Source organism: Clarias gariepinus, chromosome 1 (genome assembly GCF_024256425.1).
Source record: "Clarias gariepinus isolate MV-2021 ecotype Netherlands chromosome 1, CGAR_prim_01v2, whole genome shotgun sequence".
NCBI classification, from domain to species: domain Eukaryota; kingdom Metazoa; phylum Chordata; class Actinopteri; order Siluriformes; family Clariidae; genus Clarias; species Clarias gariepinus.
In genome coordinates, this window is record NC_071100.1 from 5,155,319 (window position 1) to 5,227,407 (window position 72,089).

At 40.6% G+C, this 72,089-nt stretch overlaps 2 protein-coding genes across 2 annotated transcripts in view; both read left to right on the forward strand.

The window, feature by feature from the left end:
* LOC128520699 (E3 ubiquitin-protein ligase TRIM39-like) overlaps nt 1-6,697 on the forward strand; it is an 8,676-nt gene extending 1,979 nt beyond the window's left edge. Inside the window, exons 4-7 of the mRNA XM_053495092.1 lie at nt 973-1,206; nt 1,302-1,443; nt 5,797-5,823; nt 5,926-6,697. Of these exons, the coding sequence (XP_053351067.1) occupies nt 973-1,206; nt 1,302-1,443; nt 5,797-5,823; nt 5,926-6,479 (957 nt within the window). The 3' untranslated portion in view covers nt 6,480-6,697. The remainder of the gene's footprint in view (nt 1-972; nt 1,207-1,301; nt 1,444-5,796; nt 5,824-5,925) is intronic.
* Nucleotides 6,698-18,361: 11,664 nt separating this feature from the next.
* LOC128507436 (Fc receptor-like protein 5) lies at nt 18,362-28,888 on the forward strand. Its single transcript, XM_053478399.1, has 7 exons — nt 18,362-18,428; nt 20,215-20,514; nt 21,766-22,053; nt 22,858-23,130; nt 27,152-27,430; nt 28,520-28,720; nt 28,875-28,888. Exons 1-7 carry the CDS (start codon nt 18,362-18,364, stop codon nt 28,886-28,888), a joined length of 1,422 nt encoding a protein of 473 aa, XP_053334374.1.
* Nucleotides 28,889-72,089: the final 43,201 nt, after the last annotated feature.

Consider the following 72,089-nt stretch of genomic DNA (forward strand, 5'->3'; position numbering starts at 1 on the left):
AGTAAAGAGATTTAAATACTTCTCCTTAGTGCTCGAATTCTTCATTTCTACAAAGCTTCCAAGAACTTTTTTAACAAAGACGTGTTCTTCATGGAGGCCATTCACATCAGTGTTGGACAAACTGCAGGCTTTCGCTGCTTCACAGAACTGCTTAAAGGAGACTGCATGCTTTAGATTAATTAACCATTTGGCTGAGGGAGCTATGTTCAGAGGAGTCATATCTGTTACTGAGGTACTTGTTTGCCTTTTGTCAGGCAAATGCAAAGTCAGCTGGTCATTCAGATTGCACACAAGTTGTTAAACATTTTCCAAAACATTAACATAACACTTTGGGCCAGTTTTTAACTTTTTTAATTTTTAAAAGTAACTGGTTTGTGGCTCCCAGAACTTATCTACATGTATTCCTCATACTCGTATCAATGTCAAAGTGGCAGAGCTTTTAGAAAGCCTGGTATTCATCTTTATGGCTTTTGCTGGCAAACCAATGTCATGAACATCACATAGGTTTCAAAGAGGTCTCTCTCTCTCTCTCTCTCTCTCTCATATATATATATATATATATATATATATATAAAAATTAATAATAAAAAAAGTTTTTGGATAGTGAGTGCAAGGGGTGAATGGTTAGAAATGAGCAACAATTGGGCAAACAATAAGGACACAAAACAGCAGTCCGAATAGATGGCTGGATACTGGCCATCTGTTTAGACTGGCCATGTATGAAGTAAAATGTCTCAGCATATTTATATATATATATATATATATATATATATATATATTTATATATATATATATATTTACATATATATATATATATATAATTTTTTTCATGCATCGTGTTTTTGTGTGAAATATTAATGAGACTATTTTGCTTCCATACTAATAGTATTTATTTTAGCTTTTTTCAGGTATGCACAATTTAGAACCCTAGTTATTATTATTATTATTATTATTATACTTTGTTTTCTGTAGAAAACCACAGAGATGGAAAAATTGGACAGCATGGAGATTTTTAGTGCTCTGATGCACTGTCTTGAAAGAAGCCAGGTTGAGCTGCCTAAAAAAATGGAGGAGAAGCAGAAAGCAGCAGAGAGGCAGGCTGAAGGGTTCTTTAAAGATCTGGAGCAGGAAATCACTGAGCTAAAGATGAGAAACACTGAGCTGGAGCAGCTCTCACACACTGAGGATCACCTCCACCTCCTACAGGTCAGAGTCCCTCTGTTTCTCAATAGCAATGCAGCACATGACAGGACAGCAGTCCCCATGCTGAGGGTTTTCTCCTCTCTCCTGCTGTCCTGTAGATTTACCCGTCACTGTGCAGCCCTCCACACACCAAGGACTGGACTGATGTCACAATTACCCCTCATCTGAGTGTGGAGGCTCTGAGGAGGGAAATAATACAAGATGTACTTAATAATGGAATTAATAAGTTTGTATTTTTAGGTGAGTAAGTCTTTATTTGACAATTTTAAAAGGTTTGTTGTAGTAAAAAGATATAATTGCAGAAAAACCTTTTTTTTTTATATATTATGATGATTTCACTGGTATGTGGCAAAAACAGTGTTTTTGCACTGTGGGAGGAAACCAGAGTACATAAAAAACCCACCAAGCAAATGAAGAACACACAAATTCCATAAACAGTGACCCCAAGACGGGAATAGAACCCAGACCCTAGATATGTAAGGTGACAGGGCTAACCACTGCAAATATAAAGTATATATACAGCTGTATACAGTTGTGTTCAAAATAATAGCAGTGTGTTGAAAAAAGTGAGTAAAGCTCCATATCCATATAATAACTTTTAATTTAAATCACACGAATGCATTGGACACCCTGCACATTCTATTCTGAATCACAACATAAAGAAAAATGTGCTAAATGTATTATTAGTTTACAGAAAGTGAAGAAAACAAATAGTAGTCTGTTTAAAAAAATTGCAGTGTCAACACTCATCTTTATAAAGTGATGAATTTACCATTTAAACAAAAATGCTTGAAGTTTAATCTTTCTTGTGCATCTCTGAACAAATTTTTATTTGTATAACCGTGGTTTCTAAGAACTGCTTCACATCTGACAATTGTACTACACGCCACAATTCCTCTGCATTTCTTGGTTTTGTCTCAGAAACAGCATTTTTAATGTCAAGCCACAAGTTTTCTAATGGATTAGGGTCTGGGGATTGGGCTGGCCACTCCATAACGTTAATCTTGTTGGTCTGGAACCAAGATGTTGCTTGCTTACTGGTGTGTCTGGGGTCGTTGTCTTGTTGAAACACCCATTTCAAGGGCATTTTCTCTTCTGCATAAGGCAACATGACCTTTTTAAGTATTCTGATGTACTCAAATTGATCCATGATCCCTAAAATGTGATAAATAAGCCCAACACCATAGTACGAGAAGCATCCCTATATCATGATGCTTGTGCCTCCATGCTTCACTGTCTTTACAGTGTGCTGTGGCTTGAATTCAGTGTTTGGGGGCCTGACAAACTGTCTGCGGCCTCTAAATCAATCTTGCTTTTATCGTTCCACAAAATATTGCCCCATTTCTCTTTGGGCCAGTCGATGTGTTCCTCAGCGAACTGTAACCTCTTCAGCACATGTCTTTTTTTCCCACAATGGGACTTTGCAGAGGCTTCTTGCTGATAGCTTGGCTTCACATATCCGTCTTCTAATAGTAACAGTACTCACAGGTAACTTTAGGTGTTCTTTGACCATTCTTCGATCCATTCGAATGGTAGTTTTCTGTTTTTTTCCACGTCTTTGTGGTTTTGATATCCATTTTACAGCATTTGATATCATTTTAGCAGAGCAGCCGATCATTTTTTGCACTTCTTTGTATGTTTTTTTTCCATCTCTAATCAACTTTAGAATTAAAGTACGCTGTTGTTCTAAACAATGTCTGAAACAACCCGTTTTTCAGGGGTAAATGCACAGGACAACCTAAATAAGGGGAACTTGTCGACACCTGTTTTTCACAGAATAATTTACCTCTCTAATTACACTCCACAATGCTATTATTTTAAACAAGCCCCATTTCAATTATTTATTAACTTACACAGAATCAGGTGCATTTAATCATGACTGTTGGGTCTGTTGGTTTTCTATTACTCCACTACACTAACAAGTAAAATATTTCCCATGAAGAAATATGATTTCTCCCAAAAACAATTATTGATCTGGTTACTGATGTTGGGCTGCTATTATTTTGAACACAACTGTATGTAGAATATGGCCAAATCTTTATATACTTCTCTCCGCGTTTTACTGGTACCTGGCGATATAATGCCCCTTGGTGATGCTCGAATGAGGCCTTCTGATCTAGTGTGCTTCTTGGATGGTCTGTAGAGAGCAGCTTTATGATAGTAGGGTCCTTCTGTTGGGCTTGGATTATCTCACACAGGTCGCTGGGTAGGTTGGCGGAACCTTTATTGTTCGTGAGGGCTAGACATGGTTCGTCACCCCCTTTTAGTGACGGGGGCTTTTGGGAAATGGTATCAGGACCCAGATTTAAAAAGTCCTCGCAGTCTTTCTCTACCCTGGAACGTCTCTTCACCAGCTGTTCCACGGTGTTCACAGTTACTCTTAGACATCCGGCCACTTTTGGGTTGATGTTCTGCAGGATTCTCCCCACTAGTTATTCCTCGGAGATATCCGGCTTCCACTTTAGACAGAGGGCCTGTGCACCACATCAATATCCGTCCCATGAGCAACAACATCATCATCATTGTCATTATTATGTCTATCAGATATATATAGAGAACTAATCAATGAAGTTATTTCAACTGTAGGGTTACGGCGTGTTAAAAATGCCTCATCCACATCATCCAGCACATGACTATCAACAGCAAAGTCGGCTTTGCTACCACTAGCATTAGCGTTAGCATTATTAGCGTCCATTTTGTTCAGCCACGCCACACAACACCGAAAAATACCCCAAAAATAAAACTGATTCCCCGTACGGGCCACCACTATGTAACGCTTGGATTTTATTAAACCACTAGTTACTATGCAACGGGGTCGAGAATCAAAATATGGGCTTGTAAACAACACTTCCGGTATTGCGCAACCGAGGCGGGACAACATAAGACGCGACACAAAAACAATTACTAAACCAGTATTATACAAAACAAACCCATAAATAAACAAACAGGGTGCACCACAAACCAATATATACAAAACATTTACAAAAATAAACAAGGTGTGTGTCGTGTGAGTGTGTGTATGATAGTCCAGAGTCAATGATATTGTAGTGTGTAAAATGATGCATGGGAGAGATGGCTCGGCCTCACCGGTAAAGATGTCCAATCCGGGAGCTCGAGGAAATGGAAAGAGGGTGGTGAATTGTAAGTGTCCAATAAGATTAATCCGCCCGGGGAAAAGAAATCATTTTGATTGGCCAAACAACGTCTCTCTCTTCCTCAACATCTCTCCATGCTGGGTCGCTTGCCGATTCCGGCTTTATAATGACCCGACGCTGCTTCCGGGTTCTCTCGAGCTGCGATCGCGCATGCTTGCAAGAGCTTAACCCTGTGACCAACACTTGACTATGGGGACAAGTAAAACCAGATAGGGCATATTTCCGTGCACAGGTGAGCAGCATTAGCTCCTTAATCATTTCCCTGTTATTTAAAATGCCCCTTTATGTGGCTGCGCTACAACTATTTATTATATGGAGTTGCACCCCTTTTGTAAATACATTGGAACCTCTGTATCTACATGTGTGCGCGTGTGCGCACGTGTGTGTGTACCGCACATGTACTGTTTATTATAACACGTGTGCATGTGTAAAGTAAAAAGAAAAAGTCTCATTAAAGAGAGGTTAAAGATCCATTTTCTCTCTCTCTCTGTCTCAGCCTGTACTGATTTAGTTGTGTGTGTGCGTGTGTGTCATTGGACACAGTACCCCTTCACACACACCCCTCCCTTCTTAGCCTTTACACACACATACACACACACACACACACACACTCACTCACTCAAATGAAGACACTGCTCTGTCTTGATTCTTTTCAAAGGTAAAGTGCAGGTTAATTTGTTTTCTTTTTACTTTATAAAAATAGTGTCAGAGATGTTTCATGTTAATTCTCCTGATGAGGCAGTGTTTCTGTTTGTGTGTGTGTGTGTGTGTGTGTGTGAAACTTATCCCTCACAGTAGTTCCTCCCCCTTCTCAAATATGAGAGGAGGAAGGGTTACTGTGTAAAATATGAGATAAGCCTTAGTACTCTTTTCTGTTCAGCAGTGACTGTTGCCTCGAAAATCTCCCATGGTCCCCATTTTGGCAGAGGCTCTTTCTTATTGTTGAATAAGAGCCGTTGTTGTGCTCTTGGATAAATTTAGTAGGCTGGCATCCTGGGAAGGTTAACAACTGTTCCAAGTTTTTTTTTTTTTTTTTTTACATTGTGGATAATGGCCCAGAACAATTACTTTTTTTTTTTCTAGGGCCAGGTATGTTTGGACAGATCTTTTCCTTAATAAATAAAATCATTATTTAAAAACTTCATTTTGTATTCACTCTGGTATTCTTTGTGTAATATATAAAAAAATGTTTGATGGTCTGAATCATTTAATTTGGACAAATATGCAAAAAAAAAAAAGGAAAAAAGACGCAAATACTTTTTCACTGCACCATATTATTATTCTACCCATGACCTTAGCAGTTAATGTTCACTAGATCAGTTTACATTAACAGTGTTATTTACATGCTACCCTTAACTATACAAGTGAAATAGTAGTCAGGCATTTAAGTACTAAGCAAATTCTTATATCAGAAAATATTTTTCTTTTTAACAAACAGAGCTGAAGAAAATTCAGGAACATGCAGGTAAGTGGGATCTGTTTGCCTGCATAACTTCATAATATAATACGTGTAAGAATTGTATACTGGAAAACATGTTTTTTTTTTCTCTTTCTGTTTCTGTCTTAGTGGATGTGACTCTGGATCCTGACACTGCACATCCTCATCTTGCCCTGACTAATGATGGCAAAGAGGTCACATGTGAAAATTCAAAAAAGAATCTCCCTGATAACCCTGAGAGGTTTGATCGTTGTGTCTCTGTGCTGGGGAAGGAGGGATTCTCCTCAGGTCGATTTTACTATGAGGTCTATGCCAACGAGAAGACTGAGTGGAATATAGGCGTGGTCAGAGAGTCTGTAAATAGGAAGGGACAAATTACGGCCTGCCCTGAAAATGGATTTTGGTGTGTGTCTCTGGATAATCAGGCTGGATGTGTAGCTCTGGATTCTCCTGCCATCCCTCTCTCCTTAAAACAGGCTGCTCAGAAGGTGGGGGTGTTTGTGGATTACGAGGAGGGTCTGATCTCCTTCTATGATGTTGATGCAAAGTCTCATATCTACTCTTTCACTGGTCAGACGTTTACTGGGAAACTCTACCCATTCTTCAGTCCTGGCCTGGCTAAAAACTCAGCACCACTGATAATCTATCCATGGGCTAGTCATTTTATGCAAACAAAGTTTTAAAAATAAAGTTTCCAAAATGCATAGAAATGTGATTATTATAGTTTCTTATGTATCCTTCCAGAACTACTACTAGTAGTAGTCATATTCTTCTTGTTGTCTATAACTTTAGTTTTCTAAATTTTCTTCTCATGTTCCACTGCTGTGCATGATCCTGCATAAATGTTCTACCTAAAGAATTTCACTTCCCTAGTGCCATGTTTCAGTTGATAATTTTATGTAAACACTGTAAGATACTTTACCAATGAAGTGCATAAAATAAATAAATCCATGAATTATTAAAAAATTAAACTGTGCATATTTTACTTACTTAAAATATGATATGATAAATATGACTGTGCAAAATACAATGAGGATGGGTGTTAGGTTTGTAAAAGCCCACTTTTATACCCTACACACAGTACATCTCTGTGCCATCCTAAAAAAACAGTTCCTGTTCAACTAAAGACATAAGTTAACATGGCATACCTGCCATTTCCATGGTGTTTTTTGCTGCGTAACATACACTGATTTACAATGTACACAGACCCTGTGATCAGCAGTGACAACATTCCCGTCACCTGAGGTCAATCCATGTACTGGTTGTATGCAGTCACAGGTGCAGACAGATACTTATTCTATGTCCATCTACTTTAAAAATACAAGAGATCTTTCCTGAATCCAGCCCACAGTTATGATCCAGATTCCCATGCAGGCAGGAATCATCAATCTGTAATTGTAGAGACAGTGATGGACTGTCTCTATCTTGCCTGCTTGTTTGCATTTGCTTTCTATCAAACAAGTGGCTAATCATTAACGGTCACAACTGTTTATAAGAAAAGAAGAAAAACACAACATGAGCATAATAACACATGAAATAACTACTGTATATGATAATCATCATCATCATGAATCATTAATGACCATGCATATAACAATTGATGACCATTCTATTAAACAGAACTCCACATAGAACTCAGTCACCGGGAGCTAAAGTATTTTATAGATAGCAGTGTCATAAGCTAACCAAAGACCAAATAGCAACTGTGAGTTAAATCAATTCAAACTGTGTGAAATACATTTGAACATTTGCACCACAGCAAATACTGACAAAGATCTGCAATCTATATAAGGCATTAGCTTAGCCACACGGAGATAACATGTTTGTGCTAAGCTACTGTATATAAGGCAGTATGTTAGCATGATTAGCAGTGTTATTCACATACAAGCGAAATTGAAAGACAATGTTTCATATAAGCTGACCAAAGCTAGCCAAAATAATATCAGTTTTATATTATCAGAATAAAGATTACATATAACTTAATAACTTACCCATGGTAACAGCTTGCTGGATTCTCCTCCTCTGTTTTCTGTGGAGTCTCAGTGTTGTTCTGAGGTAAACTTAAACTCCTCCCACTGTCCAGCACATTCTGTAGAGCTTCAGAAACCTGTAAAGCATGTGACATTTTCCACATGCACAGGAAACTCTAAATCTGAATCGGTGTGTGTGTGTGTGTGTTTGGGGGCGTGGCCTTGTATGTAGATTATCCAAACTGAGAAAAACAGGGGAAGTGGGGGGTCCTAGAAACGACAGCAAGGTTACTGTGAAATGGTAATTATGTTCATACAATGTATGGGTCAAGGATTATATTTGTAATATAATAAATCATATCGGTCAGTTTTGACTAGGAACACAAAAGTTGTTATTTTTGTGCTACAGTTAAAAAAATATATTTCACTTGTTTCATAAAAGTGACTTTGGTAAACATTTTAGTGTAGTAAACTGTGATAAACAAGAAAATATGTTTTACCTGCATATGGTTGGAGATCTTGTTGCATGGATGCCTCGCGTGGTCTGCCTGGGATGAGTGTGGTGACTGGAGACGGTTCCACTTTACCATGAAGACGGTCCTGTCCTCGGCTGATGCAGACAGCTGTTTCTCTGAAGAATTGTGACTTCAGTTACTCGATAGTTCAGGACTGGAGTTTCCTATAGTCTACCCGAGCCTCCAAAAACTGCATATTAACTTAAACACATCTCCTGTTATACTGAACTTCCAGTCTCATGATGCAGACCAATGTCTGCTATCCTTTATTACCCAAATGAGAATGGGTTCCCTGTTGATTCTGGTTCCTCTCAAGGTTTCTTCCTATTACCATCTCAGAGAGTTTTTCCTTGCCACCGTTGCCGTCGTCCTGGGCTTGCTCATCATTTTGATTTATACACATTTCATACAAACTTAAATAATTCTTTTGATTTTGTAAAGCGTTGCTTTGCGACAATGTCACTTGTTAAAAGCACTATACAAATAAAATTTAATTGAGTTGTACACAACATGAGCGTTAAGAATAGAGGGGGAAAGAAGGGTAGGTGAGAAGTGAGGATGTGCATGTGCAGGTCTAGAAGCAGTGCCTAGATAGCTTATAAACACTCATCCTACCCCTTCATCCCATCCCAAAGTACAGAGGAGTCTAACAGATATTATTAAATTGTCCATAATGTACGTGTGTGTATGTAGGCTGCAAGAGGTTGCAGCCTCAGTAAAGTAACTTCCCCTAACTGCCATGACTGTTTGTTTAAACTCTACAGGCATAAAATGTTTACTGGGTAAGTGCTGCATTAGATGTTGATGATGCAGTTCTTCACCATAAACAAAACTAAACCACATTTTCACACCTTCTGAAATACTGATGACCATGTGACATTAACATTATTATTAATGTGTGAATCATTCAGCACTGAGAGACGGGTACAAAAGTATAAAGCAAAAATGAATGGACTTCCCAGTCTAAAATTATATAATAATTTACTAATGATAAAGCACATACAGATCTCATTTAAGCTCATATACGGTAAGAGAAGATAATCACTGTACCACCCCTCCCCTACTATCACCCTGTTATTTTATTCATTCTTTATCTTTATGTCTATTTAACTAATATTAAATGTTAATGTTTAACTAATTAAGCCTCAGTTCCAATACCTTCATAAAGTGTATCTTGTTTTAGAACAAGACACATTAACCACTATAAAGTCAAATATAATTCTGTCTGTCTCTCTCTCTCTCTCTCTCTCTCTCTCTCTTACATACATACATACATAGTGTAGTGACTATATTCTATTTCTGTAAGAACACAGGAAGTGTTGGGGCTTTAGATCTCACACCACTGCTCTGTCAGTCAGTCATTATAGAGACAAGATGGAGCTCAGTCCTCTCCCTGTGATGCTCTGTGAGTAAATGTTCTCTTTGTGTCTTCATTAGAGTGAGTGTTGGGTATAAAGTTGTTCATCTGCAGTCTGAATGTCCTGAGTGATGAGCTTATTGTGTGATTAGGACATTGTGTGTACTTCAGCATGACTGCTCAGGTGGATCAGTGGATCCATATCTGTTATGAGAAGGGTTTAGTTTGATGTGTAACTACTCTCAGTAACTATGATAGTTCAACAGGTAAGAGTACAAGTAGAGCGAGTTTAAAACACAGGGTTTAAATAATCTAATGAGTGCAAACTAAAAGAAAAGATAGATAAAAAGACTTTACTGTCATTTTAGTGATACAACAGAAGTTGTTTTTCGTGATTGATAGATAGATAGATAGATAGATAGACAGACAGACAGACAGACAGACACACACACACACACACACACATGCACACATGCACACATACATACATTATTGATCCTAAAGGAAATTCCAGATATCCAGCAGCAAAAAAGAAAGTAACACCAAGACAGGTTGTATATTTACACACTGTACATCTTACATGTGGTCAGTATACACAGGGTAAAGTGAGAACTGACCAGAAGTTACAGTGCAATGTTAAAAAACAAAAACTACAAGATATACATGGAGTATATAAATAAAGATTATAAATCACAAGTTTTAAATAAAAAATGTTACAAATGTGAAAAAGTGACAATGCAATAGTATTAATTGTTTGATTATTTATTGATTAACAAAACATCAGCAGGAGCTTTTTACAGAAGTTGAAGGACACCAGTCTGGTGACTGTTGTTTGTACTTTCACCAGTGGAAATCATAGTTGTGACTAACTGAAATGTCTTAAGCTGCTGTGGTGGAACCTCTAGTGGTGTTTCCTGTGAGCAGACAAGTTTAAACAAAACCATTTTAGCATTAACTAGACTAGGTTATACTGAGAAAAATGCATTAAAATATACATAAAACATTGTTACTATTATGGTCACAAAACATATTGTAGTGTTTTACCGCCGGAAAGGATGTTGAAGATACGAGTGAACTTGCTTACTGCCCAATGCAGATGGCTGGGAGTACTTTATTAAGCACACAGTCACACAACAGCATGAGCAACACATACACCTTGAGGACCTACATCCAATTCAGCCTAAGCATGAACCGGAGCACATTCAACAGGTCACACACACACCTAACTCACACAACATGGCCGAAGCCACTAACCCAAACAACCTTTCCCAACAGGGTGGACACATTAAAAACCCCCCGCAATGCATTATGGTCGTCAGCCACCACCCCGCCCACGCCACACTGCCCCCACCCGAGCTGTGACCGTCCCCGGTCACCATGACTCTCTCAGTCGTAGAGGCGTGAAGTCAGTCGGCGCTGGAGCTGTGAACGCCGGGTCCTTTTGTGGAGGAGGGAGGAGCGCAAACATTGTCCTGCGGTGGTTCGGCTTCCGCAGAGTTTGACGTTTCCCCAGCGTGTGTTCACGCCCATACACTCCATAGGTGCCCCCACCTGAAAGTCCTGCAGTGGTGCTCGTGTGCGCTGGGTGGGGCCCTTCTTTGCCATGCAGAGGTCGCATTGGTATGACAGCCCGGCCAGTAGAAATGAGTGCGCAACCGCCTCAAAGTTTTATTCACCCCGAAGTACACATGCCCGCAAAGCCCTTGGTACCAGCAGCTGAAAGCATTCGTCCACGCCGCGCGACCGTTCCCAGCGGCGGTAGAGTAACCCTTTGTGCAACGTTAGGTGAGTAAACTGGGAGCAAATAGGCCCGCTTTAACCCAACCTAGCACCCTGTGCAGAACCGGATCCTTCTCCTGTTCAGCAATAATCTGATTACGTTCCAGCTGTGGCACAGGCGAAACGACTACGGTTGGCGCTCTAGGCGACGCAGTAACTCGGCTGCCCGCCGGCTCAGACAGCTGATCACCACCGGAGAGCCGAGAGGACTGCACGGGGAGAATGTTCGGAGTCGAGGGTTCTACGTCGCCGTTGTAGGAGGGAAGGGCGCAGCGGCAGCTGGCTGTAGCTTGCTCCGGTGCTGGGACTCTCGATGGGTCCGTTCCGAGATCCAGTGCCGGAATCTTCATTTCGCCACTCTGATTTGGTCGCTCTGATTTGGTCGCTCTGCTTCGCTCGCGCTGGCTCCATCAAGATATAAACATATAAACAATATTAATACCAAACTAATGTACAACATTATTTAAATTATTATAGAAAAAATAATAAGTATGTCATTAATTATCTCAACATTACCAAAAGCAGCTGTGCAGTAACAAACACATCTTTATAGTCCTGTTAACACACACAGGCCTGCTGTACTTCAACTTCTTTTTTTTTTTTTATCTGGCGCTGTAAGAAAAAGGGAAGAAGGCGTTAAACTGAATGCAAGAGAGGAAACCTGATGTCTTACTAATGGTTCTAAATGTGTGTGTGTGAGTGTGCCACTCTATGTGTGTGAATTTGCTCCCTCCTGTGTGTGAGCACACCACTCCAGTGTGTTAGAGCTGTCTTTCTAGAATAGGTTGCAAACTAAATGCTAATGCTAACATTCAGGAGACCATTGAGGCTGACAAAGGGGAAGTGTAACATAAAACATAAAACCCATTATAGAGACTACAGTGAATTATACCATGATTACATTATAATTTTCACTTTATACTTTAAAGCAATCAGGTGTTACTGTTCCATTCACTAATGCTACATTTAGAGAAAGGCTAATGCTAAGGGACTTACTGGGGGAAATGGAGAGCCGGGTGTAAATGGCTTCCATTAAAAGAAATATCGATCTTGTTTATTCTATTAAACACACTGGTGTAAACAATTAGCTATATGGTATCTCTGTAATATAAACTACTGTTCAAAAGTTTGGGGTCACTTGCAAATTTCTTTGTTTGGTGATTTATTTTCTACATTCTACAACAATACTGGGGATTTCAAAACTATACTATAAAATAACACATATGGAATTAGGTAATTACGTAACAAAAACAACAGTTAGTTGTTATTTTAAGACACAGAGGTCAGCCTTTCTGTAATAGTTCTTGCAAGAACAGTATTGTCAAGTGCATTTGCAAAATCCGTCAAGCACCATAATGAAACTGGCTCTCATGAAGACCAAAACCTACCTCTGCCACAGACGAGAAGTTCATTTAGAGTTATCAGCCTGAAAAATGACCAATTAACAGCACCTGAGATTAGAGGCGTTATGAAGTCTTTACAGAGCAGAAGCAGCAGAAACATCTCACTATTAACTGTTCAAAGGAGATTAATGCATTTTTGGACGCCTTCAGCATTCCTTTACAATGTAGAAAGAAATAAAAATCAGGAACCATCATGGAGTTAGAAAGTGTTCTAAAACTTTTGAATGGCAGAGTTAGCATGACTAATTCTTAGCTACTCCTATTATTGATAACATTATAGATGATAAGTGTAGCAGCATATGAATAGTATATTTAGTGGTATTTATTTTTTTTGTGTTTTTTTTTACAGTGTTGGTGGTTTTTTTACTGTGTTGTAAAAAAGTTAAAAACTTTACATTTTCGCCTATTTCTCAATAATTTCCCATCTTAATCATAAAAACAAAACGTAATGCACATAGAATCCATCAGTGTGTCATCTAACCACAGCTGTGTTTCATGCATCTATTATACCTCTACACCGCTGTCTGCTTACTGTATTGTAAAACTCTCACCATGAACCTGAACCATGTTTGATGACTTTGAACATAGTGAAAATAATTACATAAAAATAATTAAATAATTAAACACCTCTACATGTAAGTGGAATTTTTTTTATATGAATGTACACTGAACTCATCTGACCACATGACCTTTATCTATTGCCCCAAAGTTCTATCTTTATGCTCCCTAGCAATGTGTGCGTGTGTGTGTGTGTGTGTGTGTGTCATTAGTCTTGCAAGAACTTTTTAGTTTTTAGTTGGCCGTTGTCATTTGTGGTTTAAACTTTTTTTTTTTTTTTTTACTGCAACCCTGCAAGCTCAACAGCTCTAAGGGGGGGTTGGTAATGGGGAAGTGAGACAGACTTGAGTGACTTCTTTCAGTGAACTCCACTGATATGTACCCACTAAAACTGGAGCAGAGAACTAGAACTAGTTCTGTCTGATAAAACTTTATTATATTTCCAGACAGATAATATTATAGTCATTAGGACCCAAGCACTATAGGGTGTGCAGGACCCTATTGTTTTCCTAAGGATTTTTTCCCAACCTTTTTGGGTCTCTTAACATGCTCAAAGCCTCATGAAAATTGGCAGACAGGTTAGAATCTGCTGCCATTAGGATGCCTGAAAGTTATATATAATAATATATAATAATATGTGCATTGTGTGAGTTCTACATTTTGGATCGTCACTCCAGTAGTAGTAAAATTTACATTGATTAAAAGTAATGATGAGTTTAATTCTACACGACATATCAGAAAACCCGAATGCACAGTTTACAAGCACTGTCAACTTTATTTGTGTATCTCTGATGTTTAGAGGTGATGAGCTATATTTGAGCCACAATTGAGAAGATTGAGAAAACGGCTAAAATCTCATTCAAGTCTCAAAGACGGCTCATTCCTGCATATGTGAGTTGCACAGAAGACAAATAAACTATCTCCGACATTTAAAGGTAATGTGACACATTTGAGACACCTTTGAGAAGATACGTTTAAGTATCACGGCTCATTCATGTCTAAGAGACAAAGAAGAGATTAACATGAGATCTCATCTTGGAGTTTTCTTAAAGGGGTCATACAGGCCTACATGCACTTTTTTAAGCTGTTTGGACTGAACTGTGTGTTAGGAAAATGCGTACACAACCACTCTACGATGATAAAGAGCCGCCCAGTGGTTTTCTTTTCATTTATTACAATAACATGCCCCTTCTAAAATCAGGCCAATCACAAATGCCTGTCGATGTGACGCCACACCACAAGAGGCCGCTCCTACACTAGTTGATTGACACTGGTGTTTTAGCAAAGACCCGCCCCGAGTGAGAAGAAGCTGTCGGCCATTGTTTTTCGCCGCTGGAGCAAAATGGCGCCTAAGCGGGTGTTGTGTACAGTTGTTGGGTGTAATAGCGAACACAGCAGTTGTCATTCACTACCTAGGGTTAGTGACCTAGGGTACCTACCTAGGGTTAGGTATCTGAGCCACTGAGGACGCAGTGGCTGAATTTAGTTTTTAAAGCTAACGTCCCCGCCGATTTACCTAAATGCGTTCATGTTTGCGATAATCATTTTTCACCAGACTGCTTTATAAACGCGGGTCAATATAAAGCAGGTTTTACTAGGAAGCTGCTCCTAAAAATGGATCTGTACTAACGCTTCGTGTTCCTGCTTCATCTTCACCAGGGTCGGTGAGTGTAATTTATTTTACTATGACTCTTTGCAGATCGCCTTTTCTAATAATCACGATGAATGCGGAGTGTAAGTTAACTTACACTCTCATAGAACATGGTTATGTCATCTTCTCTATGTACATCCGTCTCTATATAATCCCTAATCGCACGTTTATAATAAACAATGCATTGAGGTGATTGTCTAGTTGCAAACTGTGTACGTAGTCGGAAAACTATATTATGCTTACCTTTGTAACGTTAGATGGTTTATAACGATGTCTGTCGAAGATTAAGAAGTCATGTAAACACATCAGTAAACACCTCGCGTCCGGATCTCTCTCAGTAAGCTTCTCCGGTTTTTGTTGTTGTTGCTCGCGGCAGCGCAACAGCCCGTTAATTCATGCCCATGCAGTGATGAGAGACAAATCGAGTCGATGCATGTCCATTCTTTTAATTTCTGCGTTGTCAGGCGATATTACAAACTTCCGCGTAGGTTCCATACTTAAATCAAACCAAAAACGACTGAAGAAAACAGGCTCAGACTCTATAATCCAGCGTTTTCCAGTTTGGACTGCATTACCCACAAAGCACTGCGTTGTGGCAATGCTTTGTGGGTAATGCAGTCCAAAGCATTGCCCGCACTGGACTACACTTCCATGGCTATACTCCACGTGTGTTGTGAAGACACACCCCACAGAACTGGGGGGGGGGGGGGCGGGCTCAGCAGAGGTCATGAGCATTTAAATTAGCATGTACTGAAACAGGTTGCTGAGAACAGAGCTAGTTTTTACCAGGTAAAATTAGTGTTTTTTTTACACAATAATTTTGAATTTTTAATTAACGTATAATACAAACTTTTCATTAGGACCCTAAAGATCATATTAACATTTAATGAAAAATATGATGTGTAGGACCTTTAATCAAAGCACAAAGTACACAAAGTGTGTGTATAATTCTTAAACGTGCATTAAGTTTCAATTTTGTTTCAATAAAACAGTTATTAGTACAGTGAAATCTCGAATTGCGAGTAACGTGGTTTGCGAGTGTTACGCAAGACTAGCAAAGATTTTTAATAAATTTTGACTCGGAAAACGAACAAGTCTTGGTTTACGAGTACCGAGTATCATGTGTCACGCATGGGCTTCTTGTTTTGAAGGCTGGGTCTTAGTGCGCGTCTCTTACTGGTATAATCAACATCTGTGCACGCGTGTACTGTTTACTATAACAATGTGACCACGTGTGTGCGCGTAAAACATATTTTATTTTGTGTCTGTATGCGTGTGTGTAGAGCGTGCGAGTAAAGCAAAACAAGTCACATTAAAGAGCCCTCCTACTTTCACCTTCACAGACACACACACACACACACACACACACACACTCTCTCTCTGCTCTACACAGAAACACTGCTCTGTTGTGATTCTTTTCAAGGTAAATTGCAGGTTAATGTGTTATATTTTTACTTTACAGCATTGATTCCGTTAGTGTGTCGCTCAATCAAATGTCATTACAGAGATTTCTTGTTTACTTTTCCGATAAAACAGCATTTTCGTTGCGTGCGTACGCGCATGCATGCGTGCGTGCACATGTGTGAAAAGAGTGGAGAAAAGGTAAATGTGTACTTTACTTTAGATTCTCACACACACACACACACACACACACACACACACACACACACACACACACAGCACCTGCGCGCACAAACAGAAACACTTATCTGTTATCTTATTTTTAAAGTGCAAGTTAATTTGTTTTTTTTTTACACAATATTTTGTGTTCATTGTTTTTACATATACATTTTTTTGGGCTGTGGAATGAATAATTTGAGTTTCCATTATTTCTAATAGGAAAATTTAATTTGGTTAGGAAGAGTGTTTTGGAATAGGAGCCCGCTTTCGTAATCTATTATGCTTGTAATCCATGGTTCCACTGCATAGATATAATGCCTTTTGTCTGCATTGCAATATCCATCCATGGTCCATTCATATACTTAACTATATTAATAAATCTAAGCACTAGTTTTCTATATATGGAAATGTATAATCTAATATATTGCATTATATTTTATAATATAATGCCATTTTTTTTTCTGCAAGAGCATTTACTTACATACTGAAAACATTGTATATAATTGTAAATATTGTCATCTGGTGAACTGCAGTGTCTATTTTTGTACAAACTCATAAGCTACTTTTGCAATTTGTTCACATCTACAAATGTTAAATGCAAACCGCGGTCCGTTCGTATCTGCAGAAATTTCGTAACTTGAATGTTTATAAGTCGGGGACTACCGGTATTTATAATTGTTTTATTGTTTATTTGTTTGTTTGGTTGCTTGTTTTGTTTCAGTATTTTGGTTCTTTCAGATGGATTAATTTGTTGAATATAATGTTTAATGTCACTAAATGTTTACATGCACTCGATCTTTTCTGTGTTTTTATCAAGTTCTGTTTCTGTTCTCTTTTTAGTGCTGATTTCACTTACACCAGTGTCATATGTTGAAGGTGAGATATATCAATTTAGTCACTACTACCATAAAAGTACCATAATTTAACATTTAAAAAAAAAAAAATGTTTTTCATGTTTCCTTGTAGTTAACTCAATCAATCTAATTAGATGACTGGCTCAGATATGACAGATTTAAATTTTTAAGTTTTAAAACCTAAACTTATCTATCTCTATACAAAAAAAGAGACAAAAATAGACAACATACAACAAAGTGCACGTGCAAATGTGCAAACAAAGAGCTACAGAACAACGTAACACATTACAGTACTTTTTTTTAAGTGATGAGGTACTGTGTAAGTTAAGATAGTGGGAGGAGAAACAGTAAATGTTGACATTTCTGAAGTAGCAGCAATGTGTAGGGTCTTTAACGTAATAATGACAATGAAGGACTGCCAGCATTCTTCACCATTATATGTAGGGTTTACATAATAAAGACAACCAATGACGGTCGCATTGTCCACCTATAAATGTAGACATTTTAACGTGGACACAATGCCAATGCATCCTTCACCATTAAGATGTAATGTTTAGTTCTAGGTCAGAGTTGTATCGAATTTTTAACGATTCAGGTTAATTTGATTAACTGGAACAAAATTTATAATGTACACTTTATCAACTACCCGTCCAGCGTTTAGCACAATTTAGTGTATCTTACCAGTTCTGCTTATCACGTGGCCAACGAAGATAACACAAAATCTAGTATTTGCCCTTCGGTAAGGCGTTGGTTGCCTGGTTACCGATGGCTGCGCTCTGGAACTTCTCCTGAGGGTTTCTTCGTTGCTGGACTTTGGAGTTCTGGCACGAAGTCTCGTTGAGAGTTTTTGAAGCACAGATGACGCCAGCAGCGGTGGCGGCGCAGCACCCGCAAGGGCGGAAGCCCGAGCTGCTTGGAAGATGTTGTACGTTGCAGTTGTGATGTTAACTTCCCGACTCACAAACTCTTACTCCTTAGGGTTTTGTCCCTTTGGGGCCAGTCCGCCCAATGGGTGATTGGTCCAATCGGATGTGGTTGCGGGGTTTAGCCACGCCTCACGTGGTTTCTCCTGTTGTGCATAAATTAGCTCTGTGTTTTGGCTGTTAGTGTGACAGTTTTTAATACTTTATAAAAAGTAATTTTGCATGAGCTCTGTTCATGTTCCCTTTCAAAGGCTACACTCGATGCTGCATGAAAACGCTATGGGAACATCTTGTCATGTTGCCGGTTGTGAAGCATGTGTGTATCAAACACGCCAAATTTTGGCTTATATAACATCGGTCAGGTGACGTCATCTGATCAGACGCACCTGCAGGTTATAAATAGGAGTAAACCGGAAACATTCCTCAGATCTTTTGTCTTCACTTCATAGGCGAGTTAACACTATTCTTTGCTTTTAATATGCTTTGTGCTTTACCTGACAGTGTAAAGATGTGTCAAAAATGTGACCCAATTCAGATTTTTTGCTCATATGTGACACATATCCGATATGTTCTATGTCCGTGTAAACAGGAAAAAAACGCATGCATTCCGATATTTCGAGATCAGTTTCAGGCCTCCTTTATATGTGGAAATAAATCAGATATAAATCAGATATGTGCTAATGTGATTGTCGTGTAAACAGACAGATCGGATTTCCTGAGGCATTGCGTTCTGTACGTCATTAAAACTGAGACTTCTTTGCGGTTTATTGCTGTAATGTTATTCTCTGGTGGAAGCGCGTGTGGAATTATAACATCGCAGGTGACCTGGAAAAAGAAAAGCACCCTTTTTTAATGCTTATTTGCGATAAATAACATTAAGAAATCAGTATTTGGTGAATGAAGCATATGCACAGGCTGCAATTATGCAGTTTTTTTTCCCTCCTCCGTTTTAAAACCATGGTGACATTTCGTGAACTTTGCATATATCGCAGAGCGTCAAGCATACTTCACCTTTGTCTATCTTGGCTAGTGTGTAGCGCAAGAACCTCCCTTTAAGTATGTGTGATGTTACAGAAGGCATGGCAAGTGTAAACACATGTATCGAATATGAGTCATAGTTAAAAGAACGTGTAAAAAGTTGGTCAAAAACATCAGATATAGGCAACAAATCAGAATTGGGCATCGAGACCTGCAGTGTAAACGTAGCCTCAGGGTAAAACGAGGCCAGTCCGTCTAGCTAAATGGCGGCGTCTGGAACTCTGTTGCTGAACCATGTCTCAGTGAAAACAAAGACACAGCAGTCCCTAAACTCACACTGTGTAGTCAGTTGCAGTCAGATGTCGTCCAGTTTATTGTCCAGTTTGTTTTTGGAGCAGACGTTTGATAAGATGATGGACGGAAGAGCCGGCTGGCTAGTGTTTGTTTTTAGCCGAGCACAGACTCCCGCCCACTTGCCGTGCTTCCGCTTCCTTGCGAACTGCTTACGATGTCCCCTTCTCCGGCTTCCGGCATCAGGCAACACCGAGGACTGGAGGCCTGGTTCCCGGAGCAAGCCGAGGTCGCGTGTTTACTTGTAATTAAAATGTATTTTTATAAAAGGCTCTGCTCTGAAATTTCTTTATAGGTCATGTCATTTACATTTAGGAATTTGGGAGATAATTTTATCCAGAGCAACTTACAAAAGTGCTTTGTAGCTTCGAACACTGGAGAGATCCTTACACTGGGTTACTAGGTCACTAACTAAATAAAATTTATTAAAGCAGTTGTTTGATTTGTTGTGTTTTACAGGGAGTCCTAAACCTGTGGTGTCAATACACCCTGAAACGCATGTGTACGGAGGAGAGAGAGTTACTCTCAGATGTGACATACAGGGAGGAGGAGGAGACACTGAGTGGACATACAGCTGGTATAGGAACAGTGACAGACTTGGCCCTCGGAGACCCTATGGAGACTATTCATACAGCACAAATCAGTGGTACAGGATCTGGCATGTTATTGACTCTGACAGTGGTGACTACACCTGCAGAGGATGGAGCAAGAACTCTCAGATCTCAGAGACCAGTGATGCTGTTAAACTGACTGTATCAGGTGAGTCTGTGCCAACAACATTTTTATAGTTTTTATAGTTTTATGCTTACAGTGTATGATGACGTGTGTGATAAATATTTCATGTAATGTAGTACTGATATGTAATGTAATAAATCAGAGATTAACATTTGCAATTTCATTAAGTTTTAGATCATATGTTACACAGCCAGAAATTTTGCACACACCACAGATAACACCTGCTTTTTCGATATCTTTAGTCCTGCTCATTTTTATAGTATATTGCTTTGTGTTGCTGAGCTCAGTGTCATACATTTACAACAACATTCTACATCACTGCACATTATCCAGCTGAGCTTTGATTTACATCCTGCACTAGACATCATCTACATGTAGGGGGCATCTGTCTCTTGTTAACTCAGATTGGTGTAGTTGTTAATGTTAATGGGCTCCAATTAATAGTTTGCCACAGCAGACCACATTTTGACACAACACAGGTTTTGCACTAGATGCCCTTCCTGATGCAGCCTTCCCATGTGTCACTGGTGTAAATGAAGTGTAACTGGTGTAACTTTGGCCCTCTGCATGGCAGGAGAGAATCCTAGTACTGAGCTGTGTTCATCTTGTAAAAATATTCATCACAATAATGGTGTTCAGCCTGATTGTTGGTACAGAGCAATCTCTGCATTGTCTGATATATATCGAGTATATAAATAATATGTAAAAATATCTTATTGAGCCTTTACCCGAAGGTTTAATGAATTTTCTGAATCTCAACTTTAATGTCAAACTTATATATTTAATGGGCCATATTACAAATTGTTCCAGTGTGACGTGCTTACAGCATCAAACCTGTACTTTACTCAGTTGCTTACTTTATGGTCTCGAGATTATTGCGCTATTCTCCACCACATCTATCTATCATTCTGTCTGTATGTCTGTCTTTTAATGTGGAAAAATTGCAATGTGCATTAAAATGAATATTCACTTCTCATAAAAGTAATATATAGTCTACATCACTTACCCCTGTAATGTTTAAACATTTGTAGAGTCTGAAAACTTACTTCATGATAATTAAATAGCTTTACTTTAAAGCTTTACATTAAATTAAAAACCACTGGCTTGTGTTGTGGTGTTTTATTGATCCCCTGAAGGTGGAAAGGTCCCTAAAAAATAAAATGGGAGAACTCAAAATTGGTAAAACTTTTTATTCTGACGTTACATATATTTGACTGTTATTGTATATAAAGTAAATGTACTAATTTATACCTTTGTATATTTCCTGTGTAACAGAGAGACCAGAGGTAGTACTGAGTGTATCTCCACAGAGCTGGCTAACTGAAGGAGACTCAGTCACTTTAAACTGTGGGGTTACAGGCTTCTCTACAGACTGGAGATTGACCTGGTACACAGTTAATCCATACAGAGAAATAAGAGACAGTCATGGTGATTATGTGTCAGGACGCTCCTACACCATCAATCCTGTTGCTCGTAATCACACAGGAGTTTATCAGTGCAGTGCAGCGAGATACAATTTGCATTTCACACTTCCATCTAATCTACAGCCGCTGTGGATCACTGGTAAGTAAAAATAACACTGTTGTTGTGGAGTGTTGGGGCGAAAAACACTTTATATGTGATATAAATTCCAGATATGTAGAATTACCACTGTTTAAATTTTTGGTGTAAACATCTTTATTTTATTGAAGGCAGTTAAATACTTTAAACACTGGTAGAGGATTATTTTCTTTCTAATTAAATGAGGCGTAAATGTGTTCAGTGTAAAATTATGTCAATGATATGATAATGATATGTCAATTGTAGTGACTGTTTATCATACCTTCAACTTTAAAACCCACTTAGCTTGCCAATGTTAGCTATTTTTGTTTTACATGTGTTTCAACCTTTGTGTGAGCGTGTGTGTGTCTTTATAGAAACAGATCCACAGTCTTGTGAAGATTTATTCTTTGTTTCCAAATAAAGCTCGGTCCAGTACCGATTAGCATTCCAAAACAAACATTAAATTCTTTCTGCTCCAAATGATTTCACGTCACGATCCAAGTTCCACGAGCACAGTCAAAAACTTATATCGAGCCACACTTGGCAAGCACTTCTTTCAAACAAAAACAAAAACTCTCCCTTGCGCATGCCTGATAATTCTAATACAGCGCCACATTCTGTCATAAAATAAACACCGCACATTATATTTCAAAATAAAAGAACATGTTATACAATTTGGCTTGCACTATACAAACTAAGAATATAATAACCGCAATAATAAATAAATTTACGCATCAATAACCAAACAACATATCCGCAGTATTCAGTGGATCGTACAGATATGTCAATCATAATAAGACATGTGAATTATAATGTGTGTTTAAGGTGAATCTCCTCCAGTCTCTCTGATCATCAATCCCAACAGAACTCAACACTTTACTGGTGACTCTCTCTCACTGAGCTGTGAGGACCAGAGTAACTCTACTGGATGGACAGTGAGACAATACACAGAGAGTGAGAGAGTGTTAGATTGTTCAAGCTGGGGATCAGTTACAGGATCTACATGTAATATCAGCTCCCTCTCCACATCCTACACTGGAGTTTACTGGTGTGAGTCTGAATCTAAAACCAGTAATCCTGTCAACATCACAGTGCATGGTGAGTCTTCATGTAGTGTGTTTATTGTTTAAAAAAATGTCTTACATTAAAGAATATTTAGAAATTTATAACTGGGGAACTGATGAACCAGAGTCACTGGGTTTAGTGGTTTTAACCTCTGTGTCAGCAAAGTTTTTAAAGTTATGAGTGTTCTCTAATTGTAATATTACCTGAAGCCGGTCTTAGGATCTTCCAAGCTGTCCCCTTATGGCCAGCACTGCTCTCTTAAAGTGCAGGTTCAGTTATTATAGTGCACCCCTAAGTAGAGGGAGTATAGAGCCTTGTTCAATGACCCAACAGTGGCAACCAGGTGGAGCTGGGGTTCTAAACTCAAACCTTCCAATCAGTAACTTAGGGTCTTAACACACTGAGCCACCGCCCCTCAGTTATTCAATTATTTGTCATAAGTACCTTACAGCACACTGAAATTATAAAAAATCTTTCCACATATCCCAGTTAGGAAGCTGGGGTCAGAGCGCAGGGTTAGCCAAGATAGAGTACCTCTGGAGCTGATAGGGTTGAAGGCTCAACTGTGGTGACTTGGCGGTGCTGGGGCTTAAACCCCCAACCTTCCGAGCTGTAACCCAATAACCCACAACCTTAACTATTTTAGCGTGTTATTTGAAAAAATAAAGTTACTGACCAAAGTAAGGCCTCAGTTTGGGTCACCATTTGGTGACTTACATGTGAAACAAGCATCATTAACCACCTGATAAATTTAAAGACTGCTGTTTGCTTTTAACAAGAAACTCTCTTTACAGATACTGAGCAGAAAATACTTACAATTAAAAAAATATAACAAAACATTCCCACAAACGTATAATAGTTCAATTCATTTTGATTTTATTCATATATTGCTTTTAACAATGGTTATTGTCTCAAAGCGGCTTCACAAGATTAAAAAAAGATTATGGAAAAATGTAGGAGAAAGTAAAATGTCTGTAGATCAAAGTGATCTAATTGTCCCTGATGAGCAAGCCAAGGACGATGGTGATGGTGGAAAGAAAAAAACCTTGCTGGGATGGCAACTGGAAGAAACCTTGAAAGGAACCAGACTCAACATGGACCGCTTCCTCATTTGGGTCATAACAGATATAGGCAGGGTTTGATCCTTAGTCATACTATGTGTTAGACAGCTGAAGGTTCAATATAACATATGATGTCTAAGTTAACATGGAGTCCAGTCCAGTTCGGCACCAGCATGGCACCAGGATAAGTCAGACAGGTGCAGAGGGGGTCTTGATTGCTGGAAGCAGCGTGTGTAGCTCCAAACTGTCATTAAACAGAATTTAGCTGGACGTGGTCCTTGTTTGGATGGGTTGGCCTCTGTCTACTGGAACTGGCACAATTTCCAGGTGCCTCGGGATAGGTAGAAAGAGAAAGAAAGGGTGGAAAAGAATTAGAATAGTTGCCATTCATTATATTAGCAGCACTAGATGAAAATGTGCAATTAAATGTACTGGAGTAGGAGGTTATGGGATGAATTATGTGTATTTTAGGCCAAACAGATGTGTGTTGAGTCTGACTTTAAACTGGTAGACTGTGTCTGAGCCCTGAACACTGTCTGGAAGGCTATTCCAAAGCTGAGGAGATGAATATGAAAATGCTCTGCCCCCTTTTGTAGATTTGTAAACTACCAGAAATCCAGAGTTTTATAATCTTAAGGAGCGCTGCGGATTGTAACGTGTGGGAGCTAAACCATTTAGAGCCTAACAGGAGATTCTTAAGTGACTGCAGTTTTGGTGGAAGTTTGTTCTGTCCTAACCCAAGCATTACTTTCTGAAAGAAGTTGAAAGTGTTTTTCATGTTTTTGGGGTAATCCAAATTCAAAGCATATGACAGGCCAAATTGCCTGTGGTATATTCTGCAGATTGTCAATGACCATATCTGTCCATTTCTCCCTCAACAATGATGGCAGTAAAAAACTGGGTCAAGGTACTGCACAATTGATTTGGTACGAGAGGAAAGTGTTCATCAATGAGATGAATATGATTTTAATACTTCCAAACAATTTACAATAATAACGAGTCCTAGTTTAGGTTGACACAGAAATCAGAAAGTACCCTAGACTCACATTGTTTAATGAGTTAATCAGTTTTTTGTTTAACCTATTTTTAATGGAGCACATATGTGAAATTTATGGTAATTGTTATTTTCTGGGTAATATAACCCTTTAAAATCTAACTTAGAACTTATGAAGCAGGTGTTGTAGAAGTTACTGGCATCATCACCAGGAAAGACGTGCAGAACTCTGAGCACCAGTGTGCGCATTGCTGTCACATCTAGTTTCTAAAAGTAGAAAAATGAAAAACTGAATGAAGAATGAAGTTTAAGATCATGTAACATTCTAAAGTTACAGTACCAATCTGTTCATTAAAAGAATAATTTCTTCCAAAAAAAAAAAATTTTGGCATTAGTTGCTCAACCTTGTAAGACCTTTGTTCATTTTAAGAACACAGATGAAGAAATAACAAAAATTAAATCTTTGGTACTACCAGGTTCAAGGCCAGAAAAGTACCAAGGTGAAAGGAAAATGACTTTATTTCATATTTTCCTCTCTTCTGCATCACTTGAATATTCATGAATACCATGACAGAAGTGTGTGGCAGTGCCACACGCATGCATTGAGGTGCTCTTGTGAACACACGTCCACAAGTGACACAGTAAATGAAAATGTAGTATAAGTAATTATTTTAGTTTTCTTTGTGCAAAAAAAGTACTCTTGTAGTTTCATAATTGTTACAGTTGAAGCACTGATGTCACATGGATTACTTTGTCAATAATCCTGGTACTTTTCTGGGTCTTGAGCATGGTAGTACCTTTTCTGGTCTATGGGAGGGTGAGAAAGCTTTTCGATTTTCATCACAAAAATATCTTACATTGTGTTCCAAAGATGACTGAAGGTCTTACAGGTTTGGAACAACATGAGCCTGAGTAATTAATCACTGATATTTCATTTTCGGGTGAACTATCCCTTTAAAGTTTCATTTTAAACAAGGGCAATTATCATAATGCTGGTTGATAGTGCAGCAACTATGCAGGGAAGTGATTCCTAACCCACGGCTAAAGTGTTTCTCAACAACAGAACATATAAAATAAAATAACAATATTACCAACACTACTTTTAAATACTTCGAAATAATAATAGGTAGCAATGTCACGATCAACTTACAACAATAAATAAAATTAAGGCTGCAGTAGACTCACCGCTGTATTAATTTGTTGCATAAGTTCAGTCAATTTATCTTCAACAGTTCCTTTCTTGGACTTGAAGATAGTGACAAACTGGTGTTGTCTTCCCCTCCTTTTTCGGCCAAAAGTAGCCCAATTTCCACCGACACCCTGTTGGTCAACAGCACCGGTGGCGGTTGTTGTTAACCCGGGCCTTGACCGATCCGGTATGGAAATTATATTTGTGATTCGCATCACTGATTTGGCAACGTTTTACGTCGGATGCCTTTCCTGACACAACCCTCTGCATTTATCCAGACTTGGGACTGGCACAAAAAGACACTGGATCCCCCCCTCCCCCCGCCCCCGTGGTTGCATTGTGTGTTAATTTCAACTGGATTGCACAAAATGTGAGCTCCAGCTGTAGTTCACTCGTGTGTGTGAAAGAGTGCACACAGGACGGATGTAGCAATTTAACTTTAAAATAAAAGCTGTTTATTGCTAACCCATCAAAAAGTGTCCGGAGCTCAGTGATGTTGCTTGTGTCTTACACAGACAATTGTTTAGAATATGAAAGTGTGTAACATTGAAAGTGTGGCCTGAGTCTGTGTAAAGGTGTGTGATTGTGTGCTTTGTTCATTCAAAAACAAAGATTTAGAAGGTTGCAACTCTCTTTTCTCCTATTTATAATGTAATTAAACCTATTTCCTAAATTAATTATAAAAAAAATAATAATAGAGTTTAACATTTCTATATATGCACACATTGGAAATCTTTTACAGCCTAATTTATTATTATTATTATTATTATTATTACTATTATTAATAATGTTTTTTTTTTTATTCTACAGTAAGTCCTAAAGCTGTGGTGTCCATAGATCCTGACACACTTGTGTACAGGGGAGAGACAGGTGTCGAGCTCAGATGTAACATACAGAGAAGAGGAGACACTGAGTGGACATACAGCTGGTATAAGAACAATGACAGTCTTGGTCCTCACATAGGCTCTAGAGGCTATATTAGTATCTGGTCTGTTACTGACTCTGACAGTGGTGACTACATCTGCAGAGGACAGAGCAAAGACTCTTGCATCTCAGAGATCAGTGATGCTGTTACACTGACTGTATCAGGTGAGTCTGTTCCAACTACATTTGGATTTTATAGATTTGTGCTTAAAGTATACTTGCTGTGTGTATTACTGCATGAGACATACGAGATAAACATGTAGGATTATGCAGTAATGATATGTACGATATGTATGTATGATATGGCGAGTGTCAAATTATTCACGGTGGTCTATTGGGGCTGTAAAATGAGGGTGTCAGATAAGAACAGACTGGGCACTGCAATTAAAAAGCCAGGATCTGTGCTGGGCACGTAGCTTGACTCTGTGGATGTAATAGCGACGAGGAGAATTGTGTCCAAAGTACAATCTGTCTTAAACTGTCCAAAAAAGGTTCATGGTTGTAGTGATTAAAACAAAAGAGAGGAGAGAAGAGGGAAGGGAGGTGCTACTGTGTAGGACAACTTTCACACACACACACACATACATACAACAGCTTACCGATAGAAACTAAGAGTGCACTTCCACACACCACACACGAGCCAGAAAGTGAAGAGAAGTATGAAGGGGGCTACTGTTGGACAACTTTCACACACACGTGCACAGCCGTGCACACACACATACACACACATACACACACACACACACACACACACACACACACACACACACACACACACACACACAAATGCATTATGCTCATACACATGGTCACAGTGTTACAGTAAACAGCACATATGCACACAGATGTTGACTATATAAGTGATGCATGCGCACTGAGACCGATATTTCAGTTTTTATTTTTTAATCTGCAAAAATGTCAACAATTCTGTGATGGTTGCAATATAACAAAAAGTGAAAATGTTAAATCGGTATGAATACTTTCCGTATGGACTGTTTATGTGTATACGTGTGTATACTGTAATACATATATGTAATAATGTGTGTGTGTGTGTATATATATATATATATATATATATATATATATATATATATATATATATATGTATATATATATATCACCCTTATTTATAATGTGAATAAACTCTCTTACTAAATTGATGAGATTATTAAGTTAGGTTACAAAGTTACTGATGAGATTATTATTATGTATAAAGTAAACATCTAAACACACAATTTTGTATTTTCTTTGTAGCAGAGAGACCAGAGGTAGTACTGAGTGTATCTCCACAGAGCTGGCTGACCGAAGGAGACTCAGTGACTCTAAACTGTGGGGTTACAGACTCCTCTACAGGCTGGAGATTCACCTGGTACACAGTTAATCCCAACAGACGGATAAGAGACAGTCATGGTGATTATGTGTCAGGACGCTCCTACACCATCAGTCCTGTTGCTCGTAATCACACAGGACTTTACTGGTGTAGTGCAGAGAGATACAATTCGCCTTTAACATTTTCATCTAATCTACGGCCACTATGGATCACTGGTGAGGAAAAATAACACTGTTTTATGGACTGATTGATGTAGCATATGTGTAAATTAAATAACAGATCTGGAGAACTAGAGCTGTGCTAATGTTTGGTCTAAAAATCTTCAGATTCACCTGCAGATGAATGTTCAATACTAAGAATAGCACTAAACACTGGTAGAGGATTATTCTCACTTATACACTGTTTAATTAAATGAGGTGTAAATGTGTTCAGTGTAAGTTAGTCACACAATCATAATAAGACATGTGAATTATAATGTTGTGTGTTTAAGGTGAATCTCCTCCAGTCTCTCTGATCATCAATCCCAGCAGAACTCAACACTTTACTGGTGACTCTCTCTCACTGAGCTGTGAGGACCAGAGTAACTCGACTGGATGGACAGTCAGACGATACACACACAGTGAGGGAGTGTTATATTGTTCATGGTGGGGCTCAGTTACAGGATCTACATGTGAAACCAGCTCCCTCTCCACATCCCACACTGGAGTTTACTGGTGTGAGTCTGAATCTGGAGAAAACAGTAATCCTGTCAACATCACAGTGCATGGTGAGTCTTTATGTAGTGTGTTTACTGTTAAAGCCAGAATGAAAATAATTGTAATATTGTAACCTAAAGTCAGCAACACTACATCACAGTCGAGTTGAGCTGAATCAGTTACAGTAGATCAGGTGAAACACTGTAATGAGGCTGTAATCACAACACACAATAACACTAAGGAGTTTCACTGTGTAATCAAGTTGGGCTGTTCAGATTTTTCCTAATTAAGTGGAGATTTTATAGCTGTTATTGCGTATTGGTTTTACATTATAATTGGAAATATATTTGTTGATTTTAAGACTGTAAGCATTCTGTAAAATCTTGATCTTTGTTATTGTTTAAACTTCCATTTAGTTAAGCATGAGTGTAACATTATTATACTTACTGTATTGTATGGTTTTATTCTGCAAGCTCCATTCTCAGTGCTCATGCTGATCAGTAGTGTAGTGACGGCCTCTCCGTATCTGCTGGTCACTATCATTCTGGTGTTCAAATGTTACAGAGCTCGAGGTAAGAACTCTCTCTGCATTTTTACAATTGTACAAAAAAAAAAGCAAAAACAAAACACAAACAAAACAAAAACACTACAGTGGTGTTCAAAATAATAGCAGTGTTTTTTTTTTTTTAAGTGAGTAAAGCTCTATGTCCATATAATAACTTTTAATTTAAATCACACAAATGTAAGTATGCTTCACTTACATTAAACTAATAATCCATTTAGCACATTTTTCTTCATGTTGTGATTCAGAATAGAACGTGCAGGGTGTCTAATGCATTTATGTGATTTAAATTGAAAGGTATATTGATTTGGAGCTTTACTCACTTTTTTTAACACACTGCTATTATTTTAAACACCACTGTGTGTGTGTGTGTGTGTGTGTGTGTGTATATATATTTGACTAATTCCACGATCATTCCTGATGTTTTTTTTTTTTACATTATGAAACAATGCTTAAGGCATCCAAAACTGCTCATTGGAACAGTCGGTATTGAGGTGTTTTTGCTAACCATGCTCTGTGACGCCTTTATAACGGCTCTCATCTGAGGTATTATTAACTGGTGAGAGGTTGTTTATTCTTCACACAGCTGTTTAGTCTCAATATAGTGGGTCCATGTTATGCATATGCACAATATTATTCCAATATTAAGCATAGCTGTGATTTCTGTGATTTATATCACTGTCATTCATAAACATTTACTAATATTTTTTTATTTATTTAGCAGCTCACACTGATGGAGACAGAATCGAGAATGCAGTCATAGAGGAGTGAGCGAAGTTCATCTAAAAAGAGATGATGCATTTATTGTATTAATCATTTCATAAAGCCTTTATTGTTAACAAATTTATGGATTTTAAATAGCAATGTATCATTTTATTCAACCCTCACTGAAAATTATTTTTGGCCAAAATTAATATCTTGCAGCTGTTAATATAACAAGTGGTTTATCCAAAATTAATGAATACGTTGGAGATTGATCTCTGCTTTTGGAAAGGCATAGGCACAAACATCTATAGTGTGTGAAATATGTGTGTCTGCTATTGGCGTGAGTTTAATCCCAACATGGTGACCTGCTCATTAAAACCTCAAAACATTTCATGTTACATTACTGATAAACACGTTGGTGTGTTTTGCTGAGAGAAGCCCTGAGGTGTGCCTTTTTATAATTAGCTTTACTTTTCTTTTCAGCTGTGTGAACTTTAATTGTAGTTGTGTGAGAAGATCTGTGGTTGTAATGTTTTGGTCATTTAAAATGTTAAAATAAATGCAACAGTGCAAATGAAGACTGTGTGCAATATATACTATAAGATTTATATAGAAATGTGTGTTTTAGTTATTTCATCTGGTTTAATCGATGTATAAAGTAACTGGAATATCATGAGAAATCTCTGATCAACAACTCTTATTGCTTTTTTTTATTTATCATGTTTATTATGTTGTATTGGTAAAGTAGAAAATAAGTAAAAATAGTCCTTTATTAACACATTTTTTGTTTTCTGTTGTTAAAAATAGATTTAGATAATTTTTACGGTGGCCCAGAAGGTCCCGTATGTTTTTTTTAACCTTATAAATGTGCTTTTTCCCTTATAAATGTGTGCTTTTTCCTCTATAAATGTGTTTTTTTTCCCTTGTAAATGTGTGCTTTTTCCCGTGTGATAACTGTCTTTTTCCTGTATTTTGCAAGCTAAATGCTAATGCGCAAAAGGACTATGGGAGTGAGGTCAAAAGGTAACTGAAGACCTTACCGGTATTACGCGTTAAAATGCCCCCCGCCCTCGGATTGTCCCCCTACATAATCTCTATCAAATATTATATTAGAACATAAATTCGTAGGTTTATGATTTACAAATCACAAATTACACCAAACGAATTTAATTATAAAATGAGCAATATAAAAATCCGTAGCAGGGGGTGGGGGGGTGGGGGGGCATTTTAGCGCATAACCCTGGCTTCCGAGTGTTTATTTTGTCCACTTTTTCCCGTGTACGTATATTACTTTTCCCTTAAAAATGTGTATTTTTTTCCCATGTATCTACATTAGTTTTCCCGTGTATGTATATTATTTTTCCCTTGAAAATGTGTACTTTTTCATATGTAAGTATATTATTTTTCCCTTGTGAATGTATAATTTTCCCCTTGTGGTCTATGTTTTTTTTTTTTTTTTCTTTTCTTTCTATGTGTATGACGTTTCCCTTGTGAGTGTGTTTTCTGTGTAAGTGGTTTTTAAACACTTGCATGATATTCTAATTTTTTGAGATAAACTGTATTTCAAATGTCACTCATTGTTTATGTGTGTATTTTAATTATTTGCCAATTTATGATACTCTAATTCTTGAACATTCCATTCACAGTACATAGATATAAGTTGCTACTATAGTAAATTGTTGTTGGTAAAGTTGAGGGCTTACACTCCTTCTGAAAGGTGTACTGTAGATGCTCATCTTCTGGACAACTTGTTAGGTCAGCAGTCTTCCCCATGAACGAAGTGAAATATTCTCATATTTTGACATACTAGATTTTTGTTGAGGTGTAAGCAGTAATCATTTAAATAAAAACCAAAAGTTTTACTTTTTGAATAACATAAAAATGTATTTTTGGAAATTCACTATAAGTAAATGTATGCAGAGGTGTTTGTTTTACAGTTGAAGGAGTCCTTTGCTGTAAAATGTTTAAGAACCTCTGTTTTAACTGCTGAACATATGGGATTAATGTATTCATAAATATTATGGAATATGTTGTCCGGACTGAAACAGAGATGTCACTAATATCTCCAAGGCAGCATGCTTTAGTTAGTAGAAAAACATTATTGATGCTAAAATCACATACTGTATATAAGCCTGTACCCTCACACAGAGTGGAGTAACATCTGATTCTATTCAGTGTCATTTGCAGCAATGCTTTACATGCACTTTAACTGTTTTGCTAAATAATAAGCAAACTAGAAATAAATACTCAACTATAAATTACATTAAAGACTTTATTTACAAATGAATAAAATACATGTATGTATTGGTGGTGCAAGAAGGCAGAGCATCAAGGGTCCGTCTTCTCCACGACAATCTACAACAGGGGAGAAATAAAGACATGTTAATATAAGTGTCTAGTAAAAAGACTTCATGGTGTTACTATGCAGCTCCATGGCATCTACATTTACATTTGGGTATTTGGCAGACGCTCTTATCCATTTTTATTCTTATTTTCATTAAATTTATCCAATTTATATTCAGAAGATCTCTAGCTATGATAAAACCACTACATTATACAGCAGTATACATTATAGGGCGCTCAGGAGCTCCAATAAACTACATACAACAATTCGTTAATCATCTGTAACATTTAGCACATAACAGGAGCAGCTCAGGGATAATTAGCAATAGTTGCTGCTATCTTAGCTCTTTTAGTAAGCTAGCGCTTAGCATAATTATATTAGCTTGCTTATAGATTCATATTTGGACAGGCATTTTACAGAAACAATGGAGCTAACTGTTTACATCACGTATATGTGTCCAAATACACTATTAAACTAATATATATTAATGAACAAGCTAGTTTCCCCATGCTAAACGCTAGCGGCTAGCATAGTGATATTAGCTTGCTTATAGATCCATATTTGGACAGGCATTTTACAGAAACAATAGAGCTAACTGTTTACATCACGTATATGTGTCCAAATACACTATTAAACTAATATATATTAATGAACAAGCTAGTTTCCCCATGCTAAACGCTAGCGGCTAGCATAGTGATATTAGCTTGCTTATAAATCCATATGTGGATGTATATTACAGAGATGCCATGGAGCTGATGGTTTACATCAGTGTTTAATGGTCTAAATGAGATAATATTCCTTTTAATCACTGCCATTTACACTCGGTTTGGCATTTCCCCCAAACACTCCAATAGTATTAAAACTGCTACAAAGTTATCATTAGTGCCTTAAACAGTAATGTCTAATTAATTTTATATATTAAACATTACCTGGTAAGTGTGTGCAGTTGAAAATTTAGTGAAAATTATAACGTTATCACGCTATAATTCACTGTATACTCCATGATGTTGAGTCCTGGAGCTGATATCCGGAAAGGTTCCGTGTTCAGTTGCATTTTGACCTCACTCCCATAGTCCTTTGTGCATTAGCTTTAGCTTTTAGCTAGCAAAATACGGGAGAAAGACAGTTCTCACATGGGAAAAAAGTGGTTGCGCACAAACAGGAAAGAGCAGACATTTACACGGGAAAAAGCGCACATTTATAAGGGAAAAAGCACTTTTATAAGGGAAAAAGCATACATTTATAAGGGGGGAAAAAGGACATTTCTAACGGAAAAAGCACACATTTTCAAGGGAAAAAAACACATATACGGGGAAAGATGATTTGCCTTTCTGGGCCACCGTATGAATGAAATGAACAGGTGTGCTGAGCCGGTGAATGAGGCGGCAAAATAAAAGCAGTGGGCTGGAGTGTGGAACGGAGTTACAGGTGATCATGGCTTGACTTGAGGCGTGTGCATGACCTGGCGTACTGTGACATAATCTTCCCAGTGATCTTGTAGTTTTTGTCTTTTTTAAACTTGTATATTGTTAAAATATCTATGAGTCACCTTAATTAACCCATATTTTTTAAGTACCTCAGGTGAGGAAAAGATTTATGTAAACAAAATATATATTTTTCTATTTTCATATCCTAATTTGATGTATACAGAGAAGACTCTTTTAGTAACAGGTCAGACAAAACTGTGGGCTCATGGAACTCATGTAATTTTGAATCTCTTCTATTTGTTCTCTTTAATTATGATACTAATGTCTTTATCATGATTTCTAAAATAAACAAAAAAATATGATTTGTATCAAACAATAAAAAGATACACACAATAAATCTGCATGAAGTGCACAAAAAAAAGAACACACAAAAAAACTAATCCAAAACTAACTTAAACATACAGAAATGAGGCACTGGGAAAAACCTGATATTTTTTCCATAGGTCTACAATATGTGTAAACACAATATATGTTATTAATTGATGTTTATAATTTATTAGTTTTCCAGCTGAACAAATTCTTGTAAACTGGGACAGAATTTAATGATAAGTAAAAAGTGAAAAGAGCTGAAATAAAAAAAAAGAGTGTTAGGGGAAACAGAGGGCATTTATTTATTACAAACAAACAAACAAACAAACAAACAAATAAATAAATAAATGTACAGTGGTTAATCAATCGGAATGTAGGTCCTACCGTCACCGTGCTCGGCGGTACCGTTTGGCTTTGTGCGTTTGCTGGCTTTTACCGTTGAGTGGCGCTATATAACTACAGACTGACGCCTCATGCCTTAGTTCATTCTCTGCTGGATTAATGAGACACAGAGTTTTAGAACTGCACGTAGTAGCGGATAAAATCAAGTAAAACATTGTAGTTAAACAAATTTATAATCACACAACTAAAATGACGATACAAATTTAGAATTTAAATTAAATTAAATCTTATTAGGATCAAATTTAAACAAAATAAATGTTAACACAGTGAGCCTTTAAATTTTATCACGTGTAATTAGAAAAGACACGTGTAGGGTTTTGTGTCATCTTATATCTCGTGTTCTTTAAATTTATAGTAGATTTATTAACTAAAATAAATGACCATAAAAATTATAACATTGTCAGGACGTTCTACTGCGTCAGCTGATGTTGGTCATTCAGCCCCGCTTGTGTTTGTGCGTTATTATAAGAATGAAATGCAGTAGACTGTTATGATCTGTAACGGATTCGACCCATGTTGCACGGGCGGCACCATAAAGCACGGACACGAGGCGAGGTCTTACGGGAAAAGGGTAATTTATTTAGGTAAAATGGGGAAGGAAAGTGTTGAAGGAGGAAGAATGGAAAGAAAGGGATAAAGATTGTGCATGTGCAGTTCCGGGGGCTGTGCCACACTGGCATGCGGGCACACAGCTGACGATAAGTGTTGGTGCGAGTGGCAGAACTGAGCACGCGGAGGCAGCGCTCCTGCACGCTCCCTCGTGACGGCGCTTCTCCCGCTGTCGATGGCCGGCGCGAGTTCTCGCTGACGCAAAAACCTAACCACACTTTTCCTCTTCGGCAGCGGGGCTGCGAGGGCGGGCACGGTGCGGGAGTGTAGATGCCGCGGGAGCTCGCGCAGCTCTTTCTCGCGCTGTCCTCAGCGCAGAGATCAAAGGGCGGAATTCTAGTGCCCTTGTTTAAAGCGCCTGGGCCGCGTCACATCTTCCCACTGACATGGTTCTTTTATATTCTCCATTACATCACGTACTTCCCAGACCTCAGACAAACCTCCGCGCCTTGCTTTTATAATGCGGAGCAAGCCCGAGATCATATTAACGTTAATTATCGCCAGCCGGCACAAATAGGCGGCTCCCGTCCCTTTGCCGCCTATTCAGGGAGCCTACGGAGTGAGGGAGTAGTTATAGTAGATTTGGGCGTACACCCATCACACGCGCACGCCGTGGCAGATCATCATAATTGTCCTAAACTTGTATTTCATAAGGTTTTCCGAGCGGTGGTACAGCGCAACGGGGGTCATTATTTACTATTAAACATTAAACGAATTTACAAAACTTAATGCGTGCGATTAAGCGCTGATTCTACGTAGGAAAGTAAAGAAGAGGATCCTGATGCTCAACATTCCGGAGACCAAACCCCATTTAAATTAAATTAACAAATATTGCATGTAAATAACAATAGCCCACGTTTAAAAAACCATTTTTATTTAGATTATAAAAAAATAATCCTGCATCTGTTTTAGGTGTTCCAGCTGCCACTGTTCTAAAATTTAAATTAAATCAAATCTTATTAGGATCAAATTTAAGCACAATAAATGTTAACACAGTGAGCCTTTAGATTTTATCACTTGTAATTAGAAAAAAAAGCGTGTATGGATTTGTGTCATCTTATTTTTTTGTGTTCTTTAAATTTATAGTAGATTTATTAACTGAAATAAATGACCATAAAATTAAAACAGTGTTAGGACGTTCTACTGCGTCAGCAGATGTCGGTCTTTCAGCCCCGCTTGTGTTTTTGCGTTATTATAAGAATGAAATGCTGTAGACTGTTATGATTTGTAACGGGTTCGACCCATGTTACTCAAACAACTCAGTTCAGGTGTAAGTAAATGGATATAAAGTAAATGTCTGTGCTGTTTGGGGGAGGGACGTGTAATATAACAGATGCGCACTGAATACTAAACCTAAACCAGGCACGGAGATTAATGAACCAAGATAGCCCCCATACCTGTTTTAAAAAAAAATACCAAAGAATATTATTGTGTATAGACTGATTAAAAACAATGCAATTTATGCTATCATAAGGAAAATAACAAGTTCTTCCATTCCAATGATTGAAAAAGGTAACAATGTCAACTTTAGAATCTAGAATCCAGGAGATTAAAATTACACAAATTGAAATCACTGAAAGTCAGCCTCAGATTCAAGAGGTTTTTAAAGTGGGGAGAAGTGCATTTCAGTTCCTCTGAATGTATAGGTGAGAACAGCCAATTCACACCTGGGGAGGGTGAATCATTTGTATTTGAATGTTGTCTGGCATTGTAAAGCACTATAGTGACACTAAAAGAACAACCCAGGATTAATAGGAATTCTTATACTGCATAACCATTATTTAGCACAAAAAAATTCCTCGCGCTCGGGAAAACTATGCGTGCGGTTGAGCGCTTTTTAGACTATAGGAAATTCAATCGGAGCGTTTTTATTTAGACTATTAAAAAAATAACCTGCGTCTATTTTTAGGCATGCCAGCTGCCACTTTTTAGTTAGAAGTTTTCAATACAAAGCTTATAATGGCCACATGACATGACGGAATAAGCCACGGCTGGTGATGATTGGGGTTTGTTGGGTTACAGTGGATTTTACTACGCGGTGTGAGTGCAATGGCCATCCGTCTGCTCGCGCTGACTCTGCTCTCCGCGGATGGCCCCCTCCCTCCTCTCGCTCCTTTGAAGTCCGTGGGGCGCGTTCCATTTGCCCTGCTTGCATGCCGCACTTCCGCGTTGTTGCACGCGCGCTGCATACACAGCGCATAGTAAAATCCACTTTAACCCAACAAACCCCGAGTATTTTATAGCGCGGGGTGCAAGCCCAGGCAACGATAGCAACGATAGCTCACCAGTCATGTGTAATTCTGCGGTCCCGCTGCTTCGCATGTCTGAAGGGGAGGCCGCTTAACTAGTGAGCGAGGAGCGATATTGATTTGGGCGCACGCCGTGACAGGCTGAAAAAACTATGTCAGATTAATGTGCAAAAACTATATAATAAAACTATATAAGACTACATGCCTTTATAAGACTCAACTTTTATTTAAGCGCACTCACAATAACGAAAAAACGTTGTGATTTTGTAAGTGTTGTGATTTTGTAAGTGTTGTAAGCTGCGCTGCTCTGTATTGTTTTTGGTGAACTTGAGCGCGTCAGAAAATGAACGCAAACGTTTTTTTAAATGGTCAGAGTCAGTCTGCCTGCTGTTTTTCCGACGCGTTCATAATCATTAGTCTACTTCTGCCGGTGCGCTCTGGAAAACTTCATGCATGCGGCTGAGCGCTGATTAAAACTATGGAGTAAATTAAATGAGCAGAGCGCCGGGAGATTTCCTGAAGCTCCGAAATCACTGGGCATGTTTTCTAAATAGCCGCTATCTTTAATAACTGATGGAGGTTTTGAGCTGTATACACACGCATTCCTGCCTAAACAACTCTAAAAACTACACCTGTAACACAATAAACAGTAATATTTCAAACATTCTGCAGGCTGATATTTGGAGAAAGGAAAGAATAATGAATAAACCAGTTGTTGGGTCAAAATAACCCAACCAGGTGTTCATTTGTAAACTACATCTCATATGATCCAACATGAGCAACCCAACAATGTGTTTAATTACCTGAAATAATCCAGAACTTAAATAACAATAAACCGATACAGAGATACGCTGTATAACGGTCAATGTTGTATTTACGGCAACGAGCGAAAATGTCACTTTGCGCCACCTGGCGGCCATTTTACGAATTACTTTGAAATGCAACTGATTTATTTTGGCCGCTGACGTTTTTACGCGGCGGTGAGCGCGACGGTAATAACCATTCCAATTGATCAACTACTGTATAAATAGAACGAAAGGATTAAACAAAACCTGCATATGCATACCTTTTCATATAATGTAGACTTTTTTTTCAGATTTTTGTGTTGCAAAATCAGAATAAATTTATGCAAATTATTTATGCAAATTATTCCTTTTCATTTGCTTATTGGAAAACAAATCTATAATTAGTGACAATTTCTGGAGAAACTATAAAAGTATGGGTGCAATGGTGCAGTGCTTTTCCTGGGCAAAACAGTAAGGACCACTTATTGTAACCAAGCTTTACCTGGCAATAATTCCAGAGAGTACAGTATGTGAGTGGAGGGGGCGTGGCCTGGCCCTGCTGCAGTACCCCTCTACACAACACGGCGAACACACAGACACAGAGAATGTAAGCTGAGACCTTTTGCATTCACCTGTGACAAAGCCACACTCCTAATTCTGAAATGAAAATTTAAGAAATACAGAGCATCAATATTTGTGGGCAAATGTGCAAAACTGAGTGTGAACTTTTGTTCTATAGTCTCAGAAAACCCAGTCAAATGTTTTAATACAAAATTAACAGAAATACAGCTTTCTAATCCAAACTGAAAAAAAAAAACACTTTCAGTAGGGCAGCGGGGTATTCCATGAAAGTAGCTAAATAAAGCCAGACTTATTTCTCAAAAGTGAGACTCAAATTAGCGGCATCTCTAAATTAAGCCGTCGTTCCACAAACATAGTTCAGCTGTAACTAATCGAGGGAGGCAGGCTTGCATAGTCTCACTTTGTGATATTTAAAAAGCCCAAATGAGTGGATGAACGAAACATAGATCCGAAATGAGCCAGACAGGTAAAACGTGGGAAGTTTTGGGCTGAGCAAACGCTGCTCATGGAGTTGTATGAGGAATACTCAAACAATAAATAAAAAAGGGAACAGAGTTGCTATAAATAAAGCCAGGGAAAAGGCTTCGCAAAAGATTGTGGACAGACTTAATGCGTAAGTTATGTAAACGTTACAAGTATATCATGGTTACAGTGGTTAATGTTTCACACTACTGCGGTTGCTGGTTCGATCCCTGTGGCTAACGTGGACCCTTCTGTGTTGAGTTTACATGTCCATCTTATATTATAATATTCTTTATTGTTTGATCTCTGTAAATGCTTTAAATTGAACCTGTATGAAATGTTCTGCACAAATAAGCATACTAGAAAAATATCTGATTTAAGCCTACTTGTAACCACGTAAGTGTAATATAACTAGGTTGTTAATAAGAGCTTTACTGATTTGTGTGTGTAAACTCTACTGACCCAGTAGCCTTACCCTGGTCTTACATATTAATCCTTCATTATTACATCTCAATAGAAGCAATCTAAGTGAACCTGGCAGCAAGTAAAAACGAAATTATAAAAATATCTTCCATAATGGTAAGTAGCTTTTAAAGAAATTCCAATGTGATCTCAATAGTAGATTAAAAATGTATAAATCTCACTGTAGCTGCCAAGAAAAAGAGGCAGGCAACTGCTACTGGTGGGGGGCCTCCACCTGAAGACCTCACACCAGCAGAGGAGCTAGCACTGAGCCTTAATCGAGGTCGGCCTCAGGTGGAGGGAATAGAGGGGGTGGGGGTGTATCAACAGAGATCATCCCCTCAGGTGTCCGGGAGAAATATGTACATGGTATTGTCCACTACTTTCCCTCCGGGTGTCAGTCTCTTAGTTGTGATAATTAATAAGTGACGGTATTCCCATCTATGCAGTGAGAGGAGATGATGTAATTCTGCTTGATCCCTCAGCTACATTTGTGCAAGACACTTCTGACCCATGTATAAGTTAGTCATGGTTTGGGTTTACAGGCTATTCTGTCATGCTATTTTCTCTTGCTTTAACAGATTTAGTTTTCCCCATTTTGCAGTTTGATGGCCCCAGTACGTCCAGGGCTGTTGATGAAGAGACAGTGTCTGCAGTGAAATGGTTTGTATATGTGTGCCATCTGAAGAACTGTTTTATTAACAGTAAACCTGTTGCAGCATGTGCCCACACCACCGTCCCTGTCAGCAAAGAGTGAAGTGAGTAACTACCCATTATTACCAGCAACATACTTGCCGTCTTTGTGACGCATTATCTTTGTCACAGGATGTACGAGACATTTACAAGCAGAAGCTGCTCCTGTCGATTGAAAGAGGAAAGCTAGATATAGAATACAAAAAGCTTCTCATACAGAAAACGAAGTTGGAGATCAAGAAACTACAGACTGAGGCAAGTATACATTGTAACAATGCAATAGTACATTTACATTTAGGCATTTGGCAGACGCTCTTATCCAGAGCGACTTACAAAAAGTGCTTTAAAGTTTACATCATTGGATGTACATGGTTCAAACTGGGTTTTTAATTTTTAGTTTTTTTTCTCCACAGCAAAGGATGATTGACATGTCTGTTCTGAATGTGTCCAATTAGGAGTAATTGGACAGCTTCAGCACAGCAACGGCAGGAGGCAGAGTTGTGAAACGGCACCACAAGCTGGTGATTTAATACACGGACATATTTTTGCACCTTGAATAAAGTATTCCAACTTGTTTACATTATTATTTATTTATTTATTTATTTCCAACTTGTTTCTGTAACATTGGGAAAGTGTATTTTACATGAAAAGATGTGATATTAATGTTTAAAAAAAAAGTTACTAATTAGACCATCTCTAGTTTTGAAATGACATCTGTTCTGGACAATGTGAATAAAGGAAATAGTGTCCATTTTGAGCATGTGTTTTATTTATCCACCACTACATGAGCTGGGGGTTGGGGCTCAATTGTCACCAGTGGCTTTACATAAAAAAACTGTCTCTGTAAAGCTCCCTTACAGTCCATTCTTCCAATCTTTTCTCAAGAGCTGGTATGTCTTCCCACTCACCTCCACCAACACTGTGGGCAGTTTTTCCCGGCGTATGGTTTTATTATACGAATATACGAATTTCGAACCTGGGTTTTAATTGGCCGAAGGTCATTTCTATCCGTGCCCTTGTTTTCGAGTGGGCATTGTTAAATTGCCTTTCTGCCTCAGTATGAGGTTCTGGGTAAGGGGTCAGGAGGTATGGCATGCAAGTCCCCAAGCAGGACTCCATTAAACTCCCCTGCAAAAGAAGGTATCAATTACATATGCTGTGACACTCAGCATATATATATATATATATATATATTGTGGTGTGGGCGGGGTTTTGATGGGCTACCATCATGCTTTGCGGGATGGATTGTTTGTGTTCACCCTGTTGAGAAAAGGTGTTTGGGTTAGTGGCTTCGGCCAGAGGTGTGTGTGTGTTTAGATGTCTGTTTTAATTAGTGTGGATGTGTGTTGGCGATTGGTACATGTGTTATTATTGCGAGATCGTGCTACGGCGTAATAAACTTCTCCCAGCCATTTGCATTGGGCAGCCAGGAAGCTCAGTCGTCTCTCCAAGTTCCTGCTTGGCGGTGAAAAACGCTACTTTGGTGTCAAAAGTGGGATGGAGAGAAGCAGGTTGGAGCGCACCCCGGAGGAAATCCGGAGGATTCAGGTGGGCCGCCAAGTAGCAGAGCGGCTGAGAAGGAAGAAAACCCTCCCTGACGGGGCCAGTGCGAGCAAAGAGCGGCGCGCTTCAGGTTCCGGCACTGGATTTTGGAGGGGATTCCTCCAGCGACGCAGCGCAGGAGCAAGCTACAGCTTCGAGCGCCGCCAACCGGCGAGGCGACATGCAGCTGCGCCTGCCTGCCTACAACGGCGCCGTCGAGCCGCACACGTTCCTCGCCCAAGTGGAGCTAGCCGCCAACTACGCGGGTTGGTCCCCGTCGGAAACCGCCGTCCGGGTGGCCCTCTCGCTGGAAGGCGACGCGCTCCGGGCGTTGGAGGACCTCCGGGCTGATGAGCGGAAGGACTGGGCGAAGCTGCGGGAGTCGCTCCACTTTTGGTTCGGCACGGGTGACCGTAAGGAGGCTGCATGCGAAGAGCTAGCGACTCTTAAGCGGCGCACCACCGAGCCACTGGGGGCGTTTGCTATGGACTTAAAATCTCTCGCGCGCCGGGGCTACCCAGAATTTGAGCACGCCCAGCAGGAGGAGCTAGCTCGTCGCGCGTTCCTTTGGGGAATCCGGCCGTTGCGGCTGCGCGAGCACATCCGGTTAGCGGCACCGGCTTCCCTCTCTGAGGCGCTGCGCGAGGCCAAGCGCGCCGAGCCCATCATGGCTGAACACCACGGCGGAAGAGGGGAGCGATCTCCCGTGGCTCGGGGCCGCGCGGTAGGTGAACCTAGCCGAGGCCAGGGAGCGCCGGACTACCGCTGCAACGTTCTTAGGCCTGAGGACAGCGTACCCCAGCAGCCGTTAAACTAGCTTCGGGGGGCGCTGAGGGGTAGCCGCCTCCCACAGCCGTTTTTGTTTCCCCAACTGCTGGATTTAACTTCCGGTCGGGACGTTTAGGAAATCGCGCGGGTGTGTATGTGAACTGTGGCCTGGACGACGTTTCGCTGTGGGCGCTCATGGACACCGGCTCTACAGTTTCGCTGCTGCGCTGGGGACTATTGGAGCGCGGCGAGCATGGTTGTATGTTGCCAGAACCGGCTTTGAACATTCACATCTTGTCGGGGAGTTATCTGAAGATACGGGCCTGTCGCACAGTGCGAATACAAGTAGGTGCAGTCATTCTTTCTCATTCATTCTTTGTGGCAGACATAGAGGATGATTGTATCTTGGGGTTAGACATTTTGCAAAGGTGGGGTGCGGTACTGAATCTCGCGGACAGGACTCTGCGTGGTAACTTCGGGTTAGCTAGGTTGCTAGTGCCCAAAGCGCAGCCGGACGTGTTAGTAGCATGCACCAGGGGGGCGGAACTTCCGGTGGACGCGCCAGGTAAACATCCGGTAGCCGACCGAGTGAGGATAATGGCCGAGCTGATAGAGCGTAGCAGTGTAGGGCTAAGTCCGACACAGACCGACACCGTGAAGTCTCTTTTGCACGAGCTCGCGGATATTTTCGCGCTAGACGAGCGCGAGTGCACTCATGCCAACTTAGTGCAGCACACAATCGATACGGGTAACGCAGCTCCGGTGAGACTACATCCGAGACGGCTCCCATTAGCTAAACGGGCTATCGCCGAGCAGAAGCTGCGTGAGATGGCCGACTCGGGCGTCATAGAGCCAGCGGCTGGACCGTGGTCTTCGCCGGTTGTGCTTGTGCGTAAGAAAGACGAATCGTGGCGGTTTTGTGTGGATTACCGGCGGTTAAACGAGGTAACGCACAAAGATTCTTATCCGTTACCGCGAATAGATGATGCGCTTGAACACATTGCGGGCTCGGCGTGGTTTAGCTTGCTGGATTTGCGTAGCGGGTATTGGCAGGTAGAACTCGCCCCGGAAGCACGTCCTAAAACGGCTTTCTCGATCGGACATGGGCTATGGCAATTTCGGCGCATGCCATTTGGCCTATGTAACGCTCCAGCTACGTTCGAATGCTTGATGGAGAAAGTATTGGCAGATATTCCTCGCAACCGGTGTGTCGTTTACTTAGACGATTTACTGGTGCACGGCAAGGAATTTGGGGTCGCGCTAGCTAACCTACGGCAGGTATTTTTAGCCATCCGGCGGGCGAACTTGCGGCTTAATCCCAAAAAGTGTCAGCAACTCTTTGTGCACAGATGCGACGTCTGCACGGCAAAGAAGGGCCCTACACAGCGCTCGCGAGCACCCCTACAAGACTTTCGGGTGGGGTCACCTATGGAGCGTATGGGCGAGGACATTCTCGGGCCGTTTTCCATTTCCGATCGCGGGAACCGGTATGTGCTGGTGGCCATGGACTACTTCACCAAGTGGCCGGAGGCGTTTGCTGTTCCTGACCAGAGTGCTTCCACCACGGCTCGAGTGCTGGTGGATGAGGTGTTCAGCCGGTTTGGCGCCCCGGAGCAGTTGCACAGCGATCAGGGGCGTAACTTCGAGGCAGAGGTATTTGCGGCGGTGTGCGAGCGCCTCGGGGTGAAAAAGACCCGCACCACGCCCCTCCATCCGCAGAGTGACGGCCTCGTGGAGCGTTTTAACCGGACACTCACTACCCAGCTCGCCGTGCTTACCAGCACCCGGCAGAAGGATTGGGACGAACATCTGCCCCTCATGCTGTGGGCCTATCGCACCGCAGTGCAGGAGTCCTCACAGCTGACGCCAGCAGCGTTAATGTTCGGTCGCGAATTGCGCACGCCCGTGGACCTTGTGTTCGGCCCCCCTCCACAAGTGGATTTACCTACGAAGCCGGGGTTGGATTATTTTTGTTCGCTAAAAGACAAACTGTTCCGTGTCCACGAGTTGGCGCGTAGACACTTGGCGGACGCTGGTGTTAAGCAGCGCCGCGTGCATGACACCCACAGCCGGGGACGAGACTTTGCTACTGGGGAGCAGGTTTGGGTGTATTCCCCCGGAAGGAAAAGGGGGCTTTTCCCCTAAGCTTATGTCTCACTGGGTGGGGCCCTGCACGGTACTGGCCCAGCTCTTCGACGTAGTCTACCGGGTGCGGTTGACGGGGCAGTCGCGAGTGGTCGTGCTCCACCCGGACTGTCTCGCTCCCTATCAGCCCAACGCCAGCGAGACATCGAACTCTGTGGAGGCTGGGCCGCCTCAGGAGGACGGTTGCACCCCTCCTTCCTCTGCAAAGAGACTCCGGCGTTCACAACGCCAGCGCTGACCACTGGCACGCCTCCATGATGACCGGGGACGGTCACAGCTCGGGTGGGGGCAGTGTGGCGTGGGCGGGGTTTTGATGGGCTACCATCATGCTTTGCGGGAGGGATTGTTTGTGTTCACCCTGTTGGAAAAAAGGTGTTTGGGTTAGTGGCTTCGGCCAGAGGTGTGTGTGTGTATTTAGATGTCTGTTTTAATTAGTGTGGATGTGTGTTGGCGATTGGTACATGTGTTATTATTGCGAGATCATGCTACGGCGTAATAAACTTCTCCCAGCCATTTGCATTGGGCAGCCAGGAAGCTCAGTCGTCTCTCCAAGTTCTTGCTTGGCGGTGAAAAATGCTACAATATATATATATATATATATATATATATATATATATATAAAGACTTAAAGTTATGTGTGCCTACTGACTGTTACAACTATTTCTCTTTTAAAATTATGATCACTAGTTTCCATGAAAAATGCTTGTGAAGTAAAAACCCTTGCTTGAAATGTTTTCTTGCCTTCTGCAAACCTCTGTGCCAGTGAGGACGCTCGAAAGACCCTGGAGTCATGACAGAGCCTGGTCATTTTGCCTCAACATAAGTAATTAGGCAGTTGCTGTCACAGATCATCTGAACAAGGAGAGTGGATTTAGTGATGTAGCATATTTTGTCTGGCAGAGCATTAATTTAAGATTGCTCAATAAATGAATTGATGAACAATGTCAAATTTAGAGCTAAATCCCTCTACTGGCAATGTATGGAGTTATTGCCAATCTACATACCTGTACATTGAGGCTATGGAAAGATTTCCTGTTCACATAGTCCACCTCAGTTGGTCCAGCTGGGGCCTGTATTCTAATGTGGGTGCCGTCCACAGCACCCAAGACATTGGGAAAACCTGAGCTTAATACAGGCATATTAATTTTTAAGTCTACTTTAACTGTCACATACCTGCTATGACATAAAAGTTCTCCTTAATCCTCTGTGTTGGTAGATGGCCAAGAAAAGTGATATAAATATTTAAATATTGCCTCAGAGAAAGGTAGACCATCCTTATTTCACAGCATACGGTTGCTTTAGCCAAATGCTCAGCTTTACAAACACTGTAGAGGAATGTCCCACTGGCGAAGAAACGCAGTGCAATACATACAGATTGCACTGTGGTCGGTGTGGACTTCAGCGTGTGGGTTTGCTGAGGTGTGGTTCCAACAGCTTACATAGGTAGTGTAACACACCTGATGGAGTGAACAAGCGTGGTCAGTTTCTGGGTTCTTTTGAGTTTATTCAGCGAGCAGTTTCTTACAAGTCTTTTCACATTCATGCAACACAACAATACAGCAATGTCCTAACTACTAAAAAAAACTTCTTGTAACTGTCTTCTCCTGTTACAGGTACAGTACACTCCATGGATTCCATCGGACTACCGCCACCCACTGGACACTCATCACTGTATGCAGGTAAGACATGCATTCCGATACTGAATATCTCTTTTTCTTCTACAACAAAACAATAAAACATTCTTGAACAAACTTTACAAATAAAATAATATATGTTGGTGGGGGTCCTGTCTTTTATACAAAACCACAGAATACTTCTAGGTATCTTCACATTTTCCCCTACAAAATAGAATGTAGTCCTGACATTCTCCAAACAAATTACTGGCTATTTACTCATTTATTTCTTAGGCAGGAGTCAGTGATACAAAAGTTCCAGTACTTGTGCTATACATTTACACAATACACACAACATTTATCTCCTTTTTTTTTCATGCCGCGTGCTTGTGGCAGGCATCATTCTGCACTTTGATTTTCCCCCACACCATCACTGTTTTCTTAACAGGAATCTGTACTTTCACTGAAGGAAATTAATCCTTTTTAACCCTTGAAACAATTTACTTGATCAATATGTTCTTCTAAGATGTCATAACTACTATTCTTTCCATTAACTGAAACAACATTTAATCAATTATGCTTTTACTTTACCTTATCAACTTATCAATTGAACTGATTCAACTATTATCTATACCTTTCATTTAATTTACATTCGCTCAAACTTATTATCTTTAACTTAATTCACCAGCTTATTCATCTACAACACTAGGCTGACCTAGGGTATGGTAAGTAAACTTTCTTATTTTCCTTCTATTTCTTAAAGGATACATGTTTGCAGACTGGTCCTGAAGTAATCTCTGCTTCACTTTCTTTAGCATCATCCGTTTCTCTTTCGGCTCTTTTAGAAGGTGACACATTATCTTCTCCCTGTTCTGCTTCTTGTTCTTTATCCTCCTCCAATTCAGCATCATTCAACATCACTGTTTCTTTCGCATGAAGTGCTGGGGGTCCTTGCAATGGGTACATTTACATTTAGGCATTTGGCAGACGCTCTTATCCAAAGCGACTTAAATTTTTATCTCATTATACATCTGAGCAGTTGAGGGTTAAGGGCCGCGCTCAAGGGCCCAACAGTGGCAACTTGGTGGTTGTGGGGTTTGAACCTGGGATCTTCCGAACCGTAGTCCAATGCCTTAACCACTGACCTACCCCTGGTGGGTACTCACAGTCGTTTTCAGCCTCTCTCCCAGTTGGTACTCCAACTAAAGTCCTCCAGTCGTCTTCGGTGTCTGAACTTTCACCGTGCATTTGATCCGTCTGTTTCGATGCTTCTTGAACCTTTGTCTTATCCTTCCTTACAGGTTTTCCAGGCAGATGTTCTGTTTCTACAGGTAAGAAATCACATGGGAGTAACATATTTCTGTGCAGTATTCTTGTTTTTCCTTTCCCATTTTTAGGTTGCACTTCATATATCGGACTGTCTTGATACTTCCCTTGAGTGACAACGTAAACTTGCTCTTCCCAAAATGATCTGAGTTTCCCAGGTCCACCTTTCTCCCGAAAATTCCGAATTAATACTCTGTTACCAGGTAACAATTTAACTCCATAAGCTTTCTTGTCATACAAAGCTTTTCCTCTCTCCTTCTCTTTATTTGACCCTTTTGAGGCTAATTTGTAAGCTTCTGTCATTCTTTTTCTCCAACTCTCCGCATAGTCCTGATGAGAGAAGCTCTGATCTTTTGTTGAAACATCAAACATGATATCAATTGGCAATCTGGGTGTCCGGCCAAAAAGAAGATAGTAGGGTGCAAATCCTGTCGCCTCATTTTTCGTACAGTTGTACGCATTCACAACCTTTGCCAATGATGTCTTCCAGTCAGTTTTTTCAGTCTCAGGCAATGTTCTCAACATTGCGAGCAAAGTACGGTTAAATCTTTCGACTTGCCCGTTCCCTTGTGGATGGTATGGCGTTGTACGTGAGCCTCTGACACCACTGTACTCTTGCAACTTCATGAACAATTTGTTGTCAAATTCCCTTCACTGATCGTGGTGCAGTTTGGTTGAAAATCCGAACTTCAAGACAAAGTCTCCAAACACTTTTTCTGCAGCTGTTTTTTGCACTTTTATTTCTGCATGCGTACGCCTGGGCGAACCGTGTAAAGTGATCCATTACCACTAGAACGTACTCGCACCCTCCCTTACACGACTCCAGGTGCCGAAAATCCATCGACACCAATTTGAAGGGGTAAGTGGTGATGATGTTTGTCAGAGGAGCTCGAATCACCCTGTTTGGACGCTTACTTCTCAGGCAACTGCACACCCGTGTAACATAGTGTTTCACCTCGTTCTGCATGTGTGGCCAATGAAATCGATCCCTAATCAAGTTTAACACTCGTTCTGTCCCTAAATGTCCCATATCTTGATGTAACTCCTTGTACACAAGCTCATGGTATTTTCGTGGCAGAACCAACTGATGACGAGTTGTTGTTTTCCGGACCAAAAGACCATGTTCATCCAGATGCAATTTCGCCTTTTCTCTCATCAGTCCCCTCGCCCCTTTACCTTGACTCCTGTTTCCAGATTGTGACTTTGATTTGAGACACATCAAGACTTCTCTAATGTCAGGATCGTTTTCTTGTGCTGTTTTCAGAACTTCTTTTGGAATCTTCGCAACAGGTGTGAGCAGCTCTTCCCCTTCTTCTCCTGACAGCACTGAGTTAATGGTAAGCAGACACAACCACGGACCTCTTTCTTCCTTTTGTACCATCACTGATTGAATTATGCTAACCATTACCTCAGGGTGTACTTTTTCAGAACAGGTCTCCATGTACTGTTCCCATGACACCGGCATAGGTGAGAGCCCATCAGCGTCCCAATTCGACTTTCCAGGACGATATTTCATGGTGAATCGAAAGTCAGCAAGCTCGGCAACCCATTTGTAAGTAGTGGCGTTTAGCTTAGCTGTTGACATCACATACGTAAGGGGGGTGGTTATCTGTGCACACTGTAAAGGAAGGTGCATAATAGACATAATCTCGGAATCTCTCACATATTGCCCACTTCATCGCCAGGAACTCCAACTTCCCTGAATGAAGATGGTAATTTTTCTCAGGAGGGGTCAAGGCTCTTGATCCGTCGCAGTGAAGTATGAAGGGTTCGTTTAGATTTGGATATCCAAGCACAGGTGGGTTGGATAAACAATCAATCAACTCAGACAAGACCTTTTGATGCTCATTTGTCCATGTGACTGGACATGAGGATACAAGCTGTCCATGTCAACCTTTGCCCTTGCCCTTCTGCTTCGGTGGTGCTCTTCCTGTTGGTGTTTCCTTGAGCAACACATATAAACATGCGGCTTTTCTGGAAAAGTTCTCAATGTATGATCGGTAGTACGAGAGAAACCCTAACAGTCTTCTCACCTCTCCTGCTGTCTTAGGAATCCTCTCTTTCAGCGCTTGAACTGGAGCAATGTCGGCTGGATCCATGGTGTATCTGTCTTTGGTCACTAACTTCCTCAGGAATCGTACCTGTTTTCTGAACAATTCACACTTTCTAGGGGTTAGCTTAACACCATGTTTCTAATAACACTGTAGCACTTTTTTAAGGTCCTGAAGGTGATTGACAAATGTTTTAGAATGAACTAAGTTGTCGTCTAAGTACGGTTGACATACCTCATTACGTAGTTCTCTCAAACACTCCTCCATGCTTCGTTGGAACAGCAGGTGCGTTTGATAATCCAAACGGAATCCTCACCCATTCATATAGCCCCCATGGTGTTATGAACGCAGTGAGAGGTCGACTAGACTCCTCCACAAACCCCTGGTGATAGGCTTTTCCCTGGTCAAGAACTGAGAACCAAGCACTACCCACCAAACTGTCTAACATATCCTGTATGCGGGGTATAGGGTGCCTATCTGGAATCGATTTCTTGTTTAACCCCCTATAGTCACAGCAGAGACAGAGTGTTCCATCCTTCTTACGCACGCAAACTACCGGCGAAGAATATGGTGACTTTGATCTCGTAATCCACCCCTTGTTTAACAGATCCTCCAGGTATTCTTTTACCTCTTTGTGTAGTGGCTTTGGGACAGACATGTATGTGTGCTTCACAGGTGTGTTGTCATGAAGGTGAATTTTCAATTGAAGAGAGGCGATACACCCTACAGCATTGTCATCACAGGCGAAGGCACTACTTTCCTCCCTCAATAGCTGTTTTACCTTCTGCTGCTGTTCAGGCATTAAATGATCAACACAAACAGGTGGATCCCAAAAACTTTTACTTTGGGTCTTCCGTATTAGTTCTGCACCTTCTGTGGATCGGATAACATTACTGTCTCTGAAAAACGGGCTTGGAGTGGTTTGTGTGTTTATCTTACATACACTCTCTTTCTTAGCTTTTACTCGTTTCACTTCAGCTGGGTAAATGGCTTTTATGCGCTGTATGTGTCCCAGGAATGCACGTGGAGGTAGGTCAATGTTATGAGCAGTTTCATTAAGCACAGGCATGCAGATGCGTGAACAAGTCCCCCTCTGGAGCCGGATAATGTTTTCCTCCAACTTCAATCCATCTGGCCAACGTGTGCACTCATCTGCCACAAACAGAGCAGATTGACCGGATAACAAAGGGCCTGTTTTGATACAACATTTAACAGTTACAGACTGTTTCGCTGGGATTTGTTTTGCTAACTTTCCCTGTTTTTACAACCCCATCACAGTATTCATCACGCACACTGTTCACTAAAGTCAATAACACTTCTGCTTTCTTGCAGTCACAGGACAGAGCAGTACTCACGGCTTTGGTTGTTACACTTTTGGGTTGTTCAACGCCATGATTCAGAAGATACTCAATTACATTGTACCCAATAATGGGCTCCTCCGCCACTCCATCATCAGTAGAGACCAATACAGGTATCTCCAATTCCAACGGTGTAGCTTTATCTGTTTCCAGTTTGAGCGTCACTTCGATCCAGCTTTCAAATGGAATGACCGTTTGATTTACTGCTCGACCGCTGAGACTTCCTGGACCGAGGATTTCTTCCAGGTGGTGTAACTTGGTCTGTGGGAGATGTTCAATTCAATTAAATTAAATTTTATTTGTATAGCGCTTTTAGCAATTTTTATTGCCGCAAAGCAGCTTTACACAGTCAAAAGAATTATTTAAGTTTGTATGAAATGTGAATTTGTATGAATCAAAATGGTCAGTTTGTTCCTGGTGAGCAAGCCGAGGGCGACAGTGGCAAGGAAAAACTCCCTGAGATGGTAATAGGAAGAAACCTTGAGAGGAACCAGACTCAACAGGGAACCCATCCTCATTTGGGTGAAACAGAAAGCAGTAAATGATCTGCATTTATACAGTGTGTAGGGTGGGAGGCAGTTCAGCTATAATAGCTGATGTTAATTGATGTTAATATGGAGTCCAGGTAGTTATTGAAGACCCAGGTAGACTTGTAAGAAGTTCCAGTCCTGAACTATCGAACTGTCAAGTCCCCAGAGAAACAGTTGCCAACACCAGTCAAGGCCAGAACCATTTTCTAGGTAGAGAGAATCATTCCCAGACACCAGAGGCATGCCAGAGAGACACACGGGGCACCATGTGATGAGATCTTCAGCCAGAAGCGGGGCACCAGGCTGGGTCAGACAGGTCCGGAGGGCAGAGGGAGTCTGGATCACTGGCAGCTCAGGAACGACATGTGTAGGTCGACAGAGAGAGAGAGAAAGAGTGAAAGGGGAAGACAGGAGGAGAGAGAAAAGAGAAAGAGGGGGGAAGAGAAGAAGAGGAGAGATGGCAGTTAGGTATGGTCACAGTCACACAATGTATAATGTGAATGTATATTAACTGTAGAGTGCAAGCATAGACTCCGGCAGGACTAACTATGACAGCATAACTAAAAGGGAGAGCCAGAAGGAAACACAAACATAAGGGCTTCCTGACATGTAAAGCAAACAATCACCTCACCGTCAGCAAACCTGAGTGATCAATGAGAGTGAGGAAGACAGCATCCAAACATACCAGTTCACCATAATACTCTACGTCCATGAGTCCCCCAGATCTGCTCCTTTACCTATGGCAAATCTATTTATAAAAATTCTTGGCTAAATAAATAGGTTTTTAGCCTGGACTTAAACACTGAGACTGTGTCTGAGTCCCGAACACTATTTGGAAGACTATTCCATAATTTTGGGGCTTCGTAAAAAAAAACTCTGCCCCCAGCTGTATTTTTCATAATACGCGGTACTGACAAGCAGCCTGCATCCTTTAATCGAAGTAGGCGTGGCGGATCGTAAGACACTAGCAGTTCACTCAGGTACTGCGGCGCGAGACCATTTAATGCTTTATATGTCAAGAGTCTTCTTCTTCTTCTTTGTCTTTCGGCTGTTACCTATGTCAAGAGTAGCATTTTAAAATCAATGCGAAATTTCACAGGGAGCCAATGGAGTGAAAATAAGATAGGGGTGATGTGCTCATATCTTCTGGTTCTAGTGAGGACTCTCGCTGCTGCATTCTGGACTACACTGTAAAAAAATGACTGAGATTTACAGGAAAAAAATGTAAATTTCCTACAGAAAAGTACTGTAAATCCAAAAGCATTTTTTTTTTGTTTAAATCACAGTGAACTTTTGTAAACTATTAAACAGAATGTTTTGTTATATTTACAACAATATGCCATTATAATCAAATTTATTTGTCAAAACTACAAAGATTGGTATAAAAAACAGGAATATTGTAATACTCATAACAAAACAACTTTGTTCATTTGACTTGCAAATATTGTAAAAACTAAAGTTTTAGTCAGTATTTCTTAATAATACAACTAAAGTAAGTCACTAAAGTTTATGCTGTAATTTTAACATGATTGATGGAAATTAAGGTAATAAAAATGTTTTTACAAAAAAATCTATTGTGAACCTGAGAGGTTACCTGTCTGTATTTATATATATATATAAAATATAGGCTACAATTATAATAACATTGTTTTTTTTATAACAACATTATAATTCAGGCTATTGGTAACATATTGTAGAGTGTGTATAAGAAATTAAATTTATTGATATGCAAAGTAATAGGTACTGTTTAGTCCTAATCCTTATATGCCCTGTTTCCTTTAGTATTTAAATTTTAATGTAATTCTTAGCCTACAGGTTTCCTACATAGGCCTATTGATATTGATACAATAGTAATAATTTGAGCATTGTGTCATTATCACAGGCTAAACAACCAAACAGTGCCTTCACTAACATCGCTTTATGATTTATTTGTAGCCTACTTTATTTATAGTGTATAAGGAATTAAAATTACTGAGGCCTGTGCATGGTGTTCAGCCATAACCATGATCCTTGTATGCTTTGTTTCTTTTAGTCTTTACATTGTAATGTTACACTTAGCCTACATGTTTTCTATTTATATTGATAAATTATTTCAGCATTGTTTTGAGCAATGTATCATTATCACAGGCTCCTGTGCTGTGACCAGTGCCTCCAGATTTTCTCTCTCTTTATACTCTGCATAATCTGCTAATTTTGAGTTTCATAGTTCACAGATAAGCTTGTCTCTGATTGGATAATGACATGAGGAGCGGAAGACGCTCACCTGCGGCTGATGTCAGTAACGAGTGAGCCAGAGCAGCGCTCGTTTGGAAGAAAACAGAGGCACAGCAGAAGTCTTCGGGAAAAAATTTTATCTACGATTTTAAGAAGTTTTTAGAGGGCCTGCTGCTGTTCAGTTTGAAAATTAAAAGTCTGCACGGTAAGATTCACAGTGTTTAGCCTACTTTTTTTGAGATCAAACGAAAATGTGTGCTAAAAGCACATGGTGTAAATTAGCTAGATAGATCAATGCGTGATAACTTGGTTCAACTAAAAAGCACAGGCAAACACTTGAAATCCCAAAAATGATCACCTGTGTTTTTTGTAAAAAGAAATCGGATACATTAAGAGGCTATGTTCTACATTGCAAAGTGCATCGGAATGAGCCCCGTTGTCTTTTTAAATGTGTTGGTGCTAACTGTAGTCAAACATTTACCACTTACTCCGCTTTCAAGGGCCATTTTTATCGTGTGCACAATGCGCCTAAAGCTGCTCCTAAAGCTGTTGTTGCGGATTTAAAATGCGCAATTTCATTATGTGCCCGCCATTTTCACACAGTGAAAGAGCTCTTGTCTCACTTAAATGATCATATTGAAGAGGGCAGGTCTGTCTCATGTCCAAAAAGTCGTCATTTACTTCTCACATGTCTAGAAAGCATAAAGCATGCTCCCCAGATGGTATCAATAACATGTACAGGGAAACTCGCCCTCATCCCCCAGATATCATTGCCAGTACAGATGATTCAGAAAACACGCATGAAGCCATGCCTACAGCTAGTGCAGCCAGTGACATGCCAGAGAATGATAGTCAGTTTTATGTCAGAAACATGTGTCTCTTTTACCTTAAACTGCAAGGACAGCTGCTAATTCCAGCCTCAACTATACAGACTATTGTTGAGGAAATGCAGAATGTGCATGAGTTAGGTCAAGCCTATACAATTGCTAGAGTAAGTTCTTTTTTAAAAAATGATATCAGCCTATCAGATGAAGCAGTCTCTAAAATCTGTGACTGCATTAAAGAGTCAGATTTATTCTCTGCTTGTCATCAGGGACAATTAAGAAATCAGACATTTACACAAATGTTTAATTACACAGAACCCCAAAAAGTGGCACTGGGAATGGATGAAAACATGACACAAAAATTTGCTTATTACATACCAGTAGCAGAAACTCTGAAGAGCTTTTTACAGTCACATTTAGGGAGGAATACACAGTCACAACAGTTTGGAGATCCTGATGTAGAGGTTTTTACGGATTTATATGATGGACAATATATTCCGATGTCACCAATTCTTCAATGAAAACCCTGAAAGCCTCAAACTGATTTTGTACCAAGATTCATTTGAAATTGTGAATCCCCTGGGTTCTGCTAAAAAGACGCACAAAGTTCTTGCAGTTTATATTTCATTAGCAAATTTACCCATTCATTTGCGTTCAAATACTGATAATATTGTAGCGTTTTTATCGCCGGAAAGGATGGTGGAGAGACGAGTGAGCTTCCTTGCTGCCCAATGCAAATGGCTGGGAGTAATATAATTAACAATGGCACGAAATAGCATACACGACACATCAACATTAATAAAGACACACTTCTAACTCACACACACACCCTGGCCAAAGCCACTAACCCAAACACCTTTCCCCGACAGGGTGAACACCTAACAACCCCTCCCGCAAAGCATGATGGTTACTAGTGCAAAACCCTGCCCACGCCACACTGCCCCCACCCGAGCTGTGACCGTCCCGGTCACGATGGCGAACTCAGTCCTGGAAGCGTGACGGTGGTCGGCGCTGGCGTTGTGAGCGCCGGAGTCTTTTTGCGGGGGAAGGAGGGCCGCTACCCTCTCCCTGAGGCGGACCGGCCTCCACAGAGTTCGAGGTCTCGCTGGCGTTGGGCTGGTAGGGCGCGAGGCGGTCCCGGTGGAGCACGACCACTCGCGACCGCCCCGTCAACCTCACCCGGTAGACTACCTCAGAGAGCTGGGCGATTACCGTACAGGGGCCCACCCAGTGAGACATGAGCTTAGGCGAGAGCCCCCTTTTCCTTCCGGGGAATACACCCAAACCTGGTCCCCAGTAGCAAAGTCTCGCCCTCGGCTGTGAGTGTCATACACGCGGCGCTGTTTAACACCGGCGTCCGGCAAGTGTCTACGCGCCATCTCATGGACACGGAACAGTTTGTCTTTTAGGGAACAAAAATAATCCAACCCAGGCTTCGTGGGTAGATCAGACTGTGGAGGTGGCCCAAACACAAGGTCCACAGGCGTGCGCAACTCGCGCCCGAACATTAACGCAGCTGGCGTCAGCTGAGAGGACTCCTGCACTGCTGTGCGATATGCCCACAGCACGAGAGGCAAATGTTTGTCCCAATCCTTCTGCCGGTCGCTGGTCAGCACGGCGAGTTGGGTGGTGAGCGTCCGATTGAACCGCTCCACGAGGCCGTCACTTTGTGGATGAAGGGGCGTGGTGCGGGTCTTTTTCACCCCGAGGCGCTCACACACTGCCGCAAACACCTCCGCCTCGAAGTTACGCCCCTGATCACTGTGTAACTGCTCCGGGGCGCCAAATCGGCTGAACACCTCATCCACCAGCACTCGGGCGGTGGTGGAAGCGCTCTGGTCAGGCACAGCAAACGCCTCCGCCCACTTGGTGAAGTAGTCCATGGCCACTAGCACATACCGGTTCCCGCGATCGGAAATGGGAAACGGCCCGAGAATGTCCACGCCCATACGCTCCATAGGTGCCCCCACCCGAAAGTCTTGCAGGGGTGCTTGCGAGCGCTGGGTAGGGCCCTTCATTGCCGTGCAGACGACGCATCTGTGAACAAAGAGTTCACTATCCGTGTGGCAGCCCGGCCAGTAGAAACGAGCGCGCAACCGCCGCAGCGTTTTAGTGACTCCAAAGTGTCCCGCGCCCGCATGCCCATGGACCATCCCCAACACACGTGCCCGCAGAGTCTGCGGCACCAGCAGCTGAAAAGATTCGCCAGCGCCGCACGGCCGTTCCCAGTGGCGGTAGAGTAAGCCCCCCCGCAACGCGAGCCGATTAAACTGCGAGTGGAGGGCCTTTTCCTCTTGTCCCAGGTGAGCCACCGCGGCATAATCCGGTCTCTGGCCCGCGTTAACCCAACCTAGTACCCGCTGCAGCGCAGGATCCTTCTCCTGCTCGGCAATGAGCTGATCACAGTCCATCTGTGGCACAGGCGGAACGACTACAGGTGCTGATTTAGGCGACGCAGTAACCCGGCTGCACGCCGGCTCGGTCGGCTGATTACCGACGGGAGCTCCGGAGGACTGCACAGGGAGAATGTTCTGATTCACGGGGGTCGGAGAGTGTTCGATGTCGCGACCACCCACGCGCTCTTCAACCCGCTCGCAGTGCCGACAACGCTCTTTGCTACACGGCCGGCAGGATAAAGCATCGGCGTTAGCATGCAGGTTTGCCGCTCGGTGCTGAACGGTAAAATTATAATCCTGCAACCGCTCGAGCCAGCGCGCTAACTGCCCCTCGGGCTCTTTAAAGCTAAGCAGCCACACCAGCAAAGCGTGATCGGTCCGCAGCGAGAAGGATTGCCCATATAAATACAGCCTAAAATGTTTAAGGGCCGCGACGGCCGCTAACAGCTCGCGCCGCGTGACGCAGTAATTTTTCTCCGGTCCAGACAACGTGCGGCTGAAATAGGCGATAGCACGCTCTTTACCCTCGAAAACCTGAGACCGGACAGCCCCTAGCCCTACATCGCTTACGTCCGTATCGAGGATAAACATACGAGACGCGTCAGGATATCCGGGAACGGGCGACGTGACCAGAGCTTCCCGTAACCGAGTGAAAGCGCGCGTGCACCCCGTCCCAGCGAAACGGCTGATTCTTTTTCGTGAGCCCGTGCAGCGGACTAGCGATCGTGGCAAAATCCTTCACGAACCGACGATAGTACGAGGCTAGCCCGAGGAAGGTGCGTAGCTGCGACACGTTTAATGGTTCAGGCCAATTCTGTACCGCAGCAATTTTGGCTGGATCGGTGGAAATCCCTTGAGCGCTAATCACGTGTCCCAGAAACACAGTCTCTTGCCGCAACAGCTGGCACTTTTTCGGGTTGAGCCGCAAATTCGCACGCCGGATAGCCAAAAATACCTCCTGTAGGTTAGCTAGCGCGACCTCAAACTCCTTGCCGTGCACCAGTAAATCGTCCAGGTAAACGACACAACGATTGCGAGGAATGTCGGCCAACACTTTCTCCATCAACCGTTCGAACATAGCTGGAGCGTTACATAGGCCGAACGGCATGCGCCGGAATTGCCATAGCCCTTGCCCGATCGAGAACGCGGTTTTAGGTCGCGCTTCCGGGGCGAGCTCTACTTGCCAGTACCCGCTACGCAGATCTAACGAGCTAAACCACGCCGAGCCCGCAACGTGTTCCAGCGCATCATCTATTCGTGGCAACGGATAAGAATCTTTGCGCGTTACCTCGTTCAACCGCCGGTAATCGACACAAAACCACCACGATTCGTCCTTTTTACGCACCCACACAACCGGTGAAGACCACGGTCCGGACGCTGGCTCTATGACTTCCCTAGTCGGCCATCTCACGCAGCTTCTGCTCGGCGATAGCTCGTTTAGCTAAGGGAAGGCGTCTCGGATGTAACCGAACAGGAGCTGCGTTACCCGTATCAATCGTGTGCTGCACCAAATTAGTATGTGTGCACTCGCGCTCATCTACCGCAAAATTGTCCGCGAACTCATGTAAAAGGGACTTCACTGTATCGGTCTGTGTCTGACTTAGCCCCACGCTGCTACGCAGCATAAGCTCGGCCATTATTTTCGCTCGGTCTGCTACCGGATGTTTACATGGTCCCCGGCTAGGTTCACCTACCGAGCGGCCCTGAGCCACGGGAGGTCGCTCGGCTCTTTCGCTGTGGCGTTCTGCCATGATGGGTTCGGCGCGCTCAGCCTCGCGCAACGCCTCAGCCAGAGAAGCCGGTGCCGCTAACCGGATGTGGTCGCGAAGCCGCCATGGCCGGATTCCCCGCAGGAACGCACGGCGCGTTAGCTCCTCCTGCTGGGCTGGTGCGAACTCCGGGTAGCCGCTGCGCGCGAGAGACCTCAGGTCCATGGCGAACGCCCCCAGTGGCTCGGAGGCACTCCGCACACGGTTTGCCAGCTCATCGCACGCGGCCTCCTTACGGTCACCCGCGCCGAACCGGAAGCGGAGCGACTCCCGCAGCTTCGCCCAGTCCTTTTTCCTCATCAGCCCGGAGGTCTTCCAACGACCGGAGCGCCTCGCCCTCTAGCGAGAGGGCCACCCATACGGCTGTTTCCGCCGGGGACCAGCCCGCGAAGTCGGCGGCTAGCTCCACCTGGGCGATGAACGCGTGGGGCTCGACAGCGCCATTGTAGGATGGCAGGTGCAGCTGCAGGTCGCCTCGCCGGCTGACCGCGCACGGAGCTGTAGCTTGCTCCGGGGTGCGCTCTAACCCGTTACTCTCCATCCCACTTCTGACACCAATTGTAGCGTTGTGCTGCAGGTTATTAACATAACCTGTTAAATAATTTGTTCATAGGACAGTCCTGCTATTCCTCCACAAGGTACATGCTGAGTTTGGATCGGAACCTTATCAACACGAACATCTCCTCCTTCATTTCTGCATTGTGCTTCATGTTCGGGAGCTATTACTGTTTTAATATTCACTATCCATCTGAGCTGGCTTCAACTCTGGAGTTTCTTCAAAGGTGAGTAAACATGGCTTACTCTTTTGTCAGACCTGGGACTAGGGCTAGGCGATATATATCGAAAGATATATTATGCGCATCTCGTCAATAAAGCCGGTTCTTTGATTAGCGGTAAATCTCCATCAGCCGTTTTCAAAAGGAATGCCAGCTTATAAACAGCCGTAGATCACTGAGAAGCTGCGCCATTGAATCACCCGCGAACTTAACGCGCAGCTTCTCAGTGATCTACAGCTCTGTTCATAAGCTGACGCTGCATTTTAAAACCGCTGATGAAGATTTACAGCTAATTAAAGAACCGGCTTCCGTGACGAGATGCGCATAATATATCGTACGATATACAATCCTATACCTGGGACTCTGGGACCTGGAGTCTGGCTCAGAGGTCAATGTACTCACCACCCCATAGTGACAGAAAACACAGAATTATTGACATTTTTGCAGATTTATTAAAGAAAAACTGAAATACCACATGGTCCTAAGTATTCAGACCCTTTGCTCAGTATTTGAAAGAAGCGCCCTTTTGATCGAATCCAGCCACAAGTTTTTTTGGGAAAGATGCAACAAGTTTTTTCACGCCTGGATTTGGGGATCCTCTCCAGTTCTGTCAGGTTGGATGGTAAACGTTGGTGGGCAGCCATTTTTATGTCTCTTCAGAGATGCTCAATTGGGTTTAAGTCAGGGCTCTGGCTGGGCCATTCAAGAACAGTCACAGAGTTGTTGGGAAGTCACCCCTTGTTCATTTTAGCTGTTTGCTTAACAACATTGTCTTGTTGGAAGGTAAACCTTCGGCCCAGTCTGAGGTCCTGAGCACTCTGGAGAAGGTTTTGGTCCAGGATATCCTTGTACTTGGCTGCATTCATCTTTCTTTGGGTTGCAACCAGTCGTCCTGTCCCTGCAGCTAAAAAACACCCCCACAGCATGATGCTGCCACCACCGTGCTTCACTGTTGTGACTGCATTGGACAGGTGATGAGCTGTGCCTGGTTTTCTCCATACATACCGCTTAGAATTAAGGTGCTATCTTGGTCGCATCAGACCAGAAAATTTATTTTATTATTATTTTTTTTAAACAAACTCCATGCAGGCTTTCATACAGCTGGACTTAAATGAAGGTGTAGAACCATCTCAAGGATTATCAGAAGAAATGGACCTCACCTAAGTTAAATATATGAGTGTCACTGAATACTTAGGACCATGTGATATTTCAGTTTCTCTTTTATTTTTTTTTTATTTTTATAAATCTGCAAAAGTGTTTTTCTGTCAATATGGGGTGCTGTGTGAACATTGAGGAAAAATATGAACTTAAATGATTTTAGCAAATGACTGCAATATAACAAAGACTGAAACATTTAAGTGAGTCTGAATACCTTCTGTACCCACTGTAATTTTATTCCTGTGATGCAAAGCTGAATTGTGAGCTTCACTAAAATGCTCAAAATTCAGAGTCACATGATCCTTCAGGAATCATTCTAATATTATTTTTATGCTCAAGAAACATTTGATTATTATCAGTGTTAAATTATATGTATTATTATTTTATTTTTTCATTCTTTGAATATAAAGTTCAAAAGAACAGTATTTATCTGAAATAGAAAGCTTTTGTAACATTTGTAATTCCTTTCAAAAGTTTTGGGTCAGTAAGATTATTTTTACAAATTTTGTAATTTTTAACTTAAATTAATACATATTTTTAGCAAGGATGCATTCAATTGATCAAGTGACAGTATAGACATTTATAATGTTGCAAAAGCTTTATATTTCAAATAAATCCTGTTGTTTTAAACTTTATTCATTACATAATCCTGAAAAATTGTACACAATTGTTTTTAACATTGGTAATACTTGTTTCTTGCATTTGCACTGCAAAATACATTTAAATAGAAAGTTATTTTAAATTGTAAAAATATTTCACAATAATAATTTTTTTGGGTGTTTTGGATGAATAAATGCAGCCTTGTTGTGCAGAAGAGACTTCAAAAACAATCAGAATAATACACTTTCCAAATTTTTAACCGTTAGTTGTATATTGTTTCTTGTCTTTTTTTTTTTTTTTTATAAATTAAAATGCTTAATATGCTTTTGTTCTACAGGTGTTTTTTCTCGATAAACCCAGAAAAAGGAACCAAAGTAGAGAATAAAAACTCAAAGCGTCGTCTCAATGTGAACCCTCGAGTCCTCACCCTGATACAGGAACACTCTGATCACGAGTGGTGTTAAGCCTAAATATGGACTCTTTCTGTGGACTCTGACTTTAAGAAGAGGTACTGTTAGTTTGCACTCTAAATCCACAATGGGTTCTATGTTTATTAAGGCACATCATTCTTATTTTTTTTTTCTTCAAGTCCTAAAGATGCAGTAACTTTTCTCTGTTTGTTTGAAGTACTGTTATTTTTCACTTTGTTAAATCCACAGTGTGGATTATGGTTAAAAAGGCACTATATAATTTAAGTTTTAAAGGTGCAATAACTTTCTCTGTTTGTTTGAGAAAAGGTACTGTTAGTTTTCTCTTTGTTAAATTCACAGTGTGGATTATGGTTAAAAGGGCACTTTACAATTATACATTTTTTTTTTTTTAGTCTTGAAGGTGCACTAACTTTTTCAGGTAGCGAGTCCGCCACCTGCTTGTTTCATGAAGATGCTCTTTCTTTGCAGGAATGTTTCACAATGTGGTATAAAACTTATCTATCTTGCATTTATTCAATTAGGACTGTTTTTATTGAAAAAAATACTTGTAAAAATTGTGAGGGGCGTCGCCTGTACATCTGTCCTGTAACTATGCCTTTTGGTATCACCTGATCGTCTCCATGGAGATAAGTTTCATGCCATACTGTGGAACATTCCAGACAGGGAAAGTGTGGATTGTTGTTATGTGCCTGGCACATAAACTTTGTTTCAAACTTTAAAAACTTTGTTTAAATACAAATTCATCAAGTTGTTTACAAATATTGACGATGGCTGTTAAATAAACTTTTTCAAGTTATATTTTGCTCTCGTGTCTTTTCTCAAGATGTGTTTAAAATTTTCCACATTAACTTTATTATTAAAACAAAATAGAAATACAGATTATTATAAATAGATTTAATGTATAATGTACAGAACATCTCCATTTAAAAAGCAAAGTTTTCAAATTCAAATTCAAATTTTATTTGTCACATACACAAACATTCACAGTACGAAATGTAGTGAAATGTATTATACGACTGCCATTGACCCTAAAAGAGAGTTAAATTTTACAAATAAGAAATAAATATGAATAAAAGAAATACGATAGAAATTAAATTACAAAATTAAATTAACTAGGAAAAATAGAACTAAAAATAAAAATAGAAATGTGCTATGAAAAAAATAGAACTAAAAATAAAAATAGAAATAGGATGTACAAAATAGAAATATACTGTGCAAATTGAAATATACTTTACGGTGTGTGCAAATATGCATGGAACAAAGTGTCTTAGTGCAGAGGTTATTAAAGTGTCTTTGTGCACTGGTCCAGGATGTAAACGTAAAACTGTAAAATGTAGTGTAGTTGTGAAGGTAGGTGTGCAAAGTTATTAAAGTGTCTTTGTGCAATGGTCCAGGATGTAACGTACGACATGTAGTGTATATATGAAGGAAGGTGAGCGTGTAATTGTCCATAGTGTTCATGGATGTAAGAAGATTGATGGATTTGACCAATTATGAAAATATTGTGTAGTTCTGCATAGTGGTGTGGTTGTGGTTGAGAGACCTTATCGCCTGCGGGAAGAAGCTCCTCCTCAGTCTCTCTGTGTTGGCCTTCAAGGAGCGGAATCGCTTCCCAGACCGCAACAGAGTAAACAGTCCGTTATTGGGGTGGCTGAGGTCCTTCACGATCTTCCTGGCCTTGGTCAAGCACCGCTTGTTGTAGATCGAGTGCAGGTCAGGGAGCTCGATGCGGATGATGCGCTCAGCTGATCGCACCACCCTCTGTAGAGCTCGTCTGTCCTGCATGGTGCTGTTCCCGAACCAGGTCGTGATATTTCCCGTCAGGATGCTCTCGATGGTGCAGGAGTAGAAATTCCTGAGCACCTTGGAGGGCAGTCTAAAGTCTCTCAAGCGTCTGAGGTGGTAGAGACGCTGCCGGGCCTTTTTTACCACGGTGTTGATGTGACAGGACCATGCCAGGTCCTGCGTGATGTGAACACCGAGGTATCTGAAGCTGTCCACTCTCTCCACTGGGCTCCTGTTGATGACGGGGGTCTGGTAGTTCCTCACCTGCTTTGTACTAAAGTCCACTATCAGCTCCTTTGTCTTACTGACGTTCAGGAGGAGATTGTTCCTCTGGCACCAGTTCTCCAGATTTCCAACCTCCTCCAGGTAGGCCGTCTCATCATTGTTCGTGATCAGGCCCACCACAACAGTGTCGTCAGCGAACTTGATGATGGTGGTGGAGCTGGTAGTGGCCACGCAGTCGTGGGTGTACAGAGAGTACTGTTGTTTTAGCGGTTAAAATGAGTTTTGTTTGATATTTTCCTGTTAATTGTATAATTTATTGATGCACAATAAGCAATTATTACATGTAAAAAACACAGGAAATGGTCAAGTTTGCATAACTGTGTTGTATATAAATAAACAAGTTTTTTTTGTAGACTTAACAAGTTTTTAATGTGATTTTAGCTGTGATTTCATTCACTGTAAATCAATTTACATATTGTGTCAGTAATTTTTTACAGGAATTCTCTGGTAAACACAGCTGCCAGCGTTTTCCTGTAAAAACAACGTTTTTTTTTTTTTTTTTTTTTAAAGTGTAGCTGAAGCTCATTTATGCATCTAGCTGAACAACCAGACAGTAAGGCATTACAATAGTCCAACCTAGAGGTGATAAAAGCATGAACTAGTTTTTCTGCATCGTTTAGCGACAATAAATTTCTTATCCTGGCAATATTTCTGAGGTGAAAGAATGCTATCCTGGTAATATTATCTACATGTGCTTCAAATGAAAGGCTGGAATCAATAATCACACCAAGGTCTTCCACTGTTGCATTTGATGGAATAGAAAGGCCATCTAAAGTTACGGTGTGATCTAAAATTTTACTCCTAGCTGTATGCGGTCCTATGACTTCTGTCTTATCCGGATTTAGCAGAAGGAAGTTAATTAGCATCCAATTTCTTATGTCCTGCACACATTGCTCAATTTTAGTAAGCTGTTTTTTCTCATCAGGTTTTGCTGAGACATATAACTGTGTATCGTCAGCATAACATGGAAAACTAATACCATGCTTACGAATTATGTTGCCCAGAGGAAGCATGTAAAGGGAAAAAAGCAGTGGACCTAAAACTGAACCCTGCGGAACGCCAAACTCCACTAGAGAACATGCAGAATAATCACCATTTAAGTCTACATACTGATAACGATGGGTCAGATAGGATCTGAGCTAGGAGAGGGCTGTACCCTTAATTCCTACTACATTTTCTAATCTGTGAAGAAGAATAGCGTGATCAACGGTGTCAAAAGCTGCACTGAGGTCGAGTAATACAAGCATAGTTACACAACCCTGATCAGAGGCCAACAGGATGTCATTTACTACTTTAACGAGTGCTGTCTCTGTACTGTGATGAGGCCTAAATCGTGACTGATACAGTTCATGTATGCCATTTCTATGTAGATATAAGCATAGCTGCTCCGCTACTATCTTTTCCAGAATCTTAGAGATAAAGGGGAGGTTTGATATTGGCCTGTAACTGGACAGCTGACAGGGGTCGAGGTCAGGTTTCTTAATTATTGGTTTGATATCTGCTAATTTAAAAGATTTTGGAACATAACCAATGCTGAGTGAAGAATTAATTATTCTCAACAGGGGTTCTGTTATTGCTGGTACTATCTGTTTAAGAAAATGTGTCGGTACAGGATCTAATATACAGGTTGATGAATTTAAAAAAGAGATGAGTGAAATTAGTTCATTCTCTTCAAGGGGAGTAAAGTATTCTAGGTTCTGATCTGACATGGCTAGATTAACATCTGCATCAATTACATTGTTTGGTTTCAAAACCTCAATTTTATGCCTAATATTTACAATTTACAATTATTAAAAAAAGTTCATGAAGTCCTCACTATTGCATGATGTTGTTGTGGAGATTTCTGCAGTGGTCTTATTTCTGGTTAATTTGGCTACCGCATTAAATAAGAATCTAGGATTATTTTTGTTATTTTCTATAAGAGTGGAGAGATATGTTGATCTTGATCTAGCTACACTAAGAGCTTTTCTATAGTTCAGGATGCTCTCCTTCCATGCTATTTGAAATACTAGTAATTTAGTTTGACGCCATTATGTTCTAATTTCCGAGCGGTCTGTTTTAAAGTGCGCGTGTGATCGTTATACCAGGTAGCAAGTTTCTTATCTCTAATAATTTTTCTTTTAACTGGAGCTACATTATCTAATGTATAGCGAAATGTCGACTCTAAATATTCAGTCGCCTGATCGAGTTCTGTGGGGTCAGTCGGTGATCTAATCGAAGTTGGGAACTCTGGGAGATTACTGATAAAACTCTGTTTGGTAGTTGATGTGAATGTACGTTTCATACGGTAGCGCGGCGCTGTGTGTACATTATTATTGTGACACACTTGAATTGAGACAAGATAGTGATCTGAGATAACTTCAGATAGTGGAATTGTGAATAAATTTCTTATACTTAATCCAAATAATATTATTAAATTTAAAGTGTGACCTGCTTTATGAGTGGGTCCTACTACACACTGATTTACTCCTACCGAGTCCAGTATGGACATAATTGCTGTTCTCAGAGGGTCTTCTGGGTTTTCAAAATGAATATTAAAATCTCCAGCAATTAACACTTTGTCTACAGAAAGGACTAGGTTTGAAAGGAAATCTGCAAATTTACTAAGAAATTCAGAGTACGGCCGTGGAGGTCTGTAAATGACAATTAGCAGGATCGACTGAGCTGACATAATATAGTTAAATACACTTACGTTACTATAAAGAATTTCAAATGAATTAAATTTGTGTCCGTGTTTTTGTATAATAGTCAAATTATCATTGTGAATAACTGCGACGCCTCCTCCTCTACCAGTTAACCGAGGCTGGTGTATGTAGCTGTACCCAGGAGGACTAGCTTCATTTAGAGACACATACTCGTCCTGTTTAATCCAGGTTTCTGTTAAACAGAGTATATCAAATTCCTGATCTGTGATAATTTCATTAACTATAACTGCTTTAGATGTGAGAGATCTAATATTTAACAGTCCTAGCTTCAGATCAGAGGTGCCGGCTGCGCATTCAGTCTGATCCAAGTTTGTGGTCTTTATGTTAATTAAATTACTAAAACAGACTTTCTGAGTCTTTCTAAATTTGTTTTTAGCTCGGGGAACAGACACAGTCTCAATACAGTGAACCTTGAGTGACGACTCTATGCAGCTAGCAGACGGTTGGTTTAGCCTGTCTGTCTGCTCCCTGGCCTGGGCTCTGGATTGTCACCGATTAACTAGGCCTCTTCTGAGGCTATGAGCTATACTACAAGAAATGAGAGCAGCACCTTCCCGAGTGGGATGGACACCGTCCCGCCCTAACAGGCCAGCTTTGCCCTCAAAGGTCTTCCAATAATCAATAAAGCCCACGTTGTTTTCTGAGCACCACCTGGACATCCAGCGGTTCAGTGACCATAACCTGCTGTAAGTTATGTCACCACGTCTCATTGGGATGGGACCAGAGCATACTACTCCATCGGACATCGCCTTCGCTAATTTAAACACCTCTATAAAGTTATTCTTACTAACCTCTGACTGACGAAGGCGTATATCATTAGCTCCAGCATGTACCACTATCTTGGAGAACCTGTGCTGTCCTAGAGTCCTAAGATTACCTGCTATGTCCGGTGCTCTGGCTCCCGGGATACACCTAACCACTGCCGCTGGCGCCCCTAAAGGCCTGGCTAATTTCACATGCCTCATTATAGAGTCTCCTATAACCAGAGCTCTTTCAGGTTTCTCAGTGGGTGCATCACTGAGGAGAGCAAACCTGTTGGACTCGTGAAGCGCAGAAGAGGTGTGCTCCGGTGGGCTAGCCTTAGCGTTAGCTTTGGCTGAACGAGTATGCCGCCGAGTCGTCGACCACTCGCCCCGCTGTGAGGGCTCTAATGCCGGAGTCGGGGGCTGGTTATCTCCGCCTGCGGCACCCAGACTGTCCGCTACAGGAATAACGCTGCTCTCACTTTCTCTAACCATCTCTAAAGTCTGGATGCGCTCCTCTAACACTGATATCTTCTCCGTCAGAGTGCTCACTAACACACACCTATCACAAATAAAATTACCACTAACGACGGAGGAAGAATGTCTAAACATCCTGCACTCTACACACTAAACGAGCTGAATATTAGACATGACAACGTACCTGAGTCAGAGTTTTAGTTGTTTGCAGCTGAATTCCGTTTGTTCTTAGAAAAAGAAACTCGCGCGTTCTCCAAAAAGCGCAGAAAAAGGCGAAGCCAAATAGTATGAGATCCAAAAACTAGTTGCTATTAATATTATTATTGTATAAATGAAAAAAGTATGTAATTTAAACGCTAACACAAACGCAAACTTTCGCGGCAACGGTACAAAAACAGGAGAGAAAACAGTTCTCTCCTCCACTTCTCATTCATGAGGCAAACTTGCGAACCAGTGTCCCAGAGCTCTTGTGTTGCTACCCCATCGAAGAAGCAATTCACTAAAAATTTCTCTCCAATCAAATTTAACAACTGGGCATGATGTTTTGTGGATAACTGGTTAGTACTGACTGACTTGATGAGCTGTCAGTAAGTCTCTTTCTCCTCAGCGTTTTTTTTTTCTTCTAACAGCTTAATACTGTCACACAAGAGCATGTTTTGTTGTTTTGACCTCTCAGACGATGTTGTATCAGCTGTGACCACCATGCTACTGGCTGAATGCCCCTTTTCTGTGTTTCCTATAATTGGTACTCCGCACCCTCTAGAAAGATGCCCACTTTGTCCACATTTAAAACAATGGTCACACTGATCACCTCTATCATGCTCCTGACACCCACGACATCCTAGTTTTTTTTCTCGGTGTGGTGTGCTACGGTAAGTTGTCATTGCTTTCCTTATTTCTCCAATCTCCTCCTTTAGCTGCTTGACGATCTCATATAGCTCAGAGTCCCTCCTATCTGCAACCTGTGGTGTTTTCAACGCTTTTACCTGTGTGTGTGTAGGCTGTTCTTTACTGGTGACCCCATGAACCATTTTGTCTTGACTTTGACATAATTCTGCGTGACACTCACTGACTCTAGTCTCTTTGACGTGAGCGGTTCTCTTGAATTTCTGCTGACGCTCCCACTCTAGGCTCGCAGCTTTTGTGCTCCTACCGAAAGAATATTTAAACATGCATTAATAGGAATATACACATAAGACTTGATGGCCATTCTTCTGTTTTGCATAACATTTTAATGTTAAATGTACAAAACAATATTGAAGAAAACTGAACATCTTTCTAAACTTCTTTACAACAGTTAACATTTTAAATAGTAAAATTGGAGGCCATTAAATTAAATTACACCATATCTTATTCAGTGTTAATGCAAACAAAACTAGGACTGAGCATTCTAGAACTAGGACTCCTACACTGTTATCATGCACATTTAGGGCACATTTTGGGCTACCTGTAGCCCCTATCAGAACATTTACAAATAAAAAAAAAAGCTTAAATAGTTCTAAATAATGACATCGCTGCCTTAAATTTGTTAATGTCACATAATAACTTTTTAAACTTTTTGTGACATGCACAGGAAAATGGAGATGTACTTGCCACAGGCAGATGCTCACTGGGAGGAGTGTTTATCTTATTTTTTTGATAATGATGATAATAATAATATTATTAGTAGTATTTCTTACAAATCAGGAATGTTAGCTGCCAGGGAGAGTGCATTTAAGCAGTATTATGTGCAAATTATTTTGATGTATTTTAAAATAAACCTGTATGCTGCAAACTAATGGCACAGCTGTGAGGCTGAAGATATGGTAGGAGCAGGTTTTTTATGGCATATTTATTCTTTTACTTCTGCCACATTCAAAGCTATTTCTGAAATTAAGACTTCACATCACTGCACAATGTATTTAGTTTTGAAGATTTTTTGTGTATTATAGTTTTTTATTATAATAATTATGAATTCAATAATAATAATAATAATAATAATAATAAAGATTTTTTTATACCATGATTAGTGAGGAAGTAAAGCAAGGAGATTAAATTAAAATAAATAAAAAAAATTAAATGAAACTGTTAGGTTGCTGATCAGCTGTATTTTATCCTGTATAATGTATACACATAACACCTTATACACTTATATTTCTATTTTATTTTATTAGCAAGCTTGTACATACTGTATTTTTTTCTAATTAAAGATTTCAATTTTTTTATTTCATAATCTTATTTTTTTATCCATTGTACTAGCTAGTGCAATTAATTCTTTTGAATCCTTCCTTTTAGGTCACAGGCCATCAAATTAGCATTTCAAATTAGCAGTGCACATCATGGGTATGGCTGTGTATGTGACAAATAACATTTTAAATTGAATTTTAAATGATTAGAATAACATAACAGTTGTTTATATAGCAGATGTATTTAAAAAAAGAAAGAAAAATAAGTTACCTACACAGAATAAGTGGACTGGGGACACTGATAAATTATTATTATTATTATATCATTAAATGTTGCAATATCAGAAAAAGATGGAGAGGGAATTACCTGATTTGATGCACAGCTAAATAAGCATTCCTTCTGCTGTTACCAAACCACTTACTCTAAACCATGTAACATAAGCTACTGTGTCAACAATATAATGTAGGGAAATTTAATCTAATCAGAAGACCTAACAAGAGCAATGCAGTTTAAAGGCTTACAAATTGCTGCTGGCCAGTGGTCCGTGTACATTTTAGAGGGTTATTTAATTTATGTTATGCCAACAACAAAGCAACTTCAGATATACTTGATAGAAATAAATCTACTGGTCAAACACCTGCACATTCAGGCCAATGGAAGCTAATGATGTGGCAGGAAATTTTGGAGTGGTTATAGAGTGATCAATCAGATTTTAAAGATTGCAATGGCCACTCAGGCCACCATTTAAGAAATTAGATATTTTTAGATTTCAGCAATATAATGAAATGGAATATATGGGGCATTGGTAGCTCAGAGGGTTAAGGCACTGAGTTACTGATTGGAAGGTCGGAGCAAGAAACTTAGCATTACCGCTGTGGCTAAAAGTTTTGAGAATTAAACAAATATTTTCACTCTTCTGCTATTTTAGATCTTTTTGTCAGATGTTACTATGGTATAAAAAAGTAAAATTACAAGCATTTCCCATGTGTTAAAGCATTGTACTGGCAATTACATTAAGTTTATGCAAAGAGTCAATATTTGCAGTGTTAATCATTCTTTTTCAAGACCTCTGCAATTTGCCTTTGCATGCTGTCAGTCGATGTCTGGGTCACATCCTGACTGATGACATTCTTGCATATTGTCAGAATTAATATTATTATTAATAGTATTATTTTTCATCCACTTTTATCTTAAGGATAGCTCTTTCACTGAGAAGGTCTTAATGGAAATAAGGTCTTGGGAGTTTCCTGGCCATGGACCCAAATTTACGATGTTTTATTTCCCACTTAGTTATCACTTTAGCCTTATGGCAAGGGGCTCCATCATGCTAGAAAAGGCATTGTTTGTCACCAAACTGTCCTTATATACATACACATTAACAGTCTTAAATATGCAGATGACTGTCCTACTGGCTGAAATCAGAGAAGATCTGCGACTCAAACTGAAAGTGCAAGAAGAAAGTGAGAAGGTTTGGACTTGAACATCA

Excerpts from the sequence above, each read along its gene's own strand:
- LOC128507436 (XM_053478399.1), top strand. The coding sequence starts at position 18,362 with ATGACGCCAGCAGCGGTGGCGGCGCAGCACCCGCAAGGGCGGAAGCCC. Across the intron at positions 22,054-22,857 it reads ACAGCCGCTGTGGATCACTG|GTGAATCTCCTCCAGTCTCT; the intron begins GTAAGTAAAAAT and ends TGTGTGTTTAAG. Across the intron at positions 23,131-27,151 it reads TGTCAACATCACAGTGCATG|TAAGTCCTAAAGCTGTGGTG; the intron begins GTGAGTCTTCAT and ends TTTATTCTACAG.